We start from the raw sequence: 54,932 nt of genomic DNA on the forward strand, positions 1-54,932 counted from the left end.
ACTGATGAATAAGAAATGCTAATGTTAAGATCTTTCGCATTTATGACGCCATAATATTTAGATATGATAGTGGAACAGTTAGAGAAAACTAGAATGTTAGAGGGATGTGTGTTTCATGTGAACAAAAACTTTTCAACCCAATCTGGACAGGGCCATCTATAGCACGTTGAGCTGATATTTTTACGAGACAACCCCATTCTAGAATGTTGTGCTGATTGTGATTTTTCAATAGTTTTAACAGTAATCCAATAATTAATGGCACTCACGAATTATATAAAAAGATATAGCTGACTTTTCAATCTTTGGCCGAATTGGTTCAGAAATCAACAATGATGTCACTCCTACAGTCTATGGGAATACCTCCTGATATCTGCTGCCATATGTGTGCATGCAGGATATTAAGTGAACTACCACCGTGTCAACCTTGTGCATAGCTAGTTATAGTTAAATGACAAATCACTGGGCAATTGACATGGAAAGTAAACTTGCAAGCCTCCTCCTATGAACCACCCTAGTTTTTTTCTTTTTTCTTTTTGTTTTCTGAGCAACCCACGAGAAGACCCTATTAACCTTCGCCTCATTCAGGCCTGCGAGACCTTACATTTTTATTTTTCATTTGAATGCGAAAGCAACAGGCAGTCTTATATATTTTTCCCCTTCGCTGCATGTTTATAGTCTGAAATAAGATAAGAAATTTGTATTGAAATAATTAGATTGAAAGAGCTTAAAATGCTCTTCGTATTCAAGTTTCTCTCACAATTAGGGCTTCTAGTAAGTATTTGAAGTGACAGCTAATTATTTTTTTCGTGCTTTCTAGTTTATGGTACTATCTTTCTTTTTTTATTATGAGGAAAACTTTATGGTAGTATCATATCTACTATCTCCTATATTTGACATTCTTGTTGAACACAGTATTTTTGGTGTTTTACCATTAAAGGGGGAAAGAAAAATCAGATCGATTTGTTTGATTATGTAAAGGACAAACATTTGTTAGACAGTCGAATTTATACTTTATGATTCTAACGAAGAAAAGAGATGTTAGTAACATTTCTTGTTAACCTCAATAAAAAAGGAAAAAATAGAAAAGTGCACTGTTGCTTGTGTTTTCCTTCTCATACGTGAACACTTGTTAGGTCTTGTAGCTTAATCTAGATTCCACTTCGATAATTTTCCAGAGTAGACAACCTTGGTGGTGGCGTCAACATTGGCCTTGATGGCATCAAGGATTGTGGTTCCTGTTGCAAAGGATTGCTCGAAGTTCAAAACATTACCATGCTCTGCGCTGTCTGAAAGAAATAAGAAACAAAGTCAATCTAAGGTGTTTAGAATGTTTACCAATTGTTAGATTGCTCCCACTGCGTCCTTGCCAAGTGATAGTCCATCCTCCACACTGACAGCCCAAGTTGTCGCCATGGCTCCCAGCTACAAGGATCTTCTTGGCCTTCTTAGGAAGAGGCAACAGTGGATTGTCCGTAGATATTCCATTTTTTGTAGTATAAGTGATTTCTCGCCTATTCGTCTCCATACTCTTCTCTCTCTCTCCCCCTCCGTCTCCACCGGAAGCCCTAGCCCCTTTCTTTCTTCTTCTTTCACCTCCGGCGGAGCCCTTCTCCCGTCCTTCCTCTCTTTTTGCTTCCCCCCTCCTCTTCTCCCTCTCGCCGTGCCACCGTGGGGTGAGCCTCCTCCGTGAGATGCTCCCACCTCGGAGCGGCAGAAGGGAAGGCCCTGGACCTCGTCCGAAGTGGTGCCGGAGGAGTCGAACGGGGTCCCCGAGGTGGGGCCGAGCCCCTGGGAGCTCCCCTGAGGAGGCCGACGCTTCCTCGGCCTGCAGCCGCTCCGGCGACTGCGGGCGAGGGGTGCCCTTCTCCAGGGTGGGAGCAGTGGGAGAGGGAGGGGCTAAACCTCCTTCGAAGTGATGCCGGAGTGAGTTTTAGCCTCCGGGAACCTCCCTTACCCCGATCCGACCACGACGGAGGAGAACCACCGTGACCGAGGAGGCGTGAAAGACCCAGGTACGATCCTCCCTTTTTTTTGCCCTCGTCTTTTTCTTTCTTTATTTTCTTTTTCACCTCCTCCCTCTGTGGTGGCGCCACCACCTCCTCACCGGAGGGAGGTGGGACTCGGCCAGGGCCTGACGGCCCTACGGTCGCGTTGGGGTTTCCTAGGGCAACCGCAGCTGAGCCTGCGGTGCCCTGGGTGCCTGCAGGCCGAGCCCGGATTGGCCACTGGGGCTGGGACGGGCCTGGTTGGGCTCGGCTTCTCCTTTCTTTTCTCCCTCTGTTTCACCATTGAAATAGAGGGGAGAAGCCATTTAGGCTAAAAGGACACTGGTTTGCTACAAAGCTGGTTTCTGTATCTAAGATTTAGGACCTAAGAAGGGCTTTAAATTGAACAAAGAAAATGACAAATTTGGCCCTACCGATATATGCTAGATGAGGTCATACAACTATGAGAAACTTTGACACTGACGAATAAGAAATGCTAATGTTAAGATCTTTCGCATTTATAACGCCATAATATTTATTTATGATAGTGGAACAGTTAGAGAAAACTAGAATGTTAGAGGGATGTCTGTTTCATGTGAACAAAAACTTTTCAACCCAATTTGGACAGGGCCATCTATAGCACGTTGAGCTGATATTTTTACGAGACAGCCCCATTCTAGACTGTTGTGCTGATTGTGATTTGTCAATAGTTTTAACAGTAATCCAATAATTAATGGCACTCACGAATCATATAAAAAGATATAATTGACTTTTCAATCTTTGGCGAATTGGTTCAGAAATCAACAATGATGTCACTCCTACAGTCTATGGGAATACCTCCTGATATCTGCTGCCATATGTGTGCATGCAGGATAATAAGTGAACTGCCACTGTGTCAACCTTGTGCATAGACTAGTTATAGTTAAATGACAAATCACTGGGCAATTGACATGGAAAGTAAACCTGCAAGCCTCCTCCTATGAACCACCTTAGTTTTTTTCTTTTTTCTTTTTGTTTTTTGAGCAACCCACGAGAAGACCCTATTAACCTTCACCACATTCAGGCCTGCGAGACCTTACATTTTTATTTTTCATTTGAATGCGAAAGCAACGGGCAATCTTATATATTTTTCCCCTTCGCTGCATGTTTATGGTCTGAAATAAGATAAGAAATTTGTGTTGAAATAATTAGATTGAAAGGGCTTAAAATTTTCTTCGTATTCAAGTTTCTCTCACAATTAGGGCTTCTAGTAAGTATTTGAAGTGATAGCTAATTATTTTTTTCTTGCTTTATAGTACTATCTTTCTTTTTTTATTCTGAGGAAAACTTTATGGTAGTATCATATCTACTATCTCCTATATTTGACATTCTTGTTGAACACAGTATTTTTGGTGTTTTACCATTAAAGGGGGAAAAGAAAAATCAGATTTATTTGTCTGATTATGTAAAGGACAGACATTTGTTAGACAGTCAAATTTATACTTTATGATTCTAACGAAGAAAAGAGATGTTAGTAACATTTCTTGTTAACCTCAATAAAAAAGGGAAAAATAGGAAAGTGCACTGTTGCTTGTGTTTTCCTTCTCATACGTGAACACTTGTTAGGTCTTGTAGCTTAATCTAGATTCCACTTCGATAATTTTCCAGAGTAGACAACTTTGGTGGTCGTGTCAACAATGGCCTTGATGGCATCAAGGATTGTGGTTCTTGTTGCAAAGGATCGCTCGAAGTTCAAAACATTACCATGCTCTGCGCTGTCTGAAAGAAATAAGAAACAAAGTCAATCTAAGGTGTTTAGAATGTTTACCAATTGTTAGATTGCTCCCACTGCGTCCTTGCCAAGTGATAGTCCATCCTCCACACTGACAGCCCAAGTTGTTGCCATGGCTCCCAGCTACAAGGATCTTCTTGGCCTTCTTAGGAAGAGGTAACAGTGGATTGTCCGTAGACTTTCCATTTTTTAGTAGTACAAGTGTTTTCTCACCTCTTCGTCTCCATTCTCCTCTCTCTCTCTCTTTCTCCCCCTCCGTCTCCACCGGAAGCCCTAGCCCCTTTCTTCTTCTTTCACCTCCGGCCGAGACCTTCTCTCGTCCTTCCTCTCTCTTCGCTTCCCCCCCTCCTCTTCTCCCTCTCGCCGTGCCACCGTGGGGTGAGCCTCCTCCGGGAGATGCTCCCACCTCGGAGCGGCAGAAGGGAAGGCCCTGGACCTCCACCGAAGTGGTGCCGGAGGAGTCGAACGGGGTCCCCGAGGTGGGGCCGAGCCCCTGGGAGCTCCCCTGAGGAGGCCGACGCTTCCTCGGCCTGCAGCCGCTCCGGCGACTGCGGCCGAGGGGTGCCCTTCTCCAGGGTGGGAGCAGTGGGAGAGGGAGGGGCTAAACCTCCCTCGAAGTGATGCCGAAGTGAGTTTTAGTCTCTTGGGACCTCCCTTACCCCGATCCGACCACGATGGAGGAGGAGAACCACCGTGACCGAGAAGGAGGCGTGAGAGACCCAGGTACGATCCTCCCTTCCCCCCTCTTTTTCTTTCTTTATTTTCTTTTATTTTCTTTTTCGCCTCCTCCCTCTGTGGTGGTGCCACCACCTCCTCACCGGAGGGAGGTGGGACTCGGCCAGGGCCTGACGGCCCTGCGGTCGCGTCGGGGTACCCTAGGGCAACTGCGGCTGAGCCTACGGTGCCCTGGGTGCCCGCATCTGGGCTCGGCCCGGATTGGCCACTAGGCCTAGGCCGGGCCTGGTTGGGCTTGGCTTCTCATTTCTTTTCTCCCTCTGTTTTACCATTGAAACAGAGGGGAGAAGCCATTTGGGCTAAAAGGACACTGGTTTGCTACAAAGCTGGTTTCTGTATCTAAGATTCTAAGATTTAGGACCCAAGAAGGGCTTTAAATTGAACAACAAAGAAAATGACAAATTTGGCTCTACCGATATATGCTAGATGAGGCCATACAACTATGAGGAACTTTGACACTGACGAATAAGAAATGCTAATGTTAAGATCTTTCGCATTTATAACGCCATAATATTTAGATATGATAGTGGAACAGTTAGAGAAAACTAGAATGTTAGAGGGATGTCTGTTTCATGTGAACAAAAACTTTTCAACCCAATCTGGACAGGGCCATCTATAGCACGTTGAGCTGATATTTTTAAGAGACAGCCCCATTCTAGAATGTTGTGCTGATTGTGATTTTTCAATAGTTTTAACAGTAATCCAATAATTAATGGCACTCACGAATCATATAAAAAGATATAGCTGACTTTTCAATCTTTGGCCGAATTGGTTCAGAAATCAACAATGATGTCACTCCTACAGTCTATGGGAATACCTCCTGATATCTGCTGCCATATGTGTGCATGCAGGATATTAAGTGAACTGCCACTGTGTCAACCTTGTGCATAGCTAGTTATAGTTAAATGACAAATCACTGGGCAATTGGCATGGAAAGTAAACCTGCAAGCCTCCTCCTATGAACCACCTTAGTTTTTTTTTTCTTTTTGTTTTTTGAGCAACCCACGAGAAGATCCTATTAAGCTTCGCCTCATTCAGGCCTGCGAGACCTTACATTTTTATTTTTCATTTGAATGCGAAAGCAACAGGCAGTCTTATATATTTTTTCCCTTCGCTGCATGTTTATAGTCTGAAATAAGATAAGAAATTTGTGTTGAAATAATTAGATTGAAAGGGCTTAAAATGCTCTTCGTATTCAAGTTTCTCTCACAATTAGGGCTTCTAGTAAGTATTTGAAGTGACAGCTAATTATTTTTTTCATGCTTTCTAGTTTATGGTACTATCTTTCTTTTTTTATTCGGAGGAAAACTTTATGGTAGTATCATATCTACTATCTCCTATATTTGACATTCTTGTTGAACACAGTATTTTTGGTGTTTTACCATTAAAGGGGGAAAGAAAAATCAGATCGATTTGTTTGATTATGTAAAGGACAGACATTTGTTAGACAGTCGAATTTATACTTTATGATCTAACGAAGAAAAGAGATGTTTGTAACATTTTTGTTAACCTCAATAAAAAAGGAAAAAATAGAAAAGTGCACTGTTGCTTGTGTTTTCCTTCTCATACGTGAACACTTGTTAGGTGTTGTAGCTTAATCTAGATTCCACTTCGATAATTTTCCAGAGGAGACAACCTTGGTGGTGGTGTCAACAATGGCCTTGATGGCATTAAGGATTGTGGTTCCTGTTGCAAAGGATCGCTCGAAGTTCAAAACATTACCATGCTCTGCAATGTCTGAAAGAAATAAGAAACAAAGTCAATCTAAGGTGTTTAGAATGTTTACCAATTGTTAGATTGTTTCCACTGCATCCTTGCCAAGTGATAGTCATCCTCCACACTGACAGCCCAAGTTGTCGGCATGGCTCCCAGCTACAAGGATCTTCTTGGCCTTCTTAGGAAGAGGGAACAGTGGATTGTCCGTAGACTTTCCATTTTTTAGTAGTACAAGTGATTTCTCGCCTCTTCGTCTCCATTCTCCTCTCTCTCTCTCTCCCCCCCTGCGTCTCCACCGGAAGCCCTAGCCCCTTTCTTTCTTCTTCTTTCACCTCCGGCCGAGCCCTTCTCCCGTCCTTCCTCTCTTTTTGCTTCCCCCCTCCTCTTCTCCCTCTCGCCGTGCCACCGTGGGGTGAGCCTCCTCTGGGAGATGCTCCCACCTCGGAGCGGCAGAAGGGAAGGCCCTGGACCTCCTCCGAAGTGGTGCCGGAGGAGTCGAACGGGTCCCCGAGGTGGGGCCGAGCCCCTGGGAGCTCCCCTGGGGAGGCCGACGCTTCCTCGGCCTGCAGCCGCTCCGGCGACTGCGGCCGAGGGGTGCCCTTCTCCAGGGTGGGAGCAGTGGGAGAGGGAGGGGCTAAACCTCCTCCGAAGTGATGCCGGAGTGAGTTTTAGTCTCCGGGGACCTCCCTTACCTCGATCCGACCACGACGGAGGAGAACCACCGTGACCGAGGAGGCGCGAGAGACCCAGGTACGATCCTCACTTTTTTTGCCCCGTCTTTTTCTTTCTTTATTTTTTTTCAACTTTTCTCTCTGTGGGGGCGCCACCACCTCCTCACCGGAGGGAGGTGGGACTCTGCCAGGGCCTGACGGCCTTGCGGCCGCGTCGGGGTACCCTAGGGCGACCGCGGCTGAGCCTGCGGTGCCCTGGGTGCCTGCAGGCCGAGCCCAGATGGGCTCGGCCCGGATTGGCCACTGGGCCTGGGACGGGCCTGGTTGGGCTCGGCTTCTCCTTTCTTTTCTCCCTCTGTTTCACCATTGAAACAGAGGGGAGAAGCCACTTAGGCTAAAAGGACACTGGTTTGCTACGAAGCTGGTTTCTGTATCTAAGATTTAGGACCCAAGAAGGGCTTTAAATTGAACAACAAAGAAAATGACAAATTTGGCTCTACCGATATATGCTAGATGAGGCCAAACAACTATGAGGAACTTTGACACTGACGAATAAGAAATGCTAATGTTAAGATCTTTCGCATTTATGACGCCATAATATTTAGATATGATAGTGGAACAGTTAGAGAAAACTAGAATGTTAGAAGGATGTCTGTTTCATGTGAACAAAAACTTTTCAACCCAATCTGGACAGGGCCATCTATAGCACATTGAGCTGATATTTTTACGAGACAACCCCATTCTAGAATGTTGTGCTGATTGTGATTTGTGAATTGTTTTAACAGTAAACCAATTATTAATGGCATTCACGAATCATATAAAAAGATATAGCTGACTTTTTCATTTTTTCTTTGGCCGAATTGGTTCAGAAATCAACAATGATGTCACTCCTACAGTCTATGGGAATACCTCCTAATATCTGCTGCCATATGTGTGCATGCAGGATATTAAGTGAACTTTCACTGTGTCAACCTTGTGCATAGACTAGTTATAGTTAAATGATAAATCACTGGGCAATTGACCTGGAAAGTAAACCTGCAAGCCTCCTCCTAGGAACCACCTTAGTTTTTTTTCTTTTTTCCTTTTGTTTTTTGAGCAACCCACGAGAAGACCCGATTAACCTTCACCTCATTCAGGCCTGCGAGACCTTACATTTTTATTTTTCATTTTACTGCGAATGCTGTTAGATATATGCCCTAGAAGCTAATATGGCTGACACATTATTAATTCTGGGGCATTGTTTTGTACTTAACTTTATTATTATTGAATAATAAATGGGCATTCTTTTCATTCATATTGTTTATGTGTCTATGAATCGTCCAAGGAATTAATAAGACGATACATATTCTCAAGAATTGAGAATTTGAGCCATGTATCATTGGTGATTAATTTCTAAATGCTCCTGATCAATGGATTATCACGAGGACGGTGATCGATCCGATCAGTGCACAGATCGCTTTCCTTATGGATAGACGAGACTCGAGTCCACAGTGTAGGGACACTGAAGTGAGAGTGCAGGTGCTTGTTAGAGAACAAGGGTATTGAGCGTGACCAAGACAAGAAGTCACTTGGATGTCTATTCACTCGTCAGTGACTTGCTTGATGTTGCAGTAGTGTGACTGGTCCTTTGACCTGCGGTACTTCGGCTACTCACAGTGAGGTTATTGTAGTTTGACTGCACATATACATGGTCTCTAGTCATATGGGTCCTTGTAGTGTAGATTGGCTGCAGTAGGTTCACTGTAGGAGTAGGGTATGCATCTACATGGAATCTATCGACCTTGATAGATGAGGAGAGATCCTATGTGATTTATAAGACTGAGTTCTAAGACCTTGGCCAGGGCAATATATATAGTGGAGAAAGAGTTTTCCACTCTCGAACTCAAGTCGAATAAATCTAGACATATGACAAACTTCGGAGTTTGGCGAGTTATCCATGACCTCCGTTCTGTAGGGATCCACGATAGAAGGACTGTATCATACGATAACTGCACCTAGAGGTTCATCATTTTATTCTGCTGGGTAGCCACTACATACTGCTAGGTGTCACTGGTGGATGGTGAGACTCACGGGGACCATCTTGATGGTCGATGATCCCTGGTGAGTTGAGTTGGAATTGTTTCAACCCATTGAAAGGAGTTTTCAATGATATTGTGATAGAGATCGTTATATATCTCAGTACCAGTCAGAATAGAACCTATGGGGTCACACACATTAGAGGTATTGACCGATCCGATGGTTGAATTGTGATTAGGAATCACAAATAATCAATTTGATTGATAATTGGTTAACCCGCTAAGAGTTAGTGAGTTGAAGAAGGAATAATTGCAATCAGATTGCAATTTAATTTAATTAATTGGACTTGATTACGAGTTCTACTTGGAGTAGGATCCTTGGAGTCCTAATTGGATTAGGATTTCAAATTAAATTAGAGTCCTATTTGGAGTAGGATTTTTAAAGTCCTAATTGCCTTAAGGCTGAAATTTAATAAGTCCTAATTATATTAGGATTTTTTTAAGTCCTAATTAATTTTAATTTTAATCTAATTAATTAAAAGACTTCTAATTGGAGTAGGATTGAAGAGTTCAATTGAGTCATGGTTCAATTAAATCCTAATTAGATTAGGATTTGGAGGAAATTGAAATGGGTGCAAATCTTATTTTGAATAGGATTGAATCCTAGCACTTGGACCCAACCCTCCCCAATTAATTAGATTGAGTGGGGGCTAACCAAATGGGGGAAGAGGGAGGGCCTACGCCCCTCCCTTGGCTGGTGGCGTGAGGGAAAAAGGAGGGGCCACACCCCTCCTATTTTGAATTCACAAAGGGATAGAGATGAGCTCCTAAATATTTAGAAGCTCATCTCTATCCTCACACCATATAAGAGGAGTTCAAAGGGGCTCCGAATTTTTAATGGTTTTTCCTTGGGATTTTTGGCAGCAAGGAACCTCCTTCCATTCCTCCTTTCAGCCACAAGGAAGCAAGGGAAAAGAAGCTCTTGGCGTGGTCTACTTCATCCCCTTCCTTGGTTCCAACGCGAAGGAAAAAGAAAGGGCTGCGGATTTTTGTTCTCCTTCCATTGAACCATCATTCTTCTTCCTCCTCCCTTAGGCATTCAAGAGTTGATTGATAGAGAGGATATCAGCCATCAATAGCCATCTCTGCAAAGGAGCTAGCACCCCGGGGAGATCTAAAAGCTTCGATCGGTTCTTTGCCTCGTGTGGATACCCGTAGAGGCCGGACGCGTGTGCGCCTTCCATCGAATCTTCAACAAATCCACGTAAATCAGATTTGCGGAGACCATCTACCTGCACAAGGTGAAGATCTGGTCTTCTTAATATTTTTAAAATGGTTTATAAGAATTGAATCCTAATCTATCTACAAACGACGGTTTTAAAATACGTTCATGCGATGAACGGATCCCGCATATGCTTTTCCGCTGCAATCTGAAAAAATTTTGAAATTTTCTGCAGCATATGAGGGTAACTAATAGTGGTATCAGAGCCATGGTTATGTAGATTAAGATTAGAATTAAATTTTTAAAGGCATTTTAGATCTAAAATTTAAAGGATTATGCTTGCTGAAATTTACTGCATGCAGAATTTTCAGCTTGCTGATTTTTCTGCGTGCTGATTTTTAGATGCTTAGATTAATGATTCTAATGTTTTGATAATGTGATTACAAATATTTAGAATCATGTCTTGCATAATCAGCAAGTCATGAGATGAAATAATTAGTTAAATTACAGATCTGAAAATAATATTTATGCATGAGATGCGTATGGTGATGATCATAGATGGACCCTTTACATGTGCTGAAATGTTCTGCAATGTTCTGTGATGCTATGTAATTTTTAATTTTTCAGATGCCTGCGTGCATCTTAAATTCATGTATTAGAGACCTGCGTGTCTCATGAAAAGGGCTGTAATTTATTTTTTAATTTTATTTAATTTTTTAAAGTAATCTAGGATGTAATCTGTGATGTGTGTTGCACGTCGATGGTTGATCGATATGAACATCAACAAGCTCAACATGCGTGGATCGAGATCAATGGTTGATTGAAGATGGATCAAGGAGTTGATCACAATTGGACCTAGGGGATCAAGATCGAGTCAAGAGTTAAAGACGATCAAACCAATTAACGTGCATGTGCTTGAAAAATGACCCCATCCTGGATCCATGATCATCACCATTTAAATTTATTTGTTGATAAATGCCTGGATGTTTAATGCTTATGTCTATGCGGGTAGATATATATTTGCATGAGATGTGAATAATCGATCGAGAAAGACCTAAATACAAACCTCCTCAATCAGTCGAGAGTGAACCAACATGAGCTTGTCATATTAGATTAATTGATCTAATTGGTGTCTAGGCAAGTCTAAAAGGTGGTTACTTAATTAGGACCTTACTCTCCGAGTAAGGGGAGCATCCCACCTGCTTACCTGACCAATTGTTCGATTACCTCTTATGAAGAACTCAAGTTGCAAACACTAAGACATGATTTCACAATATTAAGTCCATAGGTCTTCTACCGTAGTAGAGCTGCTAAGGTCTTTCCGGTGATTTGTCTCGGCTGGACAGAGTGGGCATGTTGCATCGGAGGATTGGACCTCTCTATTAGGCATGGGATCTTGCGGGGTAAAGGTGGGGTTGGGCACCAATAACTGTTAGGTGAGGAACCAATGACGACTTTATTTCTGCGGTTATACGGTGGGTCTGATTTAACAATGTAATGGGGCCAATAACTGTTAGGTGAGGTCTTCATGACTTAGAGATCAAGTACCACTACAATTTGCTTGAGAAGTATTGTACAAGAGTTGTACACTCATTCATTTATATGTCACCAATAACTGTTAGGTGAGGCGGCATGTAAATCGGTGAGACCGCAGTACTCACTAGAAACCCTAGTCGCATAGGATTTTCGTTTCTCCATCAGGAGAGTATGAGGGATTCGAGCTGCTCTTCGCGCGCACGGCAGCCGGAGCGCATACTCGTGTGCGCCCGCTAGCCTGCGCGCTCGCGATGGAGGGCGGCTCTTGGCCCCAAGTCGCCACACCAAATCCTTCGTCTTATGCTCCTTCCGGATGCCTCAAGATGTATGGATGCAGGTCGAACGGGAACACCGGTTGTGTGCCGAGCACTTAGTAGCCAAGAAAATCAAGGCAAGGGGCGGGTCTACTGGCTGCAGCTTGGACCGACCCTTGGCTTGAATGAAACAACCAAACAATTCAAGTGTATGTGGTGGAAAGATTAAGGTTGATTCTATTCCCAAAATGAAGCTTACAAGCATAATCTAGTGGAACTATGATGGGTTCTCACTAGCCCAAGTCCTTAGAGACACTCTAGGACCGAATACAATAGGGCAAAGCCCTCCCAAGCCTAAGGTCGAAAATACAAGACTCTCAAGATGACAAAAGACTCCCCCCCAAGCTCTCTCAATGCATATTTATAGGCTCTTCAAGGGGCACAAGAGTGGCTAAGGCATATGGCACATGTAGGGCCAAAGGCTTGGCCAAGGCATGGCCAAGCCTTAGGCATAGGCTGCTGCCCAGCTGTGGCTTTTGCAGGGGGTAGGCAGGCCATTGGAAGGGCCTGGGCACGGCTGGCTGCAGGGGCTGGTCGACAGGGCCTCTTTTCGGGAACACATAGATCATCAAGACCTCTTTTGGGTTGAGAGATCATATATTGTTTTTCATTCTTATTTGTACAACCCGGAAGGGATAAATTTTTGTGGTGTAATCTTTTCATAAAAGGGAGGGTCGGCTCATCCTTTGGGTGACGACCGTAGGAGGATCGGGTTGATTTTTGTTGGGTAGAATTTTCAGATTTCATGGAGCCGGGTAGTGAATCGGTTAGCCAACAAAGGCTCCTTGAGGTTATGGAGAATAACAATGCAGAAATCAGCCGAGTGTTAGAGCATGTGGTGACCACCTTGGCCGCCATAAGGAGAGAAGGAAACGCCAACATAGAGAGAATAGAGAGGTGGTTTGCAGAAAAAGGAAGTGATGTGAGTGAAGGAGGAAGAAAAAAGAGAGAAACAAGGAGAAGAGGGGGAAGGATTGAAAGTGGTAATGATGTTGTAGATAGATGGGCCGATGGCATCTTAATGGAGGATAGGCTAAGGAGAATGGATGAAGAAGGGAGTGAACCCGGGAGGAGTCCTCATGGTCGACAAGTTCAAGAGGAAAGGAGAGGAGAACGGGTTGCCCATGATGATGATTTTAGGGTTGCGGGTCCACATGAGAGAGGGGTCCGAAAGACAGATTGAGTTCCCATCTTTTGGAGGTGATCCATACGAGTGGCTCGATAAGGTCGAGCAATATTTTTCGGTTTATGAGATCCCTCGGGAGGAAAGGGTGGAGGTGGTGGAGGTGGCTAAGAAATATTTATGAGAAGGAAGGGAACTACTTGGGGTGGACGGTTTTTGTGCAGGAGTTCATGAATCAATGGGGATCGTCCCCAACCATAAATCACCACGGCCAATTGGCCAAGTTGAAGCAAGAAGGCAAGGTGCAGAATTACATTGATGACTTTCGCCAACTACAAACAATGGTGGATGGTTGGTCGGAGGAGGCCTTGCTCGGCACCTTTATTGATGGGCTCAAACCTTGGTTATCCAAGGAACTAAAGCTCAAGCAGCCCACATGCCTTCAAGATGCGATGAGGATGGCGAAAATACTTGACCAAAGTGGCTTCAACGACCAGCGACCGGCCAAGGAGAACTCCAACCGCAAGAAAGCCAAACCTTGGCCATCCAAGTCCCAACCGGCAGCTGCAAGCATCTCAAAATAGCAACCCCCTGAAGTCAAGAAGCTCAACCGAGAGGAGTTGCAGGAGTACATCAAGAAAGGATTATGCTTTAAATGCGGCGCCAAATAGGAGAAAGGCCACTGTTGCAAGCCCAGCCAATCCTATGTCCTTCACATCAATAGCAGCGAGGATGAGGCCGAAGATGACGTTGCTGCAACCTCCGATAGCAGCACAACCGATGATGATCCCATCGAAGCCAACTCCATCAGCCCCATTCCAAAGGATGCTGAGTTATCTCTACATGCACTCACCGGAATTCAAAGTCCTTCAACCATGAGGATGACTGCATGGATCGGCAAACATGAGGTGTCATTGCGCGTTGACAACGGATCCTTCCACAACTTCATGAATCTAGGAGCCCTTCAACGAATTGGTCTTAAAGGGGCAACCACCGAACCCTTTGAAGTGAAGGTGGCGAACGGTGAAAGGCTTAAGTGCCAAGAAGTTGTCAAGGACATCCGACTCAACATCCAAGGTGTTTGAATTTCAGCCGACTTATATGTGCTCCAACTAGTAGGCTTGGATGTGGTCCTTGGCAATGCATGGCTTCGAGGCATCGGAAAGGTAGTCACCGACTACAATGCCATGACCATGGAGTTCCGGCATGAAGGAAGAAAGAGGCTATGGACAACACTTAACCACAAAGAAGTCCAGCCTTGTGAGGCCAATATGATCGAGCGCTTGTGCCGAGGTGGGGCACTATGCTTCATAGTGATGCTGTCCAACCAAGGAGGGGCTGCGGAGGGACCTCAACCGCAGCCAAAAGATGAATTGCAGGGCTTGCTGCCGCAAGTCCAAAGGCTCCTTGAAGCCCACCGTGGCATCCTAGAGATGCCAACCGCGCTTCCACCAAGGCGCGCCTTCGATCACCCCATCCTCCTTAAGGAAGAAAGCAAACCAATCAATGTACCACCCTACAGGTATGCTCATTTTCAGAAGGGGAAAATCGAGAGGCAAGTGGAAGACATGCTGAAGCAAGGGATAATCCGGCCAAGTACAAGCCCCTTCTCATCACCGGTTCTCTTGGTGAGAAAGAAGGATGGGTCTTGGAGGTTCTGCACTGATTATAGGGCCTTAAACGAGGCCACCATCAAGGACCGGTTTCCAATCCCAACCGTGGATGAGATGCTAGATGAACTCCACGGCGCAAAATTCTTCACAAGACTTGATCTCCGAGCCGGCTATCAGCAAATCAGGATGCGCGACGAAGATGTCCAGAAGACGGTGTTCCGCACCCACTCCGGACACTATGAATAACTTGTCATGCCGTTTGGTCTTTGCAACGCACCATCAACCTTCCAAGCCGCCATGAATCAGGTATTCAAGCTGCACCTTCGTAAATTCGTCATCGTCTTCTTCGATGACATCTTGATCTATTCAAAGTCCATAGAAGAACATATGCGGCATTTAGATCTAGTCTTGCGCACCTTGGCAGAACATCATTTTTTTATCATGCCTTCCAAGTGCGCCTTTGTTCAAACGGAACTTCAGTACCTTGGGCATGTTGTATCCGGAGATGGAGTACGTGTTGACACGGAAAATAGAGGCCATTTCTGATTGGCCGCTGCCTAAGGACATTTCAGCCTTGCGAGGATTTCTAGGACTCACCGGCTACTACCGGCGGTTTGTGAAAGGCTATGGCCTTATTGCCAAGCCAGAACCCTTTTATCCTCTCAAGGAGAAATAAGTAAGTCCATAACCCTTTTATCATCTTTTTGCAATGTGGAGTCCAAAAGGCATGGGGTATACTTAGTGGAGAAGTACAAGTTTGGATGTTGCAAGTAGTTGCATGGAGCATCTTCTTACATACAGTGAAAAATCATCCTCTTTAGGAGATACAACAAAAAATTGGTTTAGTTATATTAACACTTGTAAGTTGGGGTTTAGCATTAGTTTTGCATGACATGATGCTGGATCAGACGGAACATTTGGCAGCATGTTAGGAATTCCTTCTTTTGCATGAAATGGTGGATTGTTTTGGTATTTCTTGCCATGTAAAACATAAGTTATTGCTAAAAATTTGGTCTGGGTCACGTATGTGGTTGACCAGTTAACCATTTTCACAACATATCATTTCAAGAAAACATTGCTGAAGGTTTTATTGATTTAAATTCTCACATGGAAGTTAAGAACTGATTAACCTTGACTTTCTTTAGAAAACTAATTTATCCTTGTTTACTTGCGATAATTATTTCAACAAGAAATGTGGATAACATCAATGTAACTACAGTTAGAGAGTGTCATCTTGTTCATTCTTTTATATTTCAAGACCTAATATTTGCAAACCTAGAAAGCTGCGTTAAAAAAATTCACAAAGTTGTATTGTCAGATGCATAGATTATTTATCAACCAGGCGCCCATTGGCTTATATTTCAAAAGCCCTTGGACCACAGAAAAAGGCATGGAGTACATACGCAAGGGAGCTGCTCGCGGTGGTACACGCGGTCAAGGTTTGGAAGCCTTACCTACTTGGAAGACTCTTCATCATTGTCACCGACCAGCAAGCTCTTCGGCACCTTCAACAAAAAATCGTGACTCCAGAGCAGCAGAAATTCTTGGTAAAGTTACTTGGCTTTGAATATGACATTATTTATCAACCAGAGAAAGAGAATAAGGTGGCCGACGCATTGTCATGGAAGGAGGGGAGTCCGCTACTTGACGGCACCCTTGAGGACAAGGGTACTCTCCAAAAGGGGGGGATGATGAGTACCCCGGCCCGCCAAGCCAAAATCTAGAAGGCTTGGCCGAGGCCAACCTCGGCCAAGACCAACCAGCGGGCCAAATCCACTGCTTGGGCACTGCTTGGAGGTTTGCCCAAGCAGTGGCCAACCTCGCCAGCGGCCGGTTCAGCCCCGCGCGGGCCTTGCTCAGCGCTTGCACGAGGTCTTGCGCCCACCACAGCACCGCGCGGCCAACCGCGCGCCCGTTCAGCCACAGCCGCGCACGACCCACCACGCGCGTGCGTCCCAGGCGTGCGGCCCTTCGCGCGGATGGCAGCAGGCGCGCAGACCAGTGCGCGCCCACGAGCCCGCGCGCGGCCAACCGCGCACGCATGACCAGCCCGCTCGCGGCCCTCTGCGCGCCCGAACCTCGCCAAGTTCGCTTGAGGGACTCCAACTTGTATGCTCCGAGCCGTTGGACCCGAGCGACTGGATATGGTCCTTCCCAATTTGGGGCAAGCTTTTCTTGCTCCGTAGGTCGAGAGGCTTCGGCTTTCTTCAGGACGAGATCACCCACTTTGAAGAGCTTGATCTCGACTCTAGAGTTGTAATATTGTGCCGCTTTCTGTTGATATCTTGCCATACGAATTCGAGCGGCTTTCCTTGTTTCTTCGAGGAGATCTAGGTTGTTTCTGAGTCGTGGTGAATTTGGAGCTGCATCGTAGTTCTCCACCCTTGGTGACGGAAGTTCGATCTCCAAGGGGATGACTGCTTTCGTTCCATAGGCTAGGTTAAAAGGGGTTTCACCAGTTGGGATCCGGAGCATGGTTCTATAGGCCCAGAGAACATTGTAAAGATCTTCGACCCATTGCCCTTTAGACTGATCGAGTCTGGCCTTAAGTCCTTGAAGGATGGTCCGATTTGTCACCTCCATTTCTCCATTAGTCTGGGGATGAGCGACCGAGGTGAAACGATGGTCAATGCCGAGCTCGGAACAGAACTCCATGATGCGGGCATTGTCAAATTGACGGCCGTTGTCGGATATGATAACGTGGGGGAGCCCAAACCTATCGATATCCAGACGAATTCTTGCATCTTTGGCTCGGTGATTTGAGCCACTGGTTTAGCTTCGACCCACTTGGTGAAATAGTCAATGGAGACGATGAGAAACTTTCTTTGCCCGATAGCTTGGGGGAACGGTCCCAAGATGTCGATTTCCCATTAGGCAAACGGCCAGGGGGCACTGATTGAGGTCAGTGGAACTGAGGGTCGGCGCTGAATATTGGCGTTCCGCTGGCATCGGTCACATCTTTGGACGAAGTCTACGGTGTCTTTCTGGAGTGTAGGCCAATAATATCCTTGGTGTAGAATCTTATAGGCCAAGGCCCGACTTTCTAGGTAGTTTCCGCAGATCCCCTCGTGAACTTCTCGCATGGCATAATCCGCCTCCGAGGGACGGAGGCATCTGAGTGTTAGATGTATGCCCTAGAAGCCAATTTTGGCTGACACATTATTAATTCTAGGACATAATTTGTACTTGACTTTATTATTATTGAATAAATGAAAGGCATCTTTTTCATTCATATTGTGTTTATGAATCGTCCAAGGAATTAATAAGATGATGATGCATATTCTCAAAAGTTGAGAATTTGAGCCATGTATCATTAGTGATTAATTTCTAAACGCTCCTGATCGATGGATCATCACGAGGACGGTGATCGATCCGATGAGATCAGTGCACAGATTACTTTCCTTATGGATGGACGAGACTCGAGTCCACAGTGTAGCGACACTGAAGTAATAGTGCAGGTGCTTGTTAAAAACAAGGGTACTGAGCGTGACCAATACAAGAAGTCACTTGGATGTCTATCCACTCGTCAGTGATTTGCTTGATGTTGCAGTAGTGTGACTGGTCCTTTGACCTGCGGTGCTTCGGCTACTCACAGTGAGATTATTGTAGTTTGACTGCACACATACATGGTCTCTAGCCATATGCAGTGTAGATTGGCTGCAGTAAGTTCACTGTAGGAGTAAGGTATGCACTTATAAGGAATCTATCGATCTTGATAGATAAGGAGAGATCCTATATGATTTATAAGACTGAGTTCGTAAGACCTCAGCCGGGGCAGTATGCATAGTGGAGAAAGAGTTTTTCACTCTCGAACTTAAGTCGAATAAATCTTCACATATGACAGACGATGGGGTTTGACGAGTTGTCCATGACCTCCGTCTTGTAGGGATCCACGATGGTAGGACTGTATCACACGATAACTGCACCTAGAGGTTCACAATTCTATTCTGCTGGGTAGCCACTACATGCTGCTAGGTGTCACTGGTGGATGGTGGGACTCATAGGGATTGTCTCGATGATCGATAAATCCTAATGAGTTGAGTTGGAATCGTTCCAACCCATTGAAAGGAGTTTTCAATGATATTGTGATAGAGATCGCAATATATCTCATTACCAGTCAGAATAGAACCTATGGGGTCACACACACTAGAAGTATTGACCGATCCGATGGTTGAAAAGTGATTATGAATCACGAGTAATCAATTCGATTGAGAAGAAGTTGAAGAAGGAATGGGAATTGATTAATTGGACTTAAAACACAAATCCTACTTGAAGTAGGATTCCTAGAGTTCTAATTGGATTAGGACTGGGAATCCTATTTGGAGTAGGACTGGGATTCCTACTTAGAGTAGGATTCCTACAATCCTAATTAGATTAGGATTTTGAATTCATCTTTGGATTCCTACTTAGAATAGGATTCCTAGAAATCCTAATTGGATTAGGACTTCGGATTCAAATAGAGTCCTAATTGGATTAGGACTAAAATTAAATATGTCCTAATTTGGATTAGGGTTTCTTAAGTCATAATTAATTATTAATCTAATGAATCAATAAGACTCCTAATTGGATTAGGATTGAAGAGTTCAATTGAGTCAAAATTGATTTAAGTTCTAATTGGATTAGGACTTACCTAGATTAGATCCAATTTGGTTTCCCCTTGGACCAAGCCTAATTAGATTAGGGCTTAGCCACATTAGGGCAACCAAAACCTTACTTAATGAGGATTAGGGCAACATAAGAGGGAGGGGCTCACGCCCCTCCTCTTTTGATCTCTTGGTGCGGCATGAAGAGAGGGGGCCGGCGCCCCCTCTTTGGAAACTTGTCTAGGGCTCCTAATTTGTAGGAGCCCTAGATGGCTATAAAAGAGGACAAGGGGCCGGCGCCCTAGATGAATGTGATTCCTCCTCCTCCAAGCCGTGGCCACCCCTCTTCCTCCCTTGGTTCAGCCGCAAGCAAGAAGAGGAAGAAAAAGAACCTTGGCGGCCTCCTCCTCCTTTCTTCCTTCCAACGCAGGGAAAAGAAAAGAAGGCTGCGTGGGGTTCATTCCTCCTTCTCTTCTTCATCCTTCTTCCTCCTCTCAAGTACATTCAAGAGTTGAAAGAAAGAGAGGAAATCAGCCATCAAAAGAAGTCTTTGCAAGGGAGCTAGCACCCCGGGAAGACTAGAGAGCTTTGATCGGATCTCTGCTTCGTGTGGATACCCGTAGAGGCCGGACACTTGAACGGCTTCAAGCGAACCCTCTTCCTAAACCACGAACTCAGATTTGCGGTGACCATCTACCCGCACAAGGTGAAGATCTGATCTTCTATTGTTTTTAAAAGTTTTTAATCCTTGCCTAACTACGAACGGTTCATGAAACAACGTTCATGCGATGAATGTCGATCCCGCACATGCCTCTTCCGCTGCCATCTGATTTTTTTTGAAATATCAGCGGCATGGGCGGGTTCCCAACACTGAGGAGCGGAGATGTGAAGGACCTGCAGTATAGCATGCCTTCATACAGGAGGTATCGGGAAACCTGGCGCTTGACTCGGCGGACCTTGAGCTCATCATCGGGGAGGATTTCATTCTGTAGGAAGTCGACAAATGCATCCATCCAGCTCGGTTCAGTTTCGATGCAGAGGGCCGACTTAGGCTCCTCGGTGCTTGGTGTTTGAAGATACTCGTGTCGTGGTTCTCGGGAGCTCGCTCATGCGAGAAGTCGCCAGCTTTGATAGCAGGTCGGCCCTCGCGTTCTCTGTCCTGGAGATGTGCTGAATGTCGAAGGTGTTCAACGTAGAGGTGATATTTCGTACCTTCTGGAGATACTTTTGCATTGATGGCTCTCTAGCTTCAATGTCTCCTAAGATTTGGCTCATGATCAATTGGGAATCACTGAGGATTTTTAGGCTGCCGACCTTGAGCTCCTTCGCCAATTTCAGTCCGGCAATGAGCGCCTCGTACATCGCTTCGTTGTTCGAGGCCGGAAACTCGAGGCGTAAAGCTTGCTCCGCGACCACTCTATCCGGGCTGGTAAGAATGAGGCCTGCCCCACTACCCCCCGAGGTTGAGGAACCGTCCACATGTAGGACCCATGGCCGCTCTGAGGTGTCTTCCTTTGATGTGAGCTCGGTCTCGGGGTCGTTTGGGAGGGTGCATTCCACTATGAAGTCGGCGAGCACTTATGCCTTGATTGCTGGCCTCGGGCGGTACTCGAGGTCGAATTTTTCAAGCTCAATCGCCCATCTTGCAATTCTTTCCGCACGATTCGATCGTTGCAAAACTTGTTTTATTGGTCAGTTAATACGGCCACGGTGTGAGCTAGGAAGTACGGCCGAAGCCTTCAGGCCGAGATGAGTAGCGCGTAGACTGTTTTTTCTAATTTAGAGTATCGGGGCTCTACATCTCGCATAATTCGACTGGTGTACTATATTGGTTTCTGGGATGTCTTCTTTCCGAACTAGGACTGAGCTCATTGCTACCGCGGACACAGCAAGGTATAGGTAGAGAAGCTCGCCCTGCTGAGGTTTTGTGAGCAATGGAGGGAAGGCGAGATGACACCTGGGTTCTTCGAAGGCTTGCTAGCACTCTTCAGTCCACACGAAGTTTTTTGTCCGTTTGAGAATCTTGAAGAAAGAGAGACATCGCTCTGCCGAACTCGAGACAAACCTTCCCAAGGCCGCAACTCGTCCAGCGCGCCGTTGTACTTCCTTGACCGTCCTTGGGGGTGCCATCTCCTACAGCGCTCGGATCATTTCTGGGTTCGCTTCGATCCCGCGTTGAATTACTCCTGTAGCAATAGAGGCCTTTGTCGGTGACAAAGACTGTCTTTTCCTCATCTTCGGACGCCATTCGGATCTGATTGTACCCCGAGAAGGCATCCATAAACGTCAGCAACTGGTGTCCCGAGGTAGAATCAACGAGCTGGTCGATCCTAGGGAGTGGAAAATTGTCCTTCAGGCAGGCTTTGTTCAGATCAGTGTAATCCACACACATGCGCCGCTTTCCATTGGTTTTCTTCACGAGGACCATGTTGGTGAGCCAGTTCGGGTAGGTGACCTCTCTGATAAAACTAGCCTCGAGGAGTTTGTCCATCTTCTCAGCCGCCGCTTGCTGTCGTTCTGGTGCAAAGCTCCGTTTTTTTCTGCCTGACGGGCTTGTAAGTTGGGCTCACATGGAGTTGTTGAACCATAACTTTACGATCTATTCCTAGCATGTCAGTGGGCGATCAGGCGATTACGTCGGCATTGGCTTGGAGAAATTCAATCATGTGGTCTCGCTCACGGGGGCTTAGGCTGGAGCCGACCTGTACGGTTTGATCCGGGCGGTCCTCTCTTAAGGGGATTTGTAGTAGGAGCTTTCCGGGCTCTACTCGTTGCTTCTTAGGCTCGTCCCGCACTTCCAAGGTCTCGATAGGTAGTGCCAAGGCTGAGATTTGGACTGATTTTTCAGCCAGTTGTTTTGCTTTGAGGGTCGCCATGTAACTTTGCTTGGCTGTTGCTTGGTCCCCTCGAGGTTCGCCGACTCTCCGTTCGGTGGGAAATCGCATGAGCAGGTGGTAGGTTGATACTATGGCCAGCAGGTTCTTTAGCCGAGCTTCCTTCGGCAGAGCCCCCTCCTATGGCGTTGATGGTGCCAGCAATGGGTTTGTTATTGTTTTGATCTTCAGGCGGCGCGGCGTTCTCCACTGGTCCTCCTTCATCACGCCGGTTTTGTACAAATCGGTTGAGTGTCCCACAACGGATAAGCACTTCAATCTCATCTCGAAGTCGGAAGCACTCCTTTGTGTCGTGGCCGTGATCTTGATGAAAGTGATAGTACTTTCTAAAGCGTTGCCGAGCTTCCGACTCTCGCATCGGTGGTGGAGGTCGGAGATAGCCTCGGCCTTCTATTTCCATGAGGATCTCGGCCCGAATAGTGGTAAGGGGAGTATAGTTTCCGTACCTCCCTGGGGGCGTTCTCGGCCGAGGCGGGGATCTCGGTCGGGGTCGCTGATAAGTGCTTAATAATTCATAATTTAGTTATCTTTCCATAGCACTTATCTATGTTCTTAAATTGATAAATACGTATTTTACCATAAAATTGAATAATCGTTGAAATAAATTTAAAATATGGTAAGAAGTAAATAATTCTTTTCTTAAACCAGACTCTGAACTTGTCTCTCTTTTGGTTGCGATCTTTCATGAAAACTACAGAAAACGTATAAGGAGAAGATTGTGTTGATCCGGTTTAGTAACCTGATGGAGTTGTAATCAAACTAAGGCTATGATTAAACAGGTTTTGGTCCTGATTAGATAATTATTTTTTGTATGAGGAAAAAGGTTTGATTAATCCTTTTTATTAAGTCACGGTCCTGTTTTTAGTCTTGTCGAGTCCGGTCTGAAGCAGTTCAGCAAGAATTAAATTTAAATGACATTGGACTCGAGAACAAGTTCAAGCAAATCAACGATCATGACCCACCTCAAATCCAAAGCCAATTTCCAACCAATTCCTTACCTGCCTTCATATAAAATTTATAATTTTAAAACAAAATAATAATAATAATAATAATAATTAAATATCGACGATTCACTGTTCATATGAACAGTGTCCCGTGAAAACACTGTTCATATGAACAGTGTTACAAAAATATATATATATAAAATGAAAACTCCACTGTTCATCTTCTCCCCCCCCTCCCCCGCAGTGCATTACGGCCGAGATTCCCGTCAATTCTCCCGTTCCAGCCGTGAGATGGCGTCGCCTAAGAGATCCTCCACGCAAGCCTCCACGCAGTGCAGCCAGCCTCCCGTTCCTCCGCCTCCTCATCCGCCTGCGCCAGCGCCTCCGCACAGCAGCCATTCCGAGCATCCGAGCCTTCTCCGCGTCCCTCCCGCGATGCAATCCTCCCAAAATTGGCAAATCATCAATCTTCCAGTCCTCCCCAGCATCCCGCGATCTGCCCAGCAAGTCTTCCGCATCAGCCCGCGTCCCCGCCTCCTCACGGCTGCCTACTTTCCCAGCAAAACAGAGCAAGAAAAAGAACATTCTTCCCCTCCAATCCAGCGCCCGAAGCAGGGGATTTCTCTTCCCAAAAATCGGCAGATCATCCAACCCAATCCTCCACTCCTTCCGCGCCCAAAGGTTTCCTCCCAGCTGATTCGCAAATCCAACGCCATTCCCTCCGGATCACGGCCAAAAGAAATCCCCTGTTTCAAGATCAGATCGCATCCCAGCACGTCCGCAGCCTTCTTCTCGTCCGCATCCTCTGTGCATCTCAGCGTTAGACAAAATTGATTCCTATCCAATATTATAAATCAAAATCTGTTTTTCTTTCAATCTAGTAAGAAACTTATCTCCAATTCCACTGCATTAAATATGTATGTAAAACTTCTTGCCAATATATACCAAGTTAGTTCAGCTTAGAATGATGCAACCATTTGGGAGAAAGCACATATGCCAAGAACTTACTAGGTAGTGAGATGGCAGCAAAACTTTGATACTTTGCAAATACAAAGCCTTTTACTGGAGGCCAAGTTTATAGGTACTGCATATGCAGTAGGATTGACTTGGAAGTAGAGATTGAGGGAAGAGGCTTCTAGTTCTCTGGTATTTCTGCACAGATACTGCACAGACAATTTTTATAAATTTACTCTCAGACTTGCTTTGGTTTAGAGACCAACATATCAGCAGCATGATATGTTTCTCTCCAACAATGTTTGATTTGACTCCCTCTCTCTCTATCTTTTTGATGAATCTCCTTTGCCCTGTTAAGCAAATTTCGAACGCAAAAGTTTGCCATGGTGTTCCTATAATCTATATTCAACTAATTTTGAGATCCTATAACCTACATATATTCTTTTTCTGAATATGAAGTTTTGCAGTCACCCCAACTTCATCTCGACAATACTCTAGAAAGATTTTGAGGTTTTAAGATCTATAATGACATGGCTTTTAGCCTCATTTTAAGGATGAATGACTTCTTCATCAGATCAAGAGAAGAATGCCATATGTGGTGGTCATTGCCAGCAGCACCAATCTCCATGCAAGATTAAACTAAAAAGGTTTATTTTTCTTCCTAATAAGGCGTTTAGTTAAAGGCATTGTGATTTGTGAATGCCCAACAATGACTGAGTTGCCAAACGAACCTATCCGGAAAATCTATTTTCTGATAGCATCTCAAAGGTACACTAAAACATCTCAGAAAGCTTGAAGATTTCAGCTTCTGCTATGATTAAAGTCAGCTACTAAATACTAATACACAAGCGTTCCAAAACATCATATGAACAAACATATCCCAAATCAATTAAGAGAGCCTTTTGGTAAACAAGTTCTCCCACTAGAAATTGGTATCTTTGTTGGAAAACATGTATTTTATGTGTTTTGTAGGACATTTTCACTAATAACGACGATTTGCATTGCATCTCCACCATTATAACACCCAAAACTCTTTGAGAAATCCTTCTAAAAAGACCAACCAATGGACTCCCATTCTTTAGCAGACCTCATTCCATTTGCTGCAGCTCACTCTCTTTTCTTTCGAGGAAGGCAACCAATTTGCAGCTTGGATCGCTAACTATGGCACCAACATCATGTGGGGTTTGGGATGGTGGAAAAGACCTGCATTTTTTTGCAGATTTAATGGGATGTTTGCACACTCATAACTTATAAGCAGTCATCCGCATGTCCTCTCATTTTTTGGTAGATGCATGTAGTCTCATTTAAAATGCTTCTTGTCTGATAGGAAATTCATGACTATCCCTATGACCTCTCATGTGCAAATGGGGAGCTATGTGATTATGAATGCTTTAAAGCTTTATCAAAGTCAATGCAGTTAGCTTCCTATTAGTGTTTTTAAAGAAGAAACCGTTTACAGCTTATACTCATCTATATATTTGATGATTTGATTTTTTTTTTTTTAATGTGAAATGATTTAAGCTGAAATTGTCTCTAAGACTGCTTGGACATTTGTAAGCAACCGAGAAGCGAGGCTGAAGAGGCAGGATTTCTCCCACTTTCTTTGTTTTAATTTTGTTTGGAAATAAAGGATGGGAGAAAAAGCCCATTCAAAATGTAATTTCAGATAAAAAGATTCAAAAGGGCCACCGAGCTAGCCCTAAAGTTTATAACCCACAACAAACCTGCAATAGCAAACAATATCCAAGCCCAAATTAATGGAAAAAAATTGAAAAATATATTAGTGACGACAGAGCAACAGAAAACAGCATCCCTCCACCATCCAAAACCTTATCCAACAGAAATTATGACCAAACTCAAATTCAGTAATCCCCAAGAGTTTTTTTTTTTTTTTTTTTTCCTGATGAAATCCCCAAGAGGTTCAATCACCAACCATCTGTCAAGTGAATAGATCCCAAGCCCTTAAGCGGTTAAGCCCCACAAATGATACTGCACATATCAAACCCCGGTTAGATCCTCTCTACTAAGGCCCATAGATCCTGAGATCCTGGCAAAAGATAACAAATTTGTACCAAGGCAATGGAACTCGACAGTCAGCAGCCCATGGTATCATAAATCTCAACGTCATGACTCCGCAGCATGGCACAAAAGAACCGAAATAGCATTACTTCCATTTTGTCAGGAGCCACCATTCGCCAAACTACATTCAGCTCCTTCATATATATGCTTATTCTTCTCCTTTTGGATTCCACTACTATCAGCCTTAAGCAATAAATCCAACATGATTCTTCTACTCTTTCTCTGGTCATTCCAGCATGATGCTAAGGAACATGGTCTTCCTTCTATCTGTCTTCATCTTAAAAATAACTCGTTACATTTCTTAGCATCCAATTTGAACCAAAAAATACACAAGAGACTATGTCTAATGACCAAGTGGAATCGATTCTTCTGGTCAGTACCCATAAGACTTGAAGATGGATGAGTTCAAATCCTTTTGATCAGCTTTCCCTTCCGCAGCTATCTGTGTAAACTATTTGATTTTTTCAGGTTTAGCTAATATCCAAATAGAGTAACGCCCAGGCAATAATTGAAAAGTTTGTAACAATAATTACCGGGAAAACACCGGAAACTGCCAATTCTCATTCAGCCTTATTCCTTCTTGTTTCAAAGTCCTATATGATGAAAAATTTTCATTCAGCTAAAGCGGCTTCATCAATATTCCTTTTAAAGTCTTAAATGCCAAAATAAGTTGAAGCCCGTGTGTTTAATCCTATATTAGCTATATACTAAGTATCATGAGCAAATAAAATAAAAAATTTATCAGAACAACCAATAGAATCGGTGCATCTGACACGTCTTGTTTGCCGAACTGTTCAAGCTATTTGGCCGACCCAGCCTGAGAAGCCTTATGTGCAGCCTGAAAACAACCAGGCCCATGATCAAATTGAAGTCCCTTGAGCCTGAATACTAGGTTCAGGCAAGTGGGTGAAAATTTTTAGTCAAAGCATAACATCTTTTGGGCATTGAAGTGGCCAAAACAATACCTTAGAGAGGACCAACATATTTATATAGTCAGATTGGCCTACAGCAAATACTGACGTGTGGCGCATGGTGGACCAGCATTTGTAGATAAGGAAGCACAAAGATAGTAGCTTAACTACTAAAAATATGGACCACATGAACCATTTCCGCCAAAGAGATAAGGTCTACAAAATCCATTGCATGGTAGAAAAAGAAGAGCAGGAAAGATTGAAATCTCCACGCAATTGGAGATGGCGAAATCATATCACTCCATCTCAAGGCTCTTCACTCCTATTGACAATCAACTTGGCAATACCAGAAGACTAAGCCAAGGCCTCAAACTGCCGACCTGCACACATTTTGAGGCCAGAGTTGCAGCTGTTTCTTCGAGTAAAGATGAAATCCCACAGGTGAAATTGTGCTCCCTGATAAGAACATCATTTTACTGCAAACAGATTTAAGGATGTATGAATTCACAACAAAGTAATTCAACATGCAATTAATTGCCAAAGCAAATGTAACAGAATGTTTTTTGCTTCTATTCTTTCCCAGAATTCGAAAAAGAAATCATGCAAGGTTTCAAGAGCACCTCGCCGTCTGATCACCATTTCAACATCTAGTTCGGGATGGAACAGTAAATGGAGCTGTGACTATGTATTCACCCTTGCAGAGCTTCAGTTAGCAGACCTGGCCGAAGATGGGCAGAAGAATGCAGAAGTCTTTATTAGCCTTTCGATTCAAAAGGTGGTCTCCCTTGCATTCCTATTTTCAGTGAACCATACAGGTCTCAGACTATGCTAGCTGATGTGAAAAATCTGTACTTGAATTGTCAAATCCAACAATCCATTCATCAATTACATTGTGGATTTTAGGAGTTCTCAATCAATGGAGTTCTTTTTGATGCATAAAGAAAATCATCAAAAAAATGCATGATGATTAAGATGATTCAGAGCAAACATTTGCTATGTTAATAGCCTCAATCCAAAATCAACAAAATATTCTGCCACTGAACTTGAACACCGAGCCTTAAAACACATAGATAAGTTTTAATTGGTTGCATATGCTTCATAAAATGGGATAAAGCTGGAACATTTATAGAAACTTGTTTGTTTTGCTGATACTTTCAAAGAAACCCCTTTCAGCATACTGGATTTGGATTCTCTATTGAAGGGAGAATAATTACGGCCTTCAACAGAAAATGCGGTTGGTGCTTCTCATCATATTGTACAGAGGTACAAGTTTTATGAGCTAAAACCAGTGGGATACGCACTCTCTCTTTCTCTCTCCCATGGGAAATCTGTACACGTGTCACAAAAGTTTCACAAGTGAAATAGCATTTGAAAAAAATCACTTGGCTGTACAATGCAACATGTATCCTCAGAAAAAGACCTACAAATAATTTGCAGCAGAAGACGACACTGAAGATAACTTGATTGCCAGTTCAGTAGTTCTTGTTATTATCTCAAGTGTATGCCTCAAAACTAGAGACAACGTTCTATGAAAACACAAACAACCAGTTCAGAATAGACTAAACTTTTTTTTGGCTAGTCCAGAATAGAATAAACTTTAACAATATAATTAAGTACTAAAATTTATACTTTAAAATACCAATTGCTTTTGCATGTTTTAATACCTATTTATTTATTTCTTTAGACTTATCTAATGTTTTTGGTCTTTCACTTCATAATATCATCTTACTTGTAGTAGCATGCTTCAAATCAAAACAGAAGACTGATAGCTGAAATACAAACATACTGCAAAAGAAACTACATACCTAGCTAAGAGCCTACCTCAACTTCTCAAAACCACTGTATCAAATATCACATTGGCGCAACAAAAACCTTTGTTGGAGAAACAAGGTTACAATCATATAATGATTATGTAAGAGGGAAGCACAACCATATGTTAAAAGTTTCTTTTAGTTTCCTTAGGACACAGTCAAGCCATTTAACCAGTCTCACCAACCTTGGAGTAAATAAGCATAGAAGTGCTGATGCACAGGACATGCAGTTCAAGAAAAGCATGAAAGAATCCATCAAACAACAAAGCCAGATCATTGGGGCTTCAGAAATCAAGCTCAAAATTAACCAACACAAACTGTCACAGGATAACAGTTTAGTAATGGATGATTAATAGTTATCAGATAGAAATTTGCATTGGAAGTCATGCATCAGGCAGGCAAGTGCACCAGGCATGTGATGTTTCTTAGATATTGGTGAGTAGACATCTCATCAATTGGTCACATTCCTATAAATAACAGCCACATAACTGACATAACACATCTTGGTTATGGCAAGCTAGGTTTGCCATACCGGTCGATACCGTACCATACCGATACAGAACCAGTATACAACCTCATATTGTACCGACAATCGGTACGCCTCGCCGTCCCATACTGTACTGCATACTGATACTGTAATAGGGTGGTAGTGGTACAGGGTCCAATACCAAGATGGCGAACCTTGTTTTAAAAGAAATCACTCCATCACTCATTCCACTTCTAAAGGCTGAAACAAGTTTGATTCCTTTGGGGGACGGAGGGGGGGGAGGGGGAGGGGGGGGGGGGGGGGGGGGTGGAGGGTCCAGATCAATACCACTTTTGATGTTTGGGTTCTACCTTCAAGCAAGCGTAGTGAGTTCCAGCTACCTGAAATTGGTGGAAGCGATCCATCTGTAAGTCTTTCAACCCATCTCTCTCTATCTCTCTCTCTAGTTTCAGCAACCTGAAATTGGTGGATGTGGGTCTCTCGGTAACTCTTTCAACACAACTGAGCAGGTCATCTATGTGAATCCAGGGTCTGAAGCCAATATTGATTCACTAATCCAAGATACCATACGTTTAACAGCCTCAGCAAAGGTTATTATCCCCTAAATACCCTGGAACACCTATGCCTGCTCACTTTGCATTGCTAATAGTGTTTCACGTTGCAGGACACCTGTTCAGAATCATGTGAGAGGCCTGCACTCATATGGCAATGTATGTGATTTCCTAATCTAAAATCTTTGTATCAGTTCTCAACATCCATGTTCACATTTGTGCAAATTAATGACACAGTATGATGTATGTTTTTCATGCAGGACACCAGTTCATGTAAATTTATAATTTCTTCTAGAACAGATACTATAAGCACATATAAGTTATTCTCAGAGACATCTAACTTCTGAATCATATTTTTCAGATTCCGAAGGAAAGAGGAGTTATGATCAGAGGTGGTCTAGGCTACTTGAGATAAAAAATGCAATCTAGAGGATGCCAAGTTTAAACGGTCTCAAGCATAAATTTTGCCAGGTGATATGATGCCTAGACAGACCACTAACAATGCGTCTAGAATTATAACAGATTTGACCAAATACAGCTTGAATAAGGGTCCTGTGACTTCTATTATCAAGAGCATGCATTATTGTCCAACATTTTTACATGGAGATGTAATCAACAGGACATACCTCAAACTGAAATGCATCAAGAAAAGAGACGTGAAAGAGAAAATAGACAAAATGCTTCAAAGAGATGAGTCTAGAAGTTGGTAAATAATCATGGTCAAGGAATGCTACTTTCACCTTGTAAAAGCGTTATGTATCTTCCATTAGATGGGCAGACAGGAGAAACTTTTGTACTTCTAAATTTGTGTTTTAGATTGATTGTTTGAAATGGAATAAAGACTAAGTTAATAGCCTACAGTTTTAAAAAGAGTCTAGGCCATAGTCCACTAATTCCTCTATGTGAACTTTTGTAGGTTCGACGTTCAAACCATGTGAGTTGTTTCCCCAAGTACTCAACCTGCATAATTATCTCATCATTTCTTTGTGACCTTGTTCTCAAATGAGATAATAAATGGGATCAGATCTCAAATTATATATAAAGTAGAGAAAGAAGAAATATAGCTTTCTTTAAAAAAAGAAAAAAAATGTGACTTGTAGGAAGATCTAGATAATTCTTGGCGGCAATTTTAAAAATATCTGCTCCCGAAGCTGCCTGAGAATAAATGCCTTCTTCAAATCTAGATGGTATAACAGTCAAGACTTCTGAAGAGCTATGGCTATTTAGACAAGGGATAATTAGTCTTGGCTCTGCCCAGCTCAATCAACTGTAGACTTGTTTTCTCAAAAAGTTGTATCAAGTAGACTTTTTATAATGACAGATTGGCAGCATTTGGCTATTTGGTATTTTTTCATTAGTTCCCTGATTTACAGTAAACTTATATTTGAATTGATATGTAAGACTAAACTCATAGCAAAACACATGTCAAATAGCAATAAAAGCTGCTCAGCACACAGAGAATAGGATGTTGCAAGCATTTAAATCAATAAACTTATTTTTGTATGAACTCAACTTAAAATATTGAAGAATAAAAAAGGAAAAAGAAATTTGGAGGCCAAAATAGTCCATACTGACCATACCAAGCTGTACCGGCCAATACATTCTTTGGTATGTTACGCCCCACAGTGTGTACATACTGTTCAGGCCCTCTATCTTGAAATTTCAACCCTGGGGATAGAGGTGTTTTATGATAACATGGCAAGGTTTAAGCTTTAGTCAATGCAAGCAGCCTAAGAAAAACAACAAAAATAGGTTTTGATATTATCAAAAATCTAGAATAGAGATAAATGGGCAAGGAAAGCTAGATGAAAACCATCAGGATGACCTATACTGGGATTACTGAAAAACTAGTACAACAAGTATTAACATGAATACAATGATAAAAGTTCGGCCAAGCATCAATACATTGCCATTTGGAGGTTGGAACTTCAAATTGCACAAGGAGTAGGTATACAAAAATTTATGAGCTTTTGGCAACAAGTTGGTAAAGGATAACTTCAATAGTTGAGGATCATTGTCATAAAAACCAACAAGAGGTAGATATATGTCATGAGGTCCATGTACTACAAGCAAGGCAGGTTTGGTCCACAAGCTTTGTATTATGGCTTGCCAATGGGATCTTCAACCACCACCACCATCACCACCACCAACAACAACAATTAAAAATAAACGTATTCATCAAAAAGAGTTTAAAAGGAAATCATGAAACTTGAGGAATCACATAAGAATGCATATTATAGAAACTAGAAAAAGTATACTTATGGAGGAATTAAATAAGTTGTACTTCAGGGGTAAAATAAAACTGTTTAAACATCAGAACCAGCTGTAGAAAGACAATTCTAAATCCAAATACATTGTGCCTCCATAAAAGGTAGCATTAAGGGCATACTGGTTCAGTCTTGGCATAAGTGTTCCAATTGTTTCAAACTAACGTATCATGGAATATGTTATTTTTAATGTGAACAACGTGTGCATATTAGAGACATCGAAGAATTGCACAAATTAAAGGTGAGTGACGGAGAACAAAAGAAGAGGGTGCAAGCATATCCAACAAATACCAATATGAAAATGAGATGGGGAGGGACAAAGGAAGGGTTTGACATAGCTAGGATTGAAGTTTGAAGGACTCTAGTCACTTAGGTATGTGTTGATCATGTAAAATAAAATAAATGTATGGCATGGTATATGAAGCCAACTCGTCATGAAAATTTCCAAGATTAAAAATCACTACGAACTTTTCCTTGCACATGAAACAGCAGCAATTCATGGTTAAGTTTGAAAGGAGAAACAATTGTCCAACAATTCCACAGCAATTCTTTTAAAAACTGCCAACAAAATAATATACCATAAACATGGATGATAAATCTACATCTAACATTAAACATGAGTAACTAGTCCCCCCAAATGGTTAAGCAAAAACCCAAAAGACTCACCTTACCTCAGCTTCTTCAACCTATAAAACCATTACCAGTTCTTAATCTCACATATACCATAAATTTCAGATCAAAAGCATGATTCATTCATTAATGTATCCCTCCTTGCGGCCTTCAAATCCTGGGCGCATGAGCTTCTTCTCCCTCTTCTCAATCCGCCTCATCTTCTTCTGATGGATCCTCTCCTTTATATTCTCTGTCCTCTTCTTCTGCTTCTCCGCCCTGAGGTTCTCCACGCTCTCCATCCTCTCCTTCCACTTCCCTGCATGCTTCTGCTGCTTCTTCTTCTCCTTCTTTATGCTCTCCTTCAATAGCTTTGGATCATCGTGAACCTTAACCCCTGCAGCTCTACTCACTGCAGCCTTCCAAGAATGCTTCTTCGAAATCTTCTCCCCCTTCTCCGGGTCTTTCTTCGCCTCCTCGAGCTTCTTCGCCCTCTCCAAGGCCTGCTGCTTAGAAAGCTTCTTCTTTTTCTTCTTCTTGTCGTCCCCGCCTCCAATCTTGACCTGGCCGAATGTTAAATCGGCCGAAGAAGCATCTCCCCCTTTGTCTGGCTTCGCCTTCTTTTTGTTGTCCTTCTCCTCTTCCGACTCCTTCTCTCGCTTCCGCTTCCCCTGAGAAGAGGGTTCTGCCTCTTCTCCTGCCTGCTTATTCTTATTCTTCTTATTTTTCTTGTTCTTGCTCTTCTCTTTCTTCTCCTTTTTTTTCTCAGACGGCCGGGTGTTCCGATTTGACCGGAGCTCCTCGATCCGGCGGTGGAGGCGCTGCCGGAGCTCCTCGTAGGTGACGGAGCGGTCGTCCACGACGACGGGGCGGCTGCTGTTCTCGTCAATCTCGGGAGCCTCGTCGCTTTCGCTGCCGCCGTCGGAGGATTTGTCAGCGGCCTCGAAGATGCTCTTTTTGAGGAGGTCGAGGGTGGTGGCGGATTTTTCAGGGTCGAGGCGGGCGCGGCGAGCCTTCTTGAGATTCTCGCGAGACTCCTTCTTGGCGGCGGCCTTGGCGACCTTGCTGAGGCCCTGGAACCAGGGCTTGTCGTCGTCGGGAGGGAGGTAGAAACGGGCGGGGATGAGCTCCACGAGGTGATCGAAGTAGACGGAGTGGCCGTGGATTAGGGTCTTGAGTTCGCCGTCCCCCGCAGCCGGCGAGGGCTTCTGACTGCCGCCGCCGCCGCTCCTCTTCTTCATCTTCGGATTCGTTTGTTTGATGGACGAAGCCGAAGGGAGAGGGGAGGACGGAACGGAAGGGTTTTGAGGAGGACTCTTCCTCCTCCTCTGCGTGGTTCACCAGGGGTTTGCCCTGTTCTGAATGGAAAGAGGGCCTTCAGACCCTCTCTTGGCATTGGGCTAGGCCAACGGGCTGGCCCAGTGAGGCTGGGCCTCACATTAAGTGCCTGTAATTGGTGCAGAAAAAACAAGGATGATAGAAAAAGGTCAAGAATTTTGAGATTTAATGGCTCTTGATGCCATGCAAATATTCGAAAGGATTAGTGGAGAAGAAAGAAAGCAGTACTTTATACAGAATTTATCTTCGACGATCATGAATTTGACTGGCTTGGTCATTTATGATGATGCTTAAATCTGATCTGAAGACGGTAAAATTAAGGCTATCAGCATCAACTTGGATTCAGTTGGTTCTTAACTTCAGGTCGACCTTCCTATATTTCCTTCCATGCTTTTCTCTTCCTTCATATTTTTATTTTAGAATAACTTGGTCGAGGTGCCCTAAATTAAACAAAACAAGTAGGTGAATTGGAGCTGGTTCTTGTAGTTTGATGAGTAAAATGGGAACAGCTTGTCATAATGTAGCTTAAGCCATAGTGTCAATAAGACCTGACCTCAGAAAATTTTCAATCAGGCCACAGATGACATGGGATCCAAATCAATGCACTGTAGAAATCTGAAAAAGCTACATGCACTTACAGCTTAATATTTTATTTTTTAATCTGTGAAATCTTTTTTTTTTTTTTTTTTGTGCTAAGGTGAAATCTTTTTCTTTTGCTAGCTGAAATCTTCACCTTCGTTTTCTTTTTCACTGTGAGTGGCATGCTTGTATATATATATATATATGTTAGTTTTTTTTTTCTTCTATATATATATATATATATATATATTGTGTAGTTCAATCAAAATGAGCATTCAAGCTACCAGCTATTGTACAGTGATGCATGCATAACTGCTCTCTTTTCTTTTGCTATTTACTTCTCATGTCAGGACCTGATGGTTTGGTTTTCTCATCATGTGCCTGGTCCAGGTTTTAAATACAAGTTGGTTCACCTCCAATTTTCAAATTAATTTCATTTAGGTAGAGCAGGGGACACTCATCTAGCATGGCAAAGAGATCTCGCAGATGATCTGCACGGGCCAAGAAGGATCATGTTGGCTGCATATGGGGTTTGATTAGGATGCTTGACTTCCACCATGGGCATTTAACTCGAAAATTACTTCGACATAGGAAGCATGGGACTGGTGGACATGCAGATAAGACTTTCCTGATATTGTGTCAATCTACTGATACTGGCTATTTTGTTAATCTTCTTTTTGAATTGTTTGGTTTGTCTCTATCGGCTACTTATTTATTTGCACCACATAATTGATTAATAAATGAAGAGATTGTCCTAAAAATGCCCTTCGTTTAGCAATGCATCTAATTCAGAGACTTCTCCTACTTGATCAAGATGCTGCTATACCTGAGTACCAATGCTTAATGCCCTTATTTGTAACTATGACTGAGCAAGCCACAACAGAAGCTCAAAAACGTCTGTTCTTTTATAATTTTGTGTTATATTATCTATGCAGGCACTGGATATTCAAGGAGTACACTTAATTTATTGGGCAATTATGAGGAAAAGCATAAAGATGTTGATGTAAGTCTTGCTATTTTCTTTCTGAAATAGAAATAAATGCATATGAAATGTTTTTTTTTTCTTTTAGTTGCACATGTTTGTAATATCAAAGTTTAATATATCATTTTTGTGGTTGGTGATGTGATAAATATGGACATATATATATATATATATATATTCTCATGCAAAGGCCACGAAATATTATATTTAGTTTTGAGTGACTTGGTAGTACCTTTCAGGTTGGGATGTCTGAAATACATCGGGTATCCCCACAAAAAAAAAAGAAATAACAAATAAAAAGATACATTATCTTGCCATTGTTTTTCCATATAGCTGTATCTGGTTTTACTTTAAAAATTTACCTCCGATCAATCATTATGCTGTAAAAATCAATCAATACTACTTTGCCATGATTTTATCATATAGTTAAATTAGAATTCTTTAGGCAGTCGGTCTGAGCATGAATTCTTCCAGTTGAACTCAAAAGAGTAATTCTTGGACAAGTGTTAAAGTGTTCATTTTGATGATGCCGTTGGGTCCAAGTGTTCAAACAGGATTATATATACATTGGTTAATTAGAAAATAAAGAGGATGGAGATTCACTGTGATTGGAGCAGCGCCGCATCGCCATTTATTCATGGGAGTTTTCAGATTTGTAATAGTAGCCATTTTGTAACTCAGATGGATTTCTCTTCTCTGTTTGCCCATACTGCCAGCTACTCTAGGAGGTTGAATCTCTGAAGTATCTGTATCCCAGTTGACAGTGCTGTTATCTCTGTCATCTAAATCAGGCTGAAGGACATCAGCAACAAAATCTCCATTGTCTGAGACATGGGATGCATCTTCCAGTGTGTTAATCTTTTCAATCACCAAATCCATCCGCTTAGAAGGGAAGTCATCCAGGTCACTTTCATCAGATGGGCTTTGCTGCCGGACTTTTTCCCACATCATTGCATCAGACTTCTCATCCCTTCCTCTATCTTTACCTTTGCGATTATTCCGTTTCTGTTTATGCTGGACAATGTATATATTAAAAAGAAGACAGGATTGCATTACAAATTCCAGTCTCCATTTCTGTAATATACTAAAACATGTAAAAGTTAGTTTAGAATGGATGCTTCAAAGACAGAAGCAGTAAAAAGCCGCAACTCCTGCAACTCATTCAGTGCAAAAAGGTTTCACCGGCACATTAAAGATTACTTAAAAGGACAAGACAATATGGAAACTGGAAAAGAATGGGATCATATAAGAATTAGAGATTGTGCAGCACAATATCAAATTACAGCAACGACAATTGCACATTCTGTTACTCGGTACCAGGAACAAGCTGTCAGAGTTTGTAAAGAAAGCATTGCCAACAAAATGAGAGCAAACCTAAAAGATGCAGTCATTACAGGAATAAATCACATAACAATCTGCCAGGCAGCTTAATAGCTGAGACATGAATTTCAATTAGCCATTCAAAGTAACACCAGGAGGTAATCTGGCTCTGAAGACCCTCTTAAACCTAGAAACGGCCTCGCGTTATCAAAAAAACAAGAAAAAGCCCAAAAGTGCAAACTTATCAGCAGCTAATTAAGATCAAACAATCAACTACCATAATCACATAATACAAATTTACAGATGGTTGGTTGTCAATCTTAACTATGCAATATATACATAGAATATCATATAAATGCCAAAATTGTTGAGAAACAGCAAAACGTAGAAGTAGAAAGCAATAATTGTGATAGCATAAGGATGACTCCAATGCTAAGGCGAGGGGAAATATTTACTTGAAAATGCAATATCTGACTTTGTCTAACATAAATGATGAATTAACTCCAAGAATACAAATGCACATAAACAGCAGTATGTTATATAGTTAGCACCCAGATCAATGACAAATACAGATATGAACTTGATAAAAAGGAGAAATAAACATATATAATTCGAGAAAAAACACTAAACTACTTGGTTGTGATTGATAGACTATAATCTTTATGTAAAAAGCAGCTGAATGCTGAATGAACCACAAATAGGCAGCTTTATCAGTGAAAAATTAAGCATGAATATGCAGCTTTACCAGTAAATTAGAAATTAATGACAAATAAGCAGATTTATCAGTGAATCAGAAATTATGTGTTTAATCAGAAAAATTGAAACTCCACCATCTACACCACTTACCGATGCTGAATGGCAGGCTGGAGAAGAATTGATCAATGTGCATTTCAACATCATTCTAAAAATCTGTGAGGATTCCTGACATCATTTCACTTATCTGTAAAAGTAGAACCATAAATAGCTGGAGTCATATCACTGTTTAACGATTAATATCAAATAAACTTAATAGAAGATGATAAGAATCTTCTGAGAATACAGGATGATTTATCTTGACAAATTCCATAAGGTGTGAATCTATCTAAAATGGTATAATTACCTGCTTCGAAGATAGCCCTAGTTCCTTAAGATCTTCTATCTGCCCATCAAAACAGTCCATCTGATTAAATTGCTCCAATAACAGGGAAAAGGAGGATTAAATTGAAATGGTTTTCTTTTCAATGATAATGGTTTTCACTGTGCTTACTTCCTTAAAGGGTTCTGGAGTTTCCTCGCGAAGTTCGAGTATGTAGGTAGCTCTCTTCTCTCCAATCCACTGAACAAAGAACAGGAATTAGCATATATCAAGCCAAAATTACGAGCAACAGACAGAAGTACAATCTAAGATCTTGAAACTGACCTTCAATTGTTTAAGTTCCTCCCTGTAAGAAAAAGGAAAAAGAAAAGGAATAGATTAGAGAGAAAAAGAATATATTAGAGAGACCATGTTTCCTATAAAAAAATCATCTAACTGTAAATAAAAGCGATTAAGGGAATTGCAGATCTTAACCATTTCATGATAATTTGTGTTCATCTGATGGCTTGCAGATCTTATACAAAAGGGGTGGTTGATAAATAACCTATGTATCTGACAATACAGCTTTGTGAATTTTTTTGATGCAGCTTTCTAGGTTTGCAAATATTAGGTCTTGAAATGTAAAAGAATGAACAAGATGACACTCTCTAACTGTAGTTACATTGATGTTATCCACATTTCTTGTTGAAATAATTATCGCAAGTAAACAAGGATAAATTAGTTTTCTAAAGAAAGTCAAGGTTAATCAGTTCTTAATTTCCATGTGAGAACTGAAATCAATAAAACGTTCAGCAATGTTTTCTTGAAGTGATAAGTTGTGAAAATGGTTAACTAGTCAATCACATACGTGACCCAGACCAAATTTGTAGCAATAACTTATGTTTTACATGGCAAGAAATACCGAAACAATCCACCATTTCATGCAAAAGAAGGAATTCCTAACATGGTCCCAAATGTTCCGTCAGATCCAGCATCATGTCATGCAAAACTAATGCTAAACCCCAACTTACAAGTGTTAATATAACTAAGCCAATTTTTGTTGCATCTCCTGAAGAGGAATATTTTTCACTGTATATAAGAAGAAGCTCCATGCAACTACTTGTAACATCCAAACTTCTACTTCCCCACTAAGTATACCCCATGCCTTTTGGACTCCACATTGCAAAAAGAGGATAAGGTTTTGATGTCGTCAATAATAGAGGGTGTTAATCATAACATCATGAAATTTCATTGTGCAGGGACAACAACAATAGTCATAACAGATCTGGGAGCAAATGCATCATAATTTAACCTAATTTTATAAGGATTTATCACTTTGTTTCTTGCTTAGCAATGCAATACTTTTTGTAGCATCTTTCAGTTCTCATAGTCTCTTATTACAAAAAATATGCTATTGTTATCACCTGTCACTCCACATAGTTTTAGCCATGAAACATTATACCACATGAAAATTTTATGTATAATGCAAAAAAAGATATTATAAAAAATTAGACACGGTATGATAAATATTATGGTATTAATCATTAATTTATTTGCTTTGACTTCCAATTTATATAATTTAATTTGATTAGTTTAGACTCTATAATAAAGACTGAATGACTTATCAGTCAATGTTAATATTTTGTCAAATATAAATAATTAGACTATTTTTTGTTACAACAAAAACAATTAACCTGTAACGGTTAGCTCGACTTCTATTGATCATTATTTGTTATTTCTCCTTAAGAAGAAGAAAGCGCTCATTACTTACTTATTAGCCTTGTTAACGAAAGTTAGGCATGCTTGCACCAGTGATTTCTGCAACCATTAATAAGAAAAAAAGTTACGCATAATCAAAATGACAATACTCATTAACAACTTGCCATAAAAAAAATGAAAAATACAAAACCTTGTCCCCTGTACTATGAGTTCTGACGATGTCCGGTGGAGTTTTGATGTGATCGAGCGTCAGGGACGGCCCAATACATTTGGAGGCCTAAGGCGAATACAATGAATGAGGCCTCTCTTTTTTTAATAATAAAATTTTTTAATAAGTATAAAATACTTAAAAAATGATATGAAAATAGATAGCTATCAAGTACAATATTTCAACAAAGATACATGAATCTAACAAAAATAGACAAGAAGCCTTTTCAATTTAATACGATTTTTGAATGGAAGCATAGAAAAGTAATTATTCTAAAAGAAGGGCCATAAAACTGATTAAATAACTGAGATAATGCTTGGCAATACTGTTTACCATGTCAAGCAAGAGCAGAATAGGAAAAGGTCATCCCATGGCACTTCATGGTCAAGGTAAAGAAAAGAATTTGTCCAGAAAGGAACCTCTCTATAAGAGAAAGTAGGGGCATTATGGGAAATTCACTCCATCTAATTAATAAAAGTCCCATCCCACCATCTCCCCTTCAAGTGAGTACCCAAGCAGCAACTGCAACATCATAGCACAGCAGCCATTCAACCCCCTCCCTCCTTTTCTCTCTCTACCACCCAAGAGGGGAGAAGAAACCGAGAGGAGAAAATTAAAAGAATCTCCGCCCTCCAAGAAGTCCATCTCCAATCCTCCTATCTTTCTTCCCAATGGCCCAGCTGGATCAGGAGTAATGTGAGGGAAGGAAAACCAAGACCAAAACCAAAAAGAGAAGGGATGAAACAAGGTCCGCCGTACCGGTACCGGTCGGCGTACTGCTGGCGGCCCGGACCGGTACGTACCGGTTCCGTACCGATTCTATACCGGTTGCATACCGGTCTGAACCGATCCCGTTCCGGTTCTCCAACAATAAACTACCGGTACCAGATTCCACGCTGATCCGGTACCGGTCCCAGGCCGGACCGGTACGTACCGGCCCGTACCGGCCGGTACGGCAGACCATGAGATGAAAGATAAGAGTGGCTTCAGGCGTGTATCAAGCCAATCAAATCCCTCCTCTCTCTCTCTCTCTCTCTCTCCACCCAAAACAAAACTATTGTCCCCAACTTCCCAAATTGCCCCTCTGCAGGCCAGGAAACTTCCACCTCCCTTCCATCAAGGGGGAAGACTCATAGCCAGCTCCTGTTCCCGTTTTATATGGGGCCTTTGCTTCCTTTTGGTCAGATGCAAGGAACTTCTCTCTCTCTCTCTCTCTCTCTCTCTCTCTCTCTGCTCCCTTCGCCTCCCGGAGGCCTTCTATTGGCCCAAGGCCTTAGGAGACCGCCTCGGTCGCCTAAGGCTCGGGCCGGCCCTGACTAGGGAGACGATGCACCGGACCCAGCGGGACATGGAGCTCCACGACAAGAACCATGATGGGTTTATCTCTTTCCACGAGTACAAGGGCCCCACCTGGAACATACATTTCGATGGTCGGTGAGATCCCTGTTTTGCTTCCCCCCCGTGTTGGCGGAGGCCTGAGGGGCCGAGTCAACGTTGGCGGAGGCCTGGAGGGCCGAGTCAGTCCCGCCGCCTGCCAACGTGGATGCGCTGGAGGAGTAGGGTGGGTTATACCACTAGGGGGTCCCTGAACCCACTGGCGAGGCCCTGTCGGAGTCCGGAGTTGGGCGAGGCTTGGTCGGAGTCGACTCGTGGCGCTATGGGCCCCTGCGCTAGTTTAAGGAAATAAAGTTGCGCCTTCACTAATACCTGCGGGTTTTGGTGTAATGGTAGCACTTGATCCTGACAATTGGTATCAGAGCCATAGGTCTCGAGTTCGAAACCCAGGCATCACGTTGGGGGGGGGGATTGTTGGCGGAGGCCTGAGGGGCCGAGTCAACGTTGGCGGAGGCCTGGAGGGCCGAGTCAGTCCCGCCGCCTGCCAACGTGGATGCGCTGGAGGAGTAGGGTGGGTTATACCACTAGGGGGTCCCTGAACCCACTGGCGAGGCCCTGTCGGAGTCCGGAGTTGGGCGAGGCTTGGTCGGAGTCGACTCGTGGCGCTATGGGCCCCTGCGCTAGTTTAAGGAAATAAAGTTGCGCCTTCACTAATACCTGCGGGTTTTGGTGTAATGGTAGCGCTTGATCCTGACACCCCGCCCGGCCGCCCCCTCCTCTTTTTCAATTTTGTTGTTAATTTCTTTTGTTTCGTATTTTTGTGAATAAGTTTGGATGCTTAGCGGGATTGTCCAAGAGTCTTTGTTGATCAGATTGTCTGTTCTTCTTGCCGTCCTCCTTTTAATCTTTGATGTACTCAACCCTTTTTGGCTCAAAGCTCAAATTTTTCTTTATCATTAATCTTCTCCAAAATCTAAGTTTTCGTTTAGAAGCTACAGCATTGGTTTCTTTTCCCCACCTTTTGCTAATCGTTTAATGGACTTACCTCGTTTTCTTTGATGTTCAAGTTTGTACTTACCATTAAGCTTCCACTGTTTTCTCTGAAAAGATTTTCTTTAGCATTAAGCTTCGACATTGATTTACATGTTGTCTCATCTGTATATGTTAAGGTAATTTGCAGCCATTATGACATGAATCAAGTTGTTAAACTAGAGCAGTTATTTATGCATGTTTGATCCTTTGAATGCATCATGCTTTTTGAAAGTCTTGTGTACTTATGCAGAGGCATCAAACAATTGATGATCTGGTAATCTAATCTTAGTATGGGGTTTTGAAATTTGCTAGATAAGTCTTCTTCTGATAATGACATGGGTTGGTGGAAAGAGGATCACTTCAATGCTTCAGATGTGGATGGGAATGGTCTTCTAAATCTGACAGAGTTCAATGAGTTCGTTATCTACTCTCAGTTAGCTTTATTTTTTCGTAATTTAATCTCACACTGATTCTGTTTGGGCAATGTTCCTACAGCTTCCTACATCCAGTCAACAGTAATAACCCAAAGCTGATTCAATGGCTCTGTAAAGAAGAAATAAGGTAACAGTATTCCCTTTCTTCCCTCTTTCATTTTGACAATACATTATTTGCAATATCTAATCATTTACTTTTACATTTTTCTTGTACAAGCACTTTGAGGCAACTATACATTTGGCTAAAGTGTAGGACCGCTGTTAAATCTAGTCTACCCTCCCCCCCACAAAACAAAAAGGGAAAAGAAAAATCAATGAACATGTCTTATGTTGTTGCTTAGGTTAGGTTGATGGATGGAGAATTATTGATTTATGAATCAAGAAAATAATATTAATATTCTATACTGTTGATATTTCGAGAAAATTGAAGTTCCTTGACTTCAATTGGCCATTTTTTAAGTCTTACAGGGTCATAGGAAGTTGTTTATTATGTATCTTAGAGAGAGAATTTTAAGTTGACTTAGGATAATATGTATACCAAACTTGAGCTCAATTCACATCATGATCACATGGAACTAATATGCCTTTTTGCATATCGAATGTATGCAGATCCTATCTCTATGTGTGATACATGACAATTGAATTTGTGAAACATCACATAAACATGAAAGGGAGGACCCTTCAAAATTATGTAAATAATTGATGGTCTAGGATGCATTCTCAAGGCCAAGAGATTTCACAAAATCTTATATCCCTATCTTTACTACTCTATTATATATACTCCGAAGATATAATGCTCTTCATTAATTATAATCTAAGCTTCAAAGTTTTTGTTTATAACTGGTTTCTTATATGTGTAGTATTAAGTTAAACTGTTCAAAAGTTTGAATGTTCATCTATGAAATTCTTTGACATGAAAAGTGAGAACTTGTGTGATGATCATATAGTGTTTGCACAAATCAAGTTTGGGACTTAAACTATGTTATTTGTATATCATAATGAATGTAAAGCGTATGGATGTCAGCAAATCTCATTTCTTGCATAATCTTACTTTTTAGATGAGAAAATGCTCTAAATAAGTTATTTTGGGCTTAGATAGTGTTTATTTTGGTCACCTGGAACTTAATCATTACAAAACTGTTAACAAAGGAAAATAAAGAAGTTAAGAGGTTAAGAGTTAGTGGAGACTAGCAGCCCACTATTTTCTCTCATCTAACAAGTCAGCTAAACAAGGGATGAAACAAAATAATTGGCTTTGAATTCTATGATATCATAGTACACATCCTAGCATAGATGAGTTGTGCACACTTAAACATTTTGAACTTCAATCTCGACATAGAGGCTCCAAGTAGGTAATATCAGCATCAGGAATCCAATAACTTATCAGATATCCTTGTCAATCATCCTCCGTTTCATTTTTTGTGTTCATAATTCCTTTTATCAATACACCTTTTCTCCGATCTCTGAGTTTGTACTTTCTTGACTCAAACAACACCCTACTTCTACAAAAGCCACTCATCTTAGAAAATGTATTGCTTGAATCAACAATGCATGCTTGACATATCTGGAGAAGATGATGTGTTGATGAAAGGATTTATAAGAAAAGACAAGTAGGAGTTATGTGTATGGATATTACAAGTTGATGGATTCTGTAATGCTAGCATTGGTTCATGGTCTGGTTTGTGAAATTTGAAGGTCAAGTTTGAACATAAGGGGGTGCACATCTAGGCTAGGATTTGTTGTATTGTCTAGTGAAAACCTGAAGTCAGGTCCTTCCTTTTTTTTTTTTTTGTGTGTGTGTGGTGCTGGTGGTTGGGGGGTGGGGGGATAATTATGTGAACCAATGATTGGCTGTATTAGATTTGTTGGGTTTTTTTCAACTGTTTTGATAAATCCTAACTATTTGGCATTTGCATGTAATAATTAGTTGCTGCTTTTATTTTTTTTTTAATGTACTTTTTCTGTTTTTGGTTTGATAAGAAAGGAATTTAATTTTGAACCACTACTGTTGCAAGTCATGATCTTTCATATAACTCATTCAAATTCCTTTGTATATCTGTCTTTGTTAGACCCATTAATAGTTTGATATAGATGGATATAGTACACACACCCACATACATCAGATCCACGGGTGTTCTATACCGATACATAGCCGTAGTCAGTTGAGGACAAATCCCGATTTTGCATGCTTTTATGCATTTTTCAGTAGATGCTTCTGACAATATAATAATAGTCAGAGCATAAGATACGCACAAATTTATTAACACAACTGTTTAATAAATCAATTTTTCTGTACAGTCAATACTTGATGTTTAATAAATCAGTTTTTCTGTATGATGATATTAGCTAATACCAATTGGTTCTACAAGTACAATCTTTTGATTTGAGAATCAAGAGGAGTGATCTTTACCAATATTTATTAGGCATATGTGATCCAATATGACACTCTATATGACCTCTACCAGGCAGAGTGATAGTGTTCAGCACAACTGATATTTAACATGAATGAGTTTAATTGAAGTTGTTTAAAGAAAATTGATTACATTTTAGGGTATCATCTTTGGTTAAAAGTCATATTTCAGATCTTACTGCTAATATGATCCTTTTGGGCCTTTACTTGCAACCTGAGTATATTACCAGCCAAAATATATGAACGGGGTTCCTTGATGAGGCTCTTTATGAGAGAGAGGGGTACCAAGCATATTCTTAATTATATTCTCCTTTATTTCTCCCTGTTTTCCCTGTTCCTGAGGGTATGTTGGCCTTTTTCTAGTCATATTGCATAAGATCCACTTTGTTAAGCAAACTGTCAGATAGTAGATTATGGTGGTTTATTATTTGATGTTAGAAGTTAGAAGACCCTGCTCAAGAAACGTCTCAGACAGGGGCGGCCCAATACATTTGGAGGCCTAAGGCAAATCCAATGAATGAGGCCTCTTTTTTTTTAATAATAAAAATTTTTAATAAGTATAAAATACTTAAAAAATGATATGAAAATAGATAGCTATCAAGTACACTATTTCAACAAAGATACATAAATCTAATAAAAATAGACAAGAAGCCTTTTCAATTTAATATAATTTTTGAATGGAAGCACAGAAAAGTAATTACCCTAAAAGAAGGGCCATAAAACTGACTAAATAACTGAGATAATGCTTGGCAATACTGTTCACCATGTCAAGCAAGAGCAGAATAGGAAAAGGTCATCCCATGGCACTTCATGGTCAAGGTAAAGAAAAGAATTTGTCCAGAAAGGAACCTCTCTATAAGAGAAAGTAGGGGCATTATGGGAAATTCACTCCATCTAATTGATAAAAATCCCATCCCACCATCTCCCCTTCAAATGAGTACCCAAGCAGCAACTGCAACATCACAGCACAGCAGCCATTCAACCCCCTCCCTCCTTTTCTATCTCTACCACCCGAGGGGAGAAGAAACCGAGAGGAGAAAATTAAAAGAATCTCCGCCCTCCAAGAAGTCCATCTCCAATCCCCCTATCTTTCTTCCCAATGGCCCAGCTGGATCAGGAGTAATGTGAGGGAAGGAAAACCAAGACCAAAACCAAAAAAGAGAAGGGATGAAAGATAAGAGTGGCTTCAGGCGTGTATCAAGCCAACCAAATCCCTCCTCTCTCTCTCTCTCTCTCTCTCTCTCTCTCTCTCTCTCTCCACCCAAAACAAAACTACTGTCCCCAACTTCCCAAATTGCCCCTCTGCAGGCCAGAAAACTCTCCACCTCCCTTCCATCAAGGGGGAAGACTCGTAGCCAGCTCCTGTTCCCGTTTTATATGGGGCCTTTGCTTCCTTTTGGTCAGACGCAAGGAACTTCCCTCCCTCTCTCTCTCTCTCTCTCTCTCTCTCTCTCTCTCTCTCTCTGCTCCCTTCGCCTCCCGGAGGCCTTCCATTGGCCCGAGGCCTTAGGTGACCGCCTCGGTCGCCTAAGGCTCGGGCCAGCTCTGTCGAGCGTTCCTATGCTTATCTGCTGAGTACTTAAAAGTCTCGATATGTTTGATATCTCTCCCAATCTTTCACTTAACGGTTGAGAGGATTCAGCCATATCGACAAGAGAGTTCTGGCTCTCCTTCAGAACAAACAATAAATACCATAAATACTTCTACCAACAACCAGACACCATAGTAGAATTCTGTACCTGAAGTTTCTTTGGAGGTGCACCACCACCGCGGCAAAAGAGCGGCTCAGCCTGCAACTGCTCCACTTGACCACACATTCTTTGCATTACTGCAGCCATTGGGTCACGGTTTATCTGCAATTACAAATATTAATTTACATCCAGTGATTAGAACGTTTACAGTCCCATATGTCCACGTCTATGAAATAACATACCACCGCTTTGTTCTGGATATTGCGTGCACGGTTCGCAAACTTGAGGGTATTTATAGTCTCTTCAATATTAGAGTCAGCGGGGCTAATGAAGGCTGAAACCAAACGGATATTAGAGAGCCACGCTAGCTTCAAACCAAAGAACACTTGAAACCTTTCTAGTAATTGAGCATAAGTGTAAGAATAGGAGAAAATCAACTTACCAATCATCACTGTTTTGCTATTACCACCTAGAGAATCCTGTCAAATAGCTCCCAATCAGAAGTAGCTCAATTGGATATTTTATCTAGCCTATGTATTTATAAATGTGTGCATATGGTTGGTGGATGCCTCATGTCCAAGTGAATGTCATGTTTGTAGTTATTCAAACTATTGAGTGTGTAAATAAGACAAAAGATTAGCTAATTTTAAGACAGGCAATTCCTGGTTCTAGCCAAATTTTATTTACAGCATAGTGTGTGGTCTTTATAATACATAAAATTAGGATAACAGTTGTAGTGTGCAAGGTATAAATGTGTCTACTCCCACATATATTTCTTCCACCTTTTATTCCTTTCCATAAGATTTCAAAATTCAAATAATTCATCAGAAAACGTAATTCAAAAATAAGATTCACTAAAACTCCCATGTAGACCATAGTAGCAGGAATCTTCCATTTAAGGTGGTCCAGACATTTCTCCTCATAGTGTTTACAAAGCTTTAGCATTACCTACATTTAGCAAACTCCCAACTTTCCACAAAGATAGCCCATTTCCACATATGTAATAGCCTTCATAAAAACTAATTAGCAACAACCACATTTGCCTCAAACCTCAAACTCTGGTAGGCCACGTCAACTTGCAGATGAACTTGAAGGCCTTGTAAACAACAACTTGCTAGTACAATGAATTTTAAAGGAATATAGGGTCATAAAATGGTAAATAGAAATAATCATGCTGGAAAATTAAATCTTACATAAAATATTGGTGGCAAGGATTTAAATGCATTTAACAGGGATAGCACAGTTTTCAGACATCATAAATGCCAGGTCAAATCCTGCCAATAGCTCCATATTGATATTTAAGTAGCAGCATAACCATAAAAAATCATGAATGGTATTTACTGTAAAAGACAGCAGAAGTTAAGATGAGCTTTAATACACGTGAAGAATATTACAGATTCATTTATGATCATGCATCAGAGATTCTATGAGAAATAAACAGAATATAGTGGAGGTAGGCCATAAGTGATTATATGTTGGCACAATAATTGAAGTATTACATTGAATAAAAACTTATTGGTAACAATATTCAACAATCAATGGCACATCCTGCATAATGTGCAAAGAGATGCTCCAACGACTACCATCATACCACTAAACATTATAAAAAGAAGAATGTGAAGAAAAAACTGAAGAAGTTACTTGGCAAGCATCTATGTTGAGGATGACTTGGCAAAATGAAGTATGAAAAAATGCAAGCAAATTCAACACCTTGACGCGCTAATGGCCGGTTACTTAACCATTAAATTGCAGCAAAAACAAAAGGAAAGTTAATCTCCTTGCCTGCAAAAGGTGAGTTAACTTGCTATCACGATATGGAACATGTCCCCCTTCTTTTCGTTTCTTCCCATCGCCTAATGCACTAATCACATTGCCAAGAGCTAGCAAGCCCTTGTTGATAAGTATTCCTGTATAAAAAGTTATATCGACTGCCTAAAACTCCTATTGGCAAATCTAAAATAAAAAAGTGCATAGGGATGAAAAGAAATTTTAATCACCTTCTTTGAGTCGCAACCCATCTGCTCCAGTACGTTTTGCACTTTCTGAACCAGCAAGATCCACTAGATGAAGCTTTGCAATTAAAATATTATCACCAACATCATTGTTTATCGCTACATTGCATGGGTTATTAGCGATTTTCTTTTGCTCCATGCATATCGTAAAAATGGCATGCGAGCGACTACACAAGGCAAACACAGGCACAATAAATAAACGAGAGAGAGAGAGAGGTATATCAGAATAACCATAGAACAATAAGCCAAAGCTGGAATGAGCATAGATAAAAGCTCTAAATGATAAAATTCAACCTTGTAAGCACTTTTGTCCATTACTAACCTTGATTGACTATTCATATTTGTACTTCCAGTTGCACGAGATAAAGACCCACGAGCCAGATATAACGACATCTCCTCTTTTGACCTGACCTCTGCTTCAGTAACACCTGCAAGAGTGATCGCGCCATTGGCTGTTTCTCTAATTTGAATGGGAGCTCTGGATGGCGCTGCTGGCTTAGCAAAAGAAGCAATCCCAGCTCTCAGAGCAGCATGAGGTTGTGAGCCTAACAAATCGAAGACCTCTTCCTTCCAAATCTGCTAATTACAAATTGTTGGTGAGAAAGATTCTAATTGAGATGTAGAAGATTTGCTCTAGATGAAGCAAATTAAAAGGGGAGAACATAATCATAACTGCAAAGAAAGAACCATGTAAAAGCTTAAATGACCGTAAAAGTACAAAGCGAAGCTAAACTGTTGAATATATTTGTATATATAACTCAAGATTTTGATAGGTCTAGATTTTAGTGAAGGCTCTTATGTTGGATAGTATACCTCAATAAACGATACTCTTATTAGAAACTCTGTAGTGTCCTTCATTGTATCAACTTTTTTAAAAATAGTTTGCATCACTTTCGGGATAATCCCACTGCTATTATCTTGACCAGTATAGTTGGTTCCCATTGTATGGGTTTTCCCAGAACCCGTCTACAAAGAATAATCAAATGTATGCATCAAGGAAAATAAAGGACAACATGGAAAGTATAAGAAATAAGAAAAGGGTCAGGAACAATGTCAAGATACCTGTCCATAGGCAAGTACAGTGGCATTGTAGCCACGGAATAGTGCATCAATTAATGGGTGAACACATTCTTCAAATATTAAAGAGGAGGGAGAGCCTGAACTCCCATAGACATAATCATATGTGAACGCATGCGAACCAATTTGCACCTGTCTCAGCAGTCAGTAGAATTAACCAACGAATAAAATTTGAGCCTGGCTCCGAAGACGGAGACGGTGGGGCTGAGCCTGGCTCCGAAGGCTCTCCATGGGGTGGGGCCGGGGCCTTAGGCGACCGGCTCAGTCGCCTAAGGGTTGAGCCGGCCCTGGGAATGCCTTGTGATGATAACTGAGAAATGGACTATGCCTGGGAAATTGTATTGGTGCTTCGTCAACTTTCTGATCCAGTTTTATCTTTCAAGCACAAACCTCAAAGTTCTACGTGCACGGCATCCCTAGTTCTCACGCACCCCCACCGAGGTGGGAAACGGCTCTATAAATACCGCTCTCAGTGGCGCGCGTTTGCTCCGTGGCCAGTTCAGGTGCTCCGAAAGAAAGACGAGAGGTGGAGGACGGAGGCGGTGGAGGAGACAGATCCAGTTTTCTCGTCGGATTCATCGAGAACAGAGCAAAGGAGGCCAGATTTCTGTCTTCCTCTCCATCTTCTTTCCCCGATATTTCTCTCGCGCTGATCTTGATTTTTTGATCGCAACAACCGAGTAAGAATCTTGATTTCCTCTGCTTCTATTGTTTCTTTGATGCGATATAGTCTGTGTTGATGATCTTGGAGATTGGAAGAGATTGGAAGCTCAGAGAGATCTGCTTTCCCTAGAATTCCATTAAAAAATAAATGTTACTCATTTTTAAACTATATACTGATTATTTGGTTAGGAAATATGTTATTAATCTGATCAATAACCGTAAGATCAATATCGACAAAAGAAAAAAGAAGAAGAACAAGAAATAGGTCTAGGTTATGAAGCTTTCTAGGAGAAGTGCTCAATGGGAATTAACAAGATGTCATATCTTCATGAGTAAAATGTCCATAGCATGGGTCCCTATGTTCGGGAAACTTGCAAGTTTCAAGAAACAATAGAATACTATTGGTTTATGAGCATCCTGGCTTTAGTTAAAAGAACTAATGCCTCATGATAAATTATGATTTCATTAACACTTGCCGAGTGACTGTAACGAATTTCTAACACCTGCATCCATGTGGATGGATCAACATTTTGTTTGCTCAGGCATGATTGTTGTTGTTTTGTTGGAAGGGTGCTAGGAAAGTCCTATTTTATTATCGTCAAAGAGAACTTAAAGTTCCTTACGAAATCAGAGTCTACTTTCCAACGATCATGCATTGCTCATGACAATGACAGCTTTCTTATAAATCATGATTAGACTTGTTCAATAGGCGGGCCAGGATCAACTAAAGATATAACTGAAATTAGATTACAACGGCCGTCCTCCCTCCCCGGAGCTCCAAAAAGAGATAAGAGCCAGCAATGCATGAATGAAACACTAAATCTAACTAAAACCAATGCTTCCAGACAGTTCTGGCATTCAAATACATTAACGGTTTCAAAATCTTGAAAAATAAAGACCCGCGGAAGAGAAAGATCAGAAGATGGAAACGATGAGGGAAGCCAACTTCCTTCCCTTCATTCAGTTCTCAATACATCCAATCAATTCGAAAACCCAAAAAAAATGATAAAAGAATCCATCATCTACAGATAATCACAAGAAGAGAATGATCGGCGCTATAGCTTCCAATCTCTTCCAATCTCCAAGATCATCAACACAGACTATATCGCATCAAAGAAACAATAGAAGCAGAGGAAATCAAGATTCTTACTCGGTTGTTGCGATCAAAAAATCAAGATCAGCGCGAGAGAAATATCGGGGAAAGAAGATGGAGAGGAAGACAGAAATCTGGCCTCCTTTGTTCTGTTCTCGATGAAGCCGACGAGAAAACTGGATCTGTCTCCTCCACCGCCTCCGTCCTCCACCTCTCGTCTTTCTTTCGGAGCACCTGAACTGGCCACGGAGCAAACGCGCACCACTGAGAGCGATATTTATAGAGCCGTTTCCCACCTCGGTGGGGATGCGTGAGAACTAGGGATGCCGTGCACGTAGAACTTTGAGGTTTGTGCTTGAAAGATAAAACTGGATCAGAAAGTTGACGAAGCACCAATACAATTTCCCAGGCATAGTCCATTTCTCAGTTATCATCACAAGGCATTCCCAGGGCCGGCTCAACCCTTAGGCGACTGAGGCGGTCGCCTAAGGCCCCGGCCCCCCGGCCTGAATCCCTCTCCCCTCGTCTCAGGGCCTTCGAGTCCAGCGTCGGCCTCAGCCGCAAGGTCCACAGCGCCAACTTCCTGGTGGCCTGCCCCGCTGCCTCCTCTATCGGGGCTGCCAGGCCCCACCCCATGGAGAGCCTTCGGAGCCAGGCTCAGCCCCACCGTCTCCGTCTGCGAGCGCTGCTGCCTCCAAGGTAAGCGACGGCGAGAAGACGTAGCGGATAATGATGAGAACGGCGAGGAAAAAGATGAAGAGGCGGAGGAGGACGAAGGAGACGAGGCAGAAGGAGAAGGAGAATGTAAACCCCCCCCCCCCCCCCCCCCCCCCAAAAAAAAAGGGAAACGGGCGGCCCGAAAAGACCGGGCCCGTCTCCTCTTTTACGATCGTGCCCTAGGCACGATCGTGGAAGAGGGGGCTGTTGAGGGGTGAGGGCGGCGGCGTTGGAGAGGAGGTCGCCGGAGGGGTTGATGCCGGAGAGGAGACAAGCGTCGAGATCCGGCCGGCCGCGGAGGAAGACCACTTCCCTTCGCCGAAGATTCCGACGGGTGAAGAAGCGTGGATCCGAGGGGAGTTGCTCACGGTTCCTCCTCCGATTTCTCGCCGGAAGGATCGCCGGAACCCCCCGCCGGATCGAGGTAATCCTTCCTTTGTGTTTTATTTCCTGGATTTTGGGTGGTATGGGTGAAGAGTTGGCCGGTGAATCGTCGGAGAAGGGCCCGAAACAGGGTACCCCTGTTTCGGCCTCTTCTTTCCAATTTTTGGCCGCCGCCGGCCGCCGGGATGGCCGAGATGCATGGCGGTGGGGCTGGTCGGGTCTATGTGAGGGTCGGAGAGGGTTTTCTAGGCTATGTATGTGATGAGGGAGGGTGGATCCGAGGTCTTCTTCCTCGGGATCCCATCTTCTCCTCCTCTTCCCCTCGTCGGTTGGCCACCGGCGGCAGCGACGGCGGCTGGGTGTCGTCGGTTGGGGGCCGAGCCACCATCACGGTGGCCTTTCCGTGGAAGAAATGGAGGAAGGGGGAGGGGTCTGTGTCGGTTGGAAAGAAGAAGAAGGAGAAGAAGAAGAAGAAGAAAAAGGAGGAGGAAAAATAATAATATAATAATAGTAATAAGAGAAGAAGAAAAAGAATAAGAGGAAGAGACTTCTTCCTCTCTCTTTCTCTTAGGCCCTGTTTGGGGGAGCTGTGGGTAGTAGGGCTGTTGGAAGTAGAGTTGTTGAAAGTAGAGCTGTTTGAAGTAGAGCTGTTATAAAAAGCTGTTTGCTGTTTACTAACTACATTTGTAAAGTGCTGTGACACTTTAACATATGTTTGGTAAACAAACTGAGAAAGTACTTTTGTATAACAAAATTACCATAAAGGACATTGCATAAAAAAACATAACATATATTAATACATAAATATACGATATAGTATAATATTATTGTAATATAAAATAATATTATTATAATGTAGCATAATAGTAATATAATTATTAGAGTAAATTAATTTTTGATAATATAACATAATATTAAATTATTTAACCTAACATATTAATGTATTATGATATAATGTAATATATATATATATATTATATTTATAGTATAATACAATAATAAAGGTATAAAATATTATAATTATTAGTATAAATTAATTTTTCATAATATAACATAATATTAAATTATTTAAAATAACATATTAATGTATTATGATGTAATGTAAAATAATATAACATAAAAGTATAAAATATTATAATTATTAGTAACAATTAATATTATAATATAACATAATATTAAATTATTTAAAATAACATATTAATATATTATGATGTAACGTATTATGATATTATATTTATAGTATAGTACAATAATAAAGGTATAAAATATTATAATTATTAGTATAAATTAATTTTCCATAATATAACATACTATTAAATTATTTAAAATAACATATTAATGTATTATGATGTAATGTAATATAATATAATATTTATAGTATAATACAATAATAAAGGTATAAAATATTATAATTATTAGTATAAATTATTTTTCCATAATATAACATACTATTAAATTATTTAATATAACATATTAATGTATTATGATATGACGTATTATAATATTATATTTATAGTATAATACAATAATAAAGGTATAAAATATTATAATTATTAGTATACATTAATTTTTCATAATATAACATAATATTAAATTATTTAAAATAACATATGAATGTATTGTGATGTAATGTAATATAATATTATATTTATAGTATAATACAATAATAAAGGTATAAAATATTTTAATTATTAGTGTAAATTAATTTTTCATCATCCGAATGACCATTTACCTCTCTAACAATTTTTCTTGCGAAAGGGAGTTTGACGGCTAGAGTTCTTAGCTCCAACAGATTTTTAGGTTTATAAAGGGACAAACTATGTAATTATTATATTTTAATATGGGCATTTTTGTCAAAAATACAGCTTTCCGACAAAGCTGAAAACAGCATTTTCGGAAAGCTCCAAATTGGAGCTTTCCCCCAAAAGCTGTTTTCAGCTTCCCGCAAAAGCTGAAACAGCTTTTCAGAAATTTTACCAAACACCATTTTTTATCTAAAAGTACTTTTGGAGGGCCAGAAAGTGCTTTTTGGCCCTGTGAGATACGGGCTGAAGCCGGCAGCCCCAGCCGACTTCAGCCCGACTCTTCTTTTG

The 54,932-nt window shown here is 41.7% G+C and overlaps 4 protein-coding genes across 9 annotated transcripts; 2 read left to right on the plus strand and 2 right to left on the minus strand.

The window, feature by feature from the left end:
- The first annotated feature begins 13,963 nt into the window (after positions 1-13,963).
- Positions 13,964-14,947, plus strand: LOC149753426 (uncharacterized). The gene is made up of 2 exons (XM_089931120.1): positions 13,964-14,165; positions 14,208-14,947. Exons 1-2 carry the CDS (start codon positions 13,964-13,966, stop codon positions 14,945-14,947), a joined length of 942 nt encoding a protein of 313 aa, XP_089787246.1.
- Positions 14,948-27,229: 12,282 nt separating this feature from the next.
- On the minus strand, positions 27,230-34,341 carry LOC120107824 (uncharacterized). Of its 3 annotated transcripts, none has more exons than XM_088721159.2 (3): positions 32,849-34,341; positions 27,687-27,859; positions 27,230-27,542 (listed from the first exon to the last, which is right to left on the minus strand). In XM_088721159.2, the coding sequence occupies exon 1, from the start codon at positions 34,030-34,032 to the stop codon at positions 32,932-32,934; it is 1,101 nt and encodes a 366-aa protein (XP_088577285.1). In that variant the 5' UTR covers positions 34,033-34,341; the 3' UTR covers positions 27,230-27,542; positions 27,687-27,859; positions 32,849-32,931. The 3 variants fall into 3 exon arrangements, with proteins under 3 accessions (XP_088577285.1, XP_088577283.1, XP_089786713.1); XM_088721157.2 differs by adding an exon at positions 31,491-31,583 and having other exon boundaries at positions 27,230-27,859; XM_089930587.1 differs by having other exon boundaries at positions 27,230-27,859.
- LOC120107823 (large ribosomal RNA subunit accumulation protein YCED homolog 2, chloroplastic-like) lies at positions 27,349-36,749 on the plus strand. Of its 4 annotated transcripts, XR_015986802.1 has the most exons (9): positions 27,349-27,507; positions 27,650-27,841; positions 28,240-28,329; positions 29,684-29,770; positions 29,874-29,954; positions 30,029-30,074; positions 30,277-30,386; positions 35,099-35,711; positions 36,482-36,749. XR_015986802.1 is itself a non-coding variant. In XM_039121295.2 (7 exons), exons 1-7 carry the CDS (start codon positions 27,349-27,351, stop codon positions 30,342-30,344), a joined length of 723 nt encoding a protein of 240 aa, XP_038977223.2. In that variant the 3' UTR covers positions 30,345-30,785. The 4 variants fall into 4 exon arrangements, 3 of the variants coding, with proteins under 3 accessions (XP_038977223.2, XP_088577287.1, XP_038977226.2); XM_039121295.2 differs by lacking the exons at positions 35,099-35,711; positions 36,482-36,749 and having other exon boundaries at positions 30,277-30,785; XM_088721161.2 differs by lacking the exons at positions 30,277-30,386; positions 35,099-35,711; positions 36,482-36,749 and adding an exon at positions 30,176-30,234.
- LOC113462610 (kinesin-like protein KIN-4C) lies at positions 36,628-51,158 on the minus strand. Its single transcript, XM_089931121.1, has 17 exons — positions 51,149-51,158; positions 50,504-50,771; positions 49,968-50,118; positions 49,719-49,871; positions 49,228-49,481; positions 48,891-49,072; positions 48,676-48,800; positions 47,336-47,372; positions 47,136-47,227; positions 46,942-47,055; positions 39,974-40,060; positions 39,836-39,882; positions 38,410-38,431; positions 38,257-38,325; positions 38,110-38,148; positions 37,857-37,950; positions 36,628-36,764 (listed from the first exon to the last, which is right to left on the minus strand). The coding sequence occupies exons 1-16, from the start codon at positions 51,156-51,158 to the stop codon at positions 37,912-37,914; spliced, it is 1,689 nt and encodes a 562-aa protein (XP_089787247.1). The 3' UTR covers positions 36,628-36,764; positions 37,857-37,911.
- Positions 51,159-54,932: the final 3,774 nt, after the last annotated feature.

The sequence above is a fragment of the Phoenix dactylifera genome, chromosome 5 (assembly GCF_051530095.1).
Source record: "Phoenix dactylifera cultivar Ajwa chromosome 5, Ajwa_hap1_PhDact_Kaust_v1.1, whole genome shotgun sequence".
NCBI classification, from domain to species: domain Eukaryota; kingdom Viridiplantae; phylum Streptophyta; class Magnoliopsida; order Arecales; family Arecaceae; genus Phoenix; species Phoenix dactylifera.

Excerpts from the sequence above, each read along its gene's own strand:
- LOC113462610 (XM_089931121.1), bottom strand. Across the intron at positions 49,482-49,718 it reads TAAGAGTATCGTTTATTGAG|ATTTGGAAGGAAGAGGTCTT; the intron begins GTATACTATCCA and ends TGTAATTAGCAG. Across the intron at positions 47,373-48,675 it reads AGTTAACTCACCTTTTGCAG|GATTCTCTAGGTGGTAATAG; the intron begins GCAAGGAGATTA and ends GCTATTTGACAG.
- LOC120107823 (XM_039121295.2), top strand. The coding sequence starts at position 27,349 with ATGGCGAAATCATATCACTCCATCTCAAGGCTCTTCACTCCTATTGAC. Across the intron at positions 27,842-28,239 it reads TTAGCCTTTCGATTCAAAAG|CATACTGGATTTGGATTCTC; the intron begins GTGGTCTCCCTT and ends AACCCCTTTCAG. Across the intron at positions 30,075-30,276 it reads GCCTGCACTCATATGGCAAT|ATTCCGAAGGAAAGAGGAGT; the intron begins GTATGTGATTTC and ends CATATTTTTCAG.
- LOC149753426 (XM_089931120.1), top strand. The coding sequence starts at position 13,964 with ATGAGGATGACTGCATGGATCGGCAAACATGAGGTGTCATTGCGCGTT. Across the intron at positions 14,166-14,207 it reads CATCCGACTCAACATCCAAG|GCTTGGATGTGGTCCTTGGC; the intron begins GTGTTTGAATTT and ends TCCAACTAGTAG.
- LOC120107824 (XM_088721159.2), bottom strand. The coding sequence starts at position 34,032 with ATGAAGAAGAGGAGCGGCGGCGGCGGCAGTCAGAAGCCCTCGCCGGCT.